This window comes from Cylas formicarius, unplaced genomic scaffold, assembly GCF_029955315.1.
Source record: "Cylas formicarius isolate icCylForm1 unplaced genomic scaffold, icCylForm1.1 PGA_scaffold_1__22_contigs__length_36826433, whole genome shotgun sequence".
Classification (NCBI taxonomy): domain Eukaryota; kingdom Metazoa; phylum Arthropoda; class Insecta; order Coleoptera; family Brentidae; genus Cylas; species Cylas formicarius.
This window is the reverse complement of record NW_026844264.1, coordinates 24,861,050-24,933,138: the sequence shown is the minus strand read 5'-3', so window position 1 is coordinate 24,933,138 and position 72,089 is coordinate 24,861,050. Positions and strand designations below refer to the sequence as shown.

The following is a 72,089-nucleotide window of genomic DNA, read 5'->3' as shown; positions in this document are numbered from 1 at the left end:
AACAACAACAGATTTTAATTCATATATCACTGGGTTAACAGTAAATGTTAGATCTCTTGATGTCGTATGCCAAATCAATATTGTTTGCTAGTCTATGAAATCCATTGTGTAATTTTTTCAAATATTTTGTGGTCCTTACTAACTCACTTGAAATCCTCTTTGCTCTTTTGTTATTTTTTTTTTTCGTTTATTGATGGGAATAGACTTTTTTAGTCAGGATGCAAGTAAGCAGTTTGTAGATATGTGTTAATCTATAGCTAGAACAAATTTGATTAGTTGGTTGCTTCGATGGTTTTTTTACACACTCATTCTAATATAATAGAAGTGTAGTTGTGTATCGGTGTCACTTTACGTTTAAACTTTATGATGAACGAAAATAGTTGTTGAATAGCCGAAAGGTTTTTGGGAACCTATCTTGCACTAACCTTATGCATACCTAAATGATCATGCAGGATTCGACGAACACTTGTATCAGAAAGCTTAGTAATTTCTGCGATTTCCTTAACCTTTAAACGTCGATCACTTAATACCACCTCTTCCACAATCGCAACATTATCTTCCGTTATGACCTCCACTGGTCGACCAGTTCTTGAATCATCTTCCAGGGACTCCTGCCCCATTCGAAAACGTTTTGCCCATTCTTTCACTACAGAATACGAAGGAGAACTTTGGCCGTACACACCATCCAGCCTTTCTTTAATAATTTTAGGTGCTAACCATTCAAATCAAAACTGAAATTCGAAATTATCTTTAAAAAAAAGTACCATTCGAGACCGTTTTTAAGTAAATAAATAAATGTAATCAGAGTAATTAGAAAAATGGAATATAATCAAACGTACCGAAATGTGTTTCAATGAATGGGACTTTTGACAGTATAACGACTAAATAGAGAAAATTATAATACGAGATCAGAATATTACACCTATCCTGAATGTTTAACTAACCAAAACTTTTAATTGAACTTGAGAAATATATATTAGACAACTATATAAACATGTAAATAAGCCTTATGTAAAATTAAGGATATAATCTAGTATTACGATTGTTCTAGCAATAAGTACCTCTAGTTGTAGCTGATCTACTGCGGGTCTTTGACGTCATTTCATTTATTGTTAACATGGGTAACAATTTTTGGACTAAAGGTCTATCTATCTATTTAAATCGCTTGCTTTTATTCTATTCATTGGCTTAAGGTACTCAATCGGGATATTTCAGGTAGTAAAGCACTTTTCCTTTTCACATTTATGGTCTATTGGATCCGTTTTCTTCTTGGTGGTACATTGATCGTTGGCTGCAGTTCTTCCGATATGACATTTTCAACAGGTGTATCTGCTGCATTGTTAGCTACTACTATTTCGAAGACGCCTGCTCAACATTATCCTGCCACCTTTTGGTACCCTGTTGTTCCCCAAGGATCATTTTCATGAATTGAAGCGTTATACCCAAATAAAGGACTGAGTTCGAAAATTTCACAGATGTACCAAAAGCACTGCCGAAAAATGGCCACATTCAAACTCGAATTTTTGATTTAACGATCTGTTGGCGGCCATGTTGATTCTAGTACGCAACAAGGTCTTATTGGTTGAAAACGGGTTTGTTAGTTGAAGCACATTGAATGTTCAATTACCACATTCTTTGATATAGGCTTCAAAAGTGACCCTTTTCGGATTAAAACAAGGCATATCTAGTAGCTGCATGAATTTACAGTATTTACGGAGCCTATGATATCAGTACACAGTATATACTATAGCGAAGAACTTTTCATTTCAATAAAATATAACTAGCTAAAAAACGTGACGGAAAATTTGAAAAACAAAAATGTTCTTATAAACACACACCATCAGTTGACACACAGGTATCCCAAACTGAGTAAAAAATAACAGCTGCAAACAACACCATTTGTTAAGGAACAAAAAGATGTTTCTTTTTCCTATATTCGTTTGGTGCGTGCAAAATTGTATAAAATAATGTCAATAAGTTCAGCAATTTGTACGCATTTGTTTAAATTATTTTATAATATTTTATATATATCAGTTTAATTTGAATTTTCTAGACTAACGTTACAAGGTTCTGCGTTTTGCGCGCATCTGTTGAGATTATTTCATGTACAACATACAATTTTGATTGAAGTACTTATAACCAATTAAATAGTTTTAAAACTTCGATATCTCATAATGGTCAATGTGATTTTGAAACACTCTTTTCAAATTAAATATAATAAATACTTTTTTTAAATAAAACTGAATTTTTAAAAATGTTTACATCTTGACGAAATGGCGGATACCCGATAATTAACCCAAAAAACGAAAGCTGAAGTTAAGAGGACTACATCCGATAAAGATACAAATTTTAAGCCGACCTACGAACTATCCCCTATAACTAATGTAACGTCTGAGCTCAAAAGCCATTTCCACGCTTGACTAGGTCTAACCATAAGCACTCTCTAATCAGATACGAGCATACAAAACATATATCGATTAATACGAGAAGTATGGTTTACGAATGTGAGAAGTGGACCCTTGCGACAGATTTGCAGGAATTTTTTTTTATCTCAGTAATCGGATATTGTCGTCGTTCGTTGCTGTTCACCACCCAGAAAATTAAATTTGCCGCCTCGCACTAAAAAAGAGCGCGGACAACACTGGCAACGAGTCTAAGCTGCCAGCTAAATTTTATACCAAATTTTCTTGAAACTACGAATTTAAAATAATTCGAAATTTCCGATTTGGGGGTTCTCATTATTGTAATATGTATGTACCATATAAAGTGTCTCGCGTGAAATGGTAGTTTTCTTATTTTTCATTTAACCGGGACTTCAAATGAGAACTATTATAAAATAAAAAATAAACCCTCGATTTTCTGAATTTATTAAATTTTTTTAAAATTATTTTAAAATATTATTTTAAAATATATCTACTTCATACTTCAATTAATTTAATTTTCAACTTGCATGGATATTGGTGAAGTTTTCATTTAACAAGGATTGGTTAATATCCAAGATTTTAGGAAATTCGAAAATAACGCCCAAGATACATGCTACATCAAATGCTTCATTTTTTGAGGTTTTGGAGTTTAATTTCTGTCTCTTTTTAGGAAACAAAAAGAGTGAAGTGTGTGAAATGATATATCCAAAACGTGACTTCAAAGTGCCAAATTGTTTTGGAATTCGCAATTTAAAGATCTGTTCAGAGAGATATATTTTATATATAGTTTTATATATACCTTTAGGAATACCATTTTTTATATTACAATTGCTTTCTATATTTTTAATAAAATAAACCCTTAATTCTTTCATCGCCAACTTAAAAACTGGAAATTTTAAGAAATATATTTATATGTTTAATATTAATGCGCTAATCCACCACGCTGTATATATAGCGAAGGACGAAGGTTTTTCGATTCACGCTTGGGCATAACGACTTGTTAATACGACTTTGAAAGATGAGATATGTTGCCGACTTACCATATTCTTGAAAACAGAACGCGAACGTAAGGAATAAGATAGATATAAATGATTCAATCTCTGGGAGAGAAGATGTTCCTAATTCGTATCTAAATGGTATATAACGACGAGACGACTTTCTGGAAACATTCTAACCTAAATCTCAATAAATAAAAAACAAAAAATACCGTTTTAAGGGAAAATAGACTACAAAATTAATAATTTCTTTGCGACCCGAACTTTGATGTATTCCTTAAAATAAATGTCTTGATTTAATTTGATTATTAAAGTATTGTCCACTTTCATAAAATTTCAAATATGGATGCAGATAAATAAGATATAGTAAAATAGAACATTTCGAATTCACCGATAAAATAAAGCATCGTGGTCACTTTCATTTGTATTTTGAGATTTTTAACTTTTATTGCTTCTACTTCTTGCAAAATTCTAATCGATTACCCACAGCGATTCTATAAAATATGATAAACATGATTTTACTCTATTGTGTTGTACTGGGTGTTCCATTGTCAACTTGTGATTATGAGAAACTGACAGAGTGAGAAAGGCACACTACTAGCATACTTTCTGAACTTCGAGAAAAACTTGAACTGGCAATTAAAAAAAAAACTTGCGATATCTTATATTTTGAAATAACCAGTATTTAAAATTTGAGTTAAAAGTTTTGCCCGTATAAGTTGTTTTCAATAATATTATATCACTTTTCCATTGTAGGTAATAGTGGCCGTTAATGCTTTTATTATTTTGTTTTCTGATATACTTATAACAAAATTCCTGCCTGTGTATTATATTATATAAAATACAATTCCAAAATGTGATTTATAGATACAGAAATAAAGCAAGTTAAACTTAAGTTTTATAATGTTCTGTAACAATAAAAAAAACTTAAATTAGAAAATGATATTTTGCTACAATATAATAATATAATTCGTAATAATAAAAAACGCCAGTGGAATATTTCGAAAAATCACACACGGATATAAATTATCCAAAAAACATTTCTGGTCTATATTTAAGATTCTGCTCTGACGGCGATCCAAAAATTCTAATGTTAATTACGCCATTTATTTCTGACAAAAATGCCTAATGAAAAATTGTTAACAAAATTACAACGTCTTGCATATTGAGATATGGCAAAGTTTTAAAATCAAGCATTTTAAATTTTCCCTTGTGGCTCAGAAACCACAGGTGTCATTGAATCTGGTAATACCATTTTTTGAATCTCAGAAAAGTTGGGCAGTAATGTGCAAATGGCAGTTTTGTAAAAGGACACATCGAAAATGAAATCTTATATTGAAACAGCTACTTAAATCATCGTTCATAATATTTGGCAATACAAGAGAGGATATTGGGGGTTATGTTTTAATACGCCTCTTCGTTTTTGAATAAGTATATCGCCATTGTCCTTAAAATTTAAGTGAGCTGCGCATCGCACCTTTCATGTGACTTGGGGTCACATATTTAACAAAGGAAATAAAAGACTCTAGGTACCCAGGGTAAAACTTTGTGTTTCCAGCACAAAAACTCACATTTCGCTGTAGTTCTGCTGGAGAATAAAAAGTGCCATAAATTTTTCGCTATCGAAGTTAATTTGTAAAACATCGCTGTCAACGTATCGACGATATTTTGTAATGCCGTGAACGCTGCAATACCGCACTGGCAAAAAAAAACGTTTTTTTACTGCACCACATCATATTTCTTCCACGGATTTACGGATGAGCGGTCAGATCGGCCATAATTCAGGAACTGCGCGAACGAACGTAAGCCGAAATCTCTCTCTAATTGCCAGACCGGAAATGTTGAATTCAATTATTTAACCCTCTCTTAAACAATAGGTGGCTGTGAAATGAAGTGATCATTTTATAATGCTTGTATCCCGGTAACGTGATTTGGAATTAATGGCCTGCGAATGCCGTGATAAGCGGGAGAGCAGTTGCAATCGCCTAGCGCTGCGCTGTAGTTCTCCGAAGCCGCGCGTTCCTGAATAAAATTGAACTGTGCCGGGTTGCTTGTTTTATAATCTGTCGTCGGATTCATTTTTTTTTTCTTCTCGCATTTGTCCGATAAACTCGCCTCGGCACACTGCGGTTAATGTACAGGGTGTTTGAAAATTCGTAGAGGTATTTGGAACTTAACGTTAGATAATTTCTTGAAAATAGCAATTTGAAAATTTTTGTATTTTTTTTTTTAATTTTAGGTCCCGAACTTGTAAGAATTCTACAGACTGTTTTTGCTACATTTGTGGTGAGTTTATTTCAAAAATGCAAAGGAATGCCATAATCAACCTTGTTAAAACAGCTTATCAGCTTTATTTTGGATTTCCTGTAGAGAGAGAGAGTTGGCTGCAAAAAATTTGTTGTAACAGTTGTTCAAGAACGTTGAGAGGTTGGCTTGAAGGTAGTCAAACATCTATGCCGTTTACAACGCCAATGCTTTGGAGTGAACCTCAGAATCATGAAAATGATTGTTACTTCTGCATGGCACCCACACGAGGGTTCTCGAAAAAAAAAGATTATATATCCTAGTGGTGAAGGCTCTGTACCTCCAGTTCCACCAAAAAATAACAAAAGGATGTCAAATAAAAATACACCTTGTTCCTGCCTGTAGATCTTCACCTTCATACACTTTATCTGGATCTTCAAGCCCTTCACAAGAACCTCATTTACTTAAACAATGTTTCAGTTAAATGATCTTGTTAGAGACTTGGGGATGTCAAAATCTAAAGCACAATTACTCGCATCAAGATTAAAACATCGGAATTTGTTGGATAAACGTACAAGAATCTCATATTTTCGCACAAGACAAGATGATTTAGTATATTATAATGATGCCGCCGGGCTTCTTCAAGAACTTAGTTTTCCAGAAAATTCTGATGAATGAAGACTTTTTATTGATGCCTCAAAGATAAGTGTGAAAGCCGTTTTACTCCATAATAAATACCCATCAGTGGCCGTTGCACATGCAACAAACATGAAAGAAAATTATGCAAATCTGGAGGTATTACTTGAAAAAATAAAATATTCTCGATACCTATGGAATATTTGTTTTAGGATGCAATATGTCACTTAAAATTCATTTTTTGGTCAGCAGAAGTGCTTGCTGATTACTGTTAGTCGCTTCCCCGAGAAACCTCGATAGAAATGATGAAAAGAAAAAAAACAAAGTAACTTTACTATCATCATGAGATAAATTTACTGATATAAAATAACTTAAGAGTAAGTAAGAGTAAAATTAGCATTTTCGACTGTAAAACTTAGACCGTAATATTTTTTAAATTTTTTATAATTGTAGTTACTTTAATAATATTGTTTTTCAATTAAGTGAACAATTTATTCAAAATCTATGTGCTGTACCTATTTGCCTATTGAATCAAAGAATATGATGAAATCATGCCTAAAAGAAATAAAGAGAAAAAAAGTTGCAGACCAGTGCAATTAGTTGAGTAGTTGCTTCTTAATAAGTTAAATTTAGAAAATTAGTTAGGACTATAACTTTTTTTGGTTAGAAACCTTTAAGATTCAGTACTTTATGCTCAAAAATTTAAAAATATTAGAGTAAAATTGTCACACATGGAAGATACCCTTTTATAGAGATATCCCTGACATCTTTCGTCGTAAACAAAATGGCATGTTAAACAACACTTTCAATAACCGCCACTTTAGTCACGAGAAACTGACGGAATGCATCAACGTGTTGCATACTATACTTTTTTTACAACCATCAAATTTTAAACTTAAACTTAAGCTGAATTACTTTTAGAAGAAGTAGAGGCTGTTCTACTACGTTTTACTACACCATTGTGTTCATTCAAAACATCTAACCCGCCATTAATTTTTCTTTCGCAACGCGCCATCTGCGAGCAATTTCACAAGGAACGATCGATCTTCGTTAAGTGAGAGTAGTCATAAGCATCTTTTTAATATAATTATCCCCGGAATAATTAGATTTTATTCGAAAACTATGATTTAATAAATCTGGGGAACGACGTTACCGCGCTAAAATATGACTGTGTCGTATTCAACGATTTATAGCCGGGGATATATCGCCCTTAAACACCGTTCCGATTGGGTCGACCATTATATTCGAACACTACCGCTGAGTTATCGGCGCTGCCGTTGCCCGGAATGGCTCTATTAGACTGATTAAAATAGAAAATATAGCGGGGAATGATATGACGACGAGAAAAAAAAACATCAACGCTCCATTTCGATCATCATCAAGCCCTTTTTCAACATTTCAAATAAATCTGTATACTCCGGCGCTGTAGATATAAAACAGTATCACTGACAATATGAAAGTATGACCTTTCCTTAAAATTGAAACATAGGTAGATGCTATGTCAGAATGAAATTACTAACTTCCTCGCTCATCACACCTTTAGCCCTTTGAATTGCAAAAAGAAATTAAATTTAGAACTACATAATACACATAATCATAGACAATCAATACCTATATGGAGCTCTCGACGCCAATGCGAATCCACACGAAAGATGGTAAACAAATTGGATAGAAAAAAATCCTTCAAACGACTACAAAACACCGAACATAAATTCAAAACTATATTAACATGGAATCAAACGGGACGAGAAGTTGTACTGAAATATACAGTAGTTTTTGTAATTGCATTGCTTCATTTGTATTATATGTGTGCCTAATATTGTCTGCGTTTTCCTACATTTTGTCAATAAATCTTTACCGTCTCGCTATATAGACTATAGTTCAATCGCTCATATTGAGAAAGGAAAATATATCTGATTCATTGAATATTATGAAAGTATAAAATTGAAAACTAATGTAGTAGAAGTGAAATTCTATTTGAATTTTGATCGAATTTAGCAAACACTTTCATGCTTCAATTAATTTTTTAATAACCGACGTAGGAGGAATCCAAAAAAGTTATGAATAGTATTACATTAGCTTCGATTCATCAACAACCGACGTCGGAAAGATCCAGATTTGTTAATAGTATTCAAGTAGTTTGTGGAAGCTTCTATGAAAAATTAACAAGCCATTATGCAGAGGACATCAAGCGTAAAGGCAGAAAGTTACCAAGTTCAATTCATCAACATCCGGAAGGTTTGTTAATAGTATTAACGTAGCCTGTCAAAATTTCTTTGTCAAATTAACAAGTCTTTATGGAAAGGACATCAAGCGCAAAATCATAAAGTCAGCAAAATCGTTTCATCAACAACCAAAGCAAAAGGAACCAAGAAGATTTGTTATTAGTAATAAAGTTGCCTGTGGAAGTTTCTTTGAAAAGTTAACAAGCTTTTATCGAGAGGACATCAAGTACAAAAGCAGAAAGTTTAGCAAGTTCGATTCATCACCAACCGACGCAAGAGGAATTTAGAAGATTTGTGAATAGTATTACAGATTCGTCATCAACTGACCAAATTGTTATTGATATTGCATATCACCTCTTCATATATAGCTCTGACCATAACGACCAGTTCAACAAAGAATTAGCATATCATTCACCAGTAGTGTCCACCACGGAGTGATGCCACATTGTAGACACTCCCTAATCATTTTAAATCGAATGGCTTCTACCGTTTGCATATGATGGGATCTATCTCTCTGACAGCGGCAGCCTTATAAGGCGACTTTCCTTCATTGTAAAGCAATACAACTAGTGCTGTCTCCGTTTTCTAATGCTGATGATAGCAGAGATGAGTAAATAGCTTCCTCTCCTGGCTGTTTTTAACAATGAGTCGATTGCCAGTTGAAATATTAAATTATGGTCGTTTAATAATTCTTCGCAAAGAAGACTGGAAAAATGTAATAGTTACGATCAAGGCAATACCCTTCAATATCTCTACGTTCACTTCTGCTTCTGGATAATGCTCAATAGCAATCGAGTAATCAAATCAAAATAAAAAGAAATCAGAGACGGAAGAACCAATACCCTTCGTGCCGTTTGGATATTTACGCACTTAATTTAAATATTAGATTGGCACTTATCTGAAAACATGTCCCTCCGGTGACAAACTCAGCAAAGAATGGCAACCACATATTTGCCAAACGATAACCACGTAAGTCCGACTATACCTTTCCGGACAAACTTCGTGCGAGTCGAGGGACCAGAAATTACACAAAGAGTTTGCAAATTTGCCGAACATTCGACTCGGCTCCGAAAATTATTTTCGATATCTAACACTTTGAGGGTGTCAAACCGTTATGTTATATTCATAAGCATGGCGGCGGTGAAATAGGAATTTCAAATGGACCGCTAAAGGAGAGAATGTGGACGAGGGAATTTTTATCGACGATAATTCATATCGATATACGAATGTATAAAAAGAACCCACATCCTTTGAGGTTATCGTGCACTATAAATTCGTGTTCTTTGCAATATATTATTACAATGATCCGGAAAGAATGCGTATTGTTTAGTCATTGTTTGAAAGAGAAATACATATTTAGAAATGGCAATGGATAGAGGGCGAATAAAATTACACATATGTACATAGTGATTCATTAATGGTTTAGGACAAAATCCTGTATTTTGCGAAACGTGTACGAGATATTGCTGGAAATATTTTTTAAGATATCTTCCGCGAGTCTTAACCTGCTAATATAAATTTTCAAATTTGATAATTTTCATAAATTAATTAATTTAATTATTAATTACTTTAATCAAATCCTCATTTGAATTACAATTTTTAATTTTTAACTCAGCCAATATTTTTACCTTTTCAAGATATATTTTCTCTTCCTCATACTCTAAAATACCCAATTATAGTGTCATAATAATTACATAATTCGATACACTAGAGTAATGAGTAGAAAAACTAATTTGTTGTATCTATGTTTAGTGTTTCTGGTCTACAGGAACACAGTTTTGATATAAAGCTGGCTTTTTATTATTTGACAGCGATTAAGTTTAATATTTCACATCCAACATTCTGTATTATTTATTTGTTTAGTTATTTGACGACGGACGAAAGTGTTCATTATTATACACACTAAAGTAAATACAAATGGGTAACTACAAGATACTTATACTAAACCAAATAATCTACAAGAAAAAGCAAATTTAGACTAATACTAATAATAACACGAGGGCATAAAAAAACAGGTTAAACGAGCTGAAAAGCAATGAATTGAAACGAATTGATCAGAGTCATACTGGATTAAGCTGCCGCATGAACTCTTTTTCAATGCAAAAAAAGTCCAGATCGCTAAACTGATTAGCAACTTATTAGCCACATAGTTTGCACGGGCACAAGGAAAATCGCTGAGTGCGGACCTAACAAGACTATGTCAATGTGTAAGGTTAAAGTCAATCAACCAATCCATTAGTGAGTGAAAAGAGCAGAAAAAGGTAATGATAGGCAAGTCCGGTTAGAAAAGACAGAATACCGAGATCACGAGATAGGGCTTCATGAGCATTAACACGATTGTTAAAAGACTTAAAGTTAATAAAGTGGAGAACAATAAAGAGATTTTTTAAACTGAGAGGTCTCAGATATATCTTTTAAGAAACCCCAGCATCATGAGGTACTTGTTTTTCTTTTAACTCCCAAGCCTCTTATGGAGTGCTCAGGATGCAAAAGCTCATTGTCGATTGTACAAACCAGTCATCCTGAAGTTATCTTTTCAATCAAAGTTTCAAGTAGACTGAAAACGCATTTCACGGCGAAGATTCGAACGTGTCAGCTATTTTGTTTAAGATAACCTCATTACAGGGTCGATTTCGTCGGGTAAAGCGACTGCCACTTTGTCCTAACCCAATTGAGCCCCGAAGTCGATTTTCCCAATATGACAGATCGTGATGTAACCGAGCGTCCATCGAAGGGATAACCTAATTTCGATCATAAACGATAATCCAAAGGAATACACAAAGGAAATGCGATATAACCAATTTTATATCCACCATCGACACCAACGCTAAAATTAAAAGACGGGCAAGGGTCGCCTAAAAGCTTTCGACTCGTCTGGTTTTTGCAGCCGTCGACAAACTTAATAACCCTCGGAAGATACATTTCTATGTATTTATACAATCGATATGCACGGTAAATTCATCTCTTGGCCGGAAAGACGGTCGAGGTTGGAAAAGCGATGACGTATATCCGCGACAATATGTCCAGGCCTTTTGTTATGGCACTAGTTAGATGAGATATGCGGTCTGAATCCATTTGCGAGATTAAATTTGTGATTCAGTGCAGCGAAAAGAGGAGTTGTCACATATGTCAGTTCGGTCTCCGGTTAAGTGGATAGTAATTTTATACTAAAAATCTGGCTTTGCGTCTCTGTTTTCCCTCTTACCCGAATTTTAGTTTTTGGCGTGGACGTTTTTAGCGAACGAGAAAACTTGCACATGGATACTACATATTCGAAGTATTGGGGATCAATTAACTCTGCGCTTAGTGACTAAATCAATGGCTTTGGGTAGCTTACTACTTTTGTTACTTTTTAACTGTTGCCGAGTATATGACTTGGTGGTCGGATCTGAATTTAAGGATGTCAGTGACTGGAAATTATTTAAATTGGAGTAAAACCGGTTCTCGGAAGTCTAGCACAGCGCTCCGAGGTAGAAGTCTAGAGTCTTTGTGAGAAACGGCAAGAAAATGAAATGAATATCGGAAAATTTTTATAAAAACTGACAAAACAGACATACTACTTAACAAGTTTTTTAAAAGAAAAAAGTCGCGATATTGAGCTACTCCAGAAGAATTTATAACCCAGCCTATATTAAATGACTGACATTCTGAAGGATGTTTTGAGCTGGGTACAGCTCTCTTCTCTCCACATTAAAGATATTAAGCGTTCCATCACAAAATACACTTCACCGCAATCTTCCAGTAGCAATGAGGCCGAAAGCAATCCTACACTTGCCACTGAACATTACATTCAAAGTATCACACATATCAAAAGTTCTAAAGAAGTCAAAACCAGATTTACCACTTGTCAAAAAATCTCTCAACATCTTCGGTCCCTAAAAGATAAAATTCCATTTGAGATGCCAGGGGTGTACAGCATTCCATGCATATGCGGCAAAGAGTACATTGGAGAAACCGGACGAAAAATATCAACTAGGCTCAAAGAACACGAAAGAGCCTTACGAAAAAAGACAAATAAAGTCAATAGCTGTTGTCGAACACGATCACGAAACCGGACACAAATTTTTATTCGATGAAACTAAAATTCTTGCATGTAATCAATTCTTCTACCAACGAAAAATCCGAAAGTCTATAGAAATTTTTACACAACAATCTTTACCACCAATCACCAATGTGGGAATCAGTCATCAGACACGGTGTTTATGCCCCTTATTTCGCTCCGCCCCTCTCAAACAATATATAAGCAGGTGCAGAGTAAAATGCAAGGCCGTTTCAGTCAAGCCTTGAAGAAGCCAACAGGAGGATTGGGGAAACGTCAGCAAGTTCGCCTCAGCAAAAACCGACGCAGGAGGAATCCAAAAGTTTTGTAAAAAGTGGCCTGTGAAATTTCTTTGAAAAATTAATTTCGATTAGATAGGACAAAGCTCCGTCACATACGAAAGCTTTCTGCAAACTCCAGACGCAACCGAAAACCTATTTTAAAAAATGTCGAGTAAGAATAATCGTATAGTCCGGCGTTTTTCTAGCGAATCCAGAAAAAAAAACGGGAGGATCGGCCGCGGGGGCGGCCGGCGCCGAGCGCATGGGAACGGGGGGCTAAACGACAGACACATTTCCGGCGCCAGTTTCGCATTGTGCGCCATTGTGCGCGCCAGCGTAATTAACAAACTAAACTTAACATGTGCTTTCCTGTCGCCATTGTACTCTTTAAATTAATGTGACGGTTTCCTTTAAATCCCGCATCCGTATTTCAATCGACCTGGACCGTAATTGCGGCCCATTTACATATTATTTACGATTTTCGAGTTTGCTCGTCGCATGCGTTCGGACGATATGAAATATGGGTCGACGACGAGGCCAATGAAACGGTTGGTCCGCAAAATTTGTAATGTTGTCGCCGGTTGGTAATGGATTGCTTTTTCCAACCTCCCATTTTCCAAATTCTATTAAAACAACTACAAAAATTGTAATATTCGTATACAATGTGTTTCAAAAAACATCGCCAAACAACGCCATCGCTCGGCTAGAGATTCGTAGGCCAAAAAAAGACAAAAGTTTATAGAAACGTAGGTCCGCAAGTGTTTGATTCCCAAGATAACAGGGTGTTACATATATTTATAAAAAAGGCGTTTTAAAAATATCTCGATTTTGTGCAAATTTGGAGACATAAAATATGTCAAAAAGATAAATGCCACTGACTTATTTGCAATTGTTGTTTTTCACTTAGAAAATGCCACAAAAACTTTTCCCATTCTTGAAGCAGAAAGTTAGTTTTCGGATTCCGCATCGTTTTCGATAGAAAAAATAAAAACCATAAAAATTTTGAAAATGCACTTATTTATTGGACCGTCTGCTCATAACAAACTTAAATGTTCCAAATTTACACCAAAGAAAATGTCGAAAATGACCCGCATGGGGTTGGTAGCCTATAAGGCTTTCCGCACTGAACACCTTGTGTCTTGAAAACGAAGCATGTTGGGACCTACGTTTATAATAACTTTTTTCTATTTATTTTTTGGATTGCGAATCTCCGGTCGGTAGTTTGGTTTTGTGCACGTTTTTTGAAATACTATTAATAGATAATAATAATAATAACAATAATAATAGTAAATGCCTTTTATTGTGTAATGTATCATCAAAAAGAGTCTATTACAATAAATTTATCACAACTCCAGCGCAGTCTAGCTTAAAAGCTACTCAACTGAGCTGGACGTTGACATATTTAATCAAGACATTTAAATTTAAGATTTTTAGGATCAGTACCTATATAAAAAAAATTCTATAAAAATCATAACCAGTTTTACAATATGAAAATGTTATTGTTAGCTTAAAACGAATATAACATAATTTTGTCATATGTGAATTTGAAAATTTTAACGTTGGGACTTAACAGAGTTTATGTATTGAATTGTAACAACGCACTGCGTTAGACGAAAAAGAACAACGAAACATGGGTATCCGATGGTGGGGCATTCTAAATTTAATAGTAATTCTAATATTTATAAGGTTGTTCGGAAAGTCATTTCGTTTTTTCCCGTCAGAGGACTTAATTACGTTTAATTAAGTTCTATTAATTCTACGCAGTAGTTTTTGGTTGGTGCCCTTTTAAATATGGAGAGCAATAAGCAGCATTTTCGTCATATTTTACTTTTTTACTTCAGAAAAGGTAAAAATGCTGTCCAAGCGAGAAAAAAATTGACGGATGTGTATGGAGAAGGCGTGTTAACAGTACGCCAGTGCCAGAACTGGTTTGCAAAATTTCGATCCGGCAATTTTGATGTCGAAGATGCACCAAGGTCTGGAAGGCCGGTCGAAGCTGACAAAGATGCGATAAAGGCATTAGTTGATGCAAATCGGCGAATAACCACACGAGACATCGGTGAGAGATTAAATTTGTCGAATTCGACTGTTTATGGCCATTTGAAAGGCATGGGCTTAACCTCGAAGCTCGATGTGTGGGTGCCCCATGTCTTTACAGAGCGAAATTTGTGTCGTCGCGTTGACGTGTGTGATTCGCTCCTCAAACGTCAAGAAAATGATCCATTTTTGAAGCGGATTATTACTGGGGACGAAAAATGGGTTGTATACAACAATATTAAACGCAAGAGGTCATGGAGCAGAAAAGATGAACCGGCTCAAAGCGTGTCAAAAGCCAACATTCACCAAAAAAAGGTGATGCTCTCCGTTTTTTGGGATGTCAAAGGAATCGTTTTTTTTTTTTGAGCTTTTGCCGGACTATACAACGATTAATTCAGAAGTCTATTGTCATCAACTGGACAAATTGAATGATTCACTTAAAGAGAAGAGGCCCGAATTAATCAACAGGAAGGGTGTAGTGTTCCACCAAGATAATGCGAGATCTCACACAAGTTTGGTCACTCGCCAAAAACTTTTACAGCTTGAATCGGACGTACTGCAACATCCACCATATTCTCCAGATCTGGTGCCTTCCGACTACTATTTGTTCCGGTCCCTGCAAAATTTTTTGGATGGCAAAACTTTTACCTCAAATGAAGATGTCAAAAACCACCTGAACCAGTTTTTTGCCAGCAAGGACCAAAACTTTTATGAGAGGGGAATTATGTTACTGCCAGAAAGATGGCAAAAGGTGTTGGACCAGAATGGCCAATATATAATTTAACAAAATATTTATTCATTATACGAAAACTGTCTTTCATGTTCCCCAAAAAAACGAAATGACTTTCCGAACAACCCAATAAATTATATACGTTATAATGAAATATTAACCACTCACGAACAGAGCTGGGAACAACATGTTCTTTAATAAATTTAATTAAAAAACAGCTAAAATGTAGATACTCTGTATATTTATCCGCCTCGTCAGTTATGGAATCCACGCCTGGGACAAATATCAGTGATTAAAATATTAAAAAGTAGTGAAAAACCAACAAACGAAATATTTGGAGTTTATAAATGTTTAGCCTTATTTGAGTGTGTGTAAAATGTATAGTACACTAACCTGGCCTTTCGCTTTTTAGTTTATTAAATAGCTCCACATACTTCTTTTTTTTGCCGAATTCACGAACTGACAGCGGCCAAGTTAAAAACTTCGGTCTGAAATTGGTTTAAAAATTTAATGTAATCTTCAAAATAATTTCATGTTTATTCATTTTATTTATTGAAATAACATTATATAATTTAATCAGTGAATCTCAAGCAAGAGAAATGAATACTCTACGGGCGCTAAGTATGGGACATTCGCTATGATCCGTAGTCACAGCTTAAGCATGTTTTTTTGTTCGCATTAATTTTGAATTTCGAATCAATCAGTTGTACCCGACTATGTTACCAAGCAGAGGGCCGTCTTATAGTGAGGAGGATGATTTACTTCTATTGAAGTCAACATGATGCTTAATGATTAAGACTAGCTGCGAAAAGATGAATCTAATTTGAAGAAGAATTTTCGAACATGGTCAGAACAGTTTAATCAATTGTTAGGCATTGTTGCTTCCGGACTTCTTTAATTAACAGTTCGAGTAACAACATTCTTTTCAAAAGTTCAAACTACACTGATTAGAGATAGAAAAACGGCGTGGCAACTTATACAAGTTTTTATAATATAGTATACGGTCAAACATTTGTGGTTTCCGTCGCGAATATAGAATTTCTATGTCTATCTATCCATCTATGTGGTCAGCGAGATACATTTAAAATACTAGGCGTGCTACTGGATCTTTCGGAGGGATAAAATAATGACACCCATAAGGCAGGCAATAAGGCTTGAATTGCTGAAGATGTTTTCATTGTTGCTGATCTCTGTGAACAACCTGCGCTCTGGACCATTGGATGTTGTGTTGTTTAGTCCACACATGTTCTGCGATATCTGATTTTTGCGTTTCACCCTTCATTGTATGTTTCTTATGTTCTTCAACTCTTATTTTTAGAGGTCGTTTGGTTTCGCCAATATTTGACTCTCCGTATTCACAGGGTGTCTGGTAGATACACTCTTTCTCTTGAGTCGACGTTTCAGGCTTTGTTTTGGTGAGTACACTTCTTAATGTTGATCCAGATTTAAATACAGTTTTAACTTGATATTGTTTAGCTATTCGTCTAATCTTTTCTGATATTCGTTTCACGTATGGGATCGTCAAGAGAGAAAGAGTATCTATCTCACATGGTTCCGGTGTTGTTTCCCGCTTACAGTTTGTTATTATTTTGTTTATAGATTTTTCGGAGTAACCGTTCTGAAGCAAATTCTTTTTAATATTATTCAATTCGGCATCGAGAGATGCTTGGTCGCTACTATTGTGATTGTTTTTTTGCACAGCGTTTTAATTATTCCTAGTTTGGTTGGTTCAAAATGGTTAGAATCAAAATTTAGATACTGTCCTGTGTGGGTAGGTTTCCTATATACAGACGCGTTAATAGAACCATTATTTCTACTTACTAGGACGTCTAGAAACAGTAGACAGCCGTTCTTTTCTTTCTCAATATTTAATTTAATTGATGTTCGCAAAGAATTAAGATGATTGAGAAAAGAGTCTAGCTGTCTATCGGTTCCACTCCAGATAATGAAGGTGTCGTCAACATATCAAAGCCAGATCTTTTTTTCTAGAAACATGATATCAACTAATCAATTCACTCCTGCTGCTACTCATATAGGGATTTATACTGCTTTAGAACGGAAAAATGGATGCTTAAACCAATATCCACTCGTAACTTTATTAGATACTAAATACATATGTTTACTATTTTTAAAGGTTTATTCTGTATATAGAGTGTCCCAAAATCAGAGGTGAATATAATTTATAATCATATTAAATATATAAATCTGTTTATTTTATATAAGTTGTAATGTTTAACTTAGAAATACAGAAATATCAAAATTGACCAAATTTGCTCTAGAAATCGGTGAATTTTAAGCAAAAAAATTAATCATGAAAGTTTTATTACTTTTTACGCTGCACAACATAACCTACGCGACGCATCTTTTTCGAGAAACCATCATTCAATTTCAATTTTTTAAACACCGCTCTACATTTTGTTAGCTTTTTGTTTGCTTTGGGCATCTCAAAAACGTTGCTTCTTTGTATTTTTTTGAAATAATTGACCCAAAATTAGCAACTTTTTTCAAGTGCCACATCACTTTTGTACGCTACCATCATCAATTTGTTTTTTTAAATACGAACCTAGAACGTTTGATGGGAATTAACTAAAATTTGTCAAATTTACTAGCGCTCTGTTGACTGGACTAAAACTTAAAATTGGTCATGGGTGGGTAAGTTTCCACAAGTTCCCCAAACAAGTATTTACATATTTTTCTTAAAGTGTTAAGAACAGTCAAGTCCAAAGCTTTAAATAAATAAATGAATATCTGATATAAAAAATTTTTGTAATAGAAAAGTTTTAACTATTGCACCTACCCAGAAGATCTTTGGATATAATGTTGGTTGTACCACGATTCAATCATCGTGCGCCATATTGGTGCTGCCTAACTTATCGACCCGACCGACAATGAAAGTTTATCTCAAATGCATATTTAATAAGCAATTCGAAAAACACGGAACGGAATACAGCAGAAAACAATTTGCGCCGCCGTTGCGAAATTTAGACAAATCGCTCTCAGATTTCCATATGAATGAGGTAATGAAATATGGTAACATTAATATGGATATATGTTTAAAAGCTAACCGTAGGCAGGGCTCCCCGGTGACCTCCGCGGCTCCGTTTCGTTCGGTTTTCGTAGCCCGACAACACGGAAGCGCGGCGCTTAATTTCAAGCCAGCGCCAATCTCTATGTATGAGATATTCGGCAATTTGCATAAAATGTGTCTCAGTGATCCATACATCTTATTGCGTTTGATATACGGACCCCGGATCGGCGTAGATTCGGATTTTCGCGAGAATTCAATTAATACATGCGAGAATTCTAACTCACCAATTGGGGTTTTCGTCCTGGGGGCCAACGAATTAAAATAAAAGAGTTATTTTTGAAAGCGTTTCGTACGTTATCAAGTTTATTCTTGTTGCTAGCTGTCTCGAGGAGTGATTCTGTGGTGCGCATATTTCTTATTCCTGAAGCCAGGCTTTGATTCAATATGTTGGGAAAATTTGCCTCCCAATTGCACAGCTTGTATACTGCTTATCGTAATCGCTTTTGTTTCATCCGTGTAAACTTTTAAGACTAAGGTCCCCGGGGGTATTAAGGCCCGCCACAACCAAAAATGTTGCAAAAAATATTTATTTAAATTAAAACATCAAACTGATATTTTTATTTAAAAGAGTTCTCTTATAAGACATATGTAACAAAATATGAAACAGTTTTTCTTAAAAAAAAAACTTCAACATAAACTCGTTATTGGGCCTTATTTAAAACCATAGAGGGTAATAAGCCCCCCTATATTTCTGTAATGGAAAATTACTATTGCACTACTCATTGCACTCCAGACATGTAACAGCTTTCGGATCATCTTCAGTGAGCCCCATACAATCATCATGCATCCAAGAACTACAATGGGTAAATCCCTGTGACTCTGAATCCATGTGTAATATTATGGATGATCATACATCTACCTCAAATTGGCGTAAAAACTTCAGAAAATCTTTCTTTGTTCATTTTCCCGTCTAGGAATTTGTCCCAATAACGCAACAACTCATTCTAAAAATTTTTTTGTCTTTTGTCGAGGAGTTGGAGTTCATGTGTGGTTTTGAAGGAAGGCATAATGAGTGAATTCCCAGTCCCAGGCAGCATCAACAATTGAAACGTGGAGATGTGACGCAAATATTAAGAGAACTGGCGGCTGAATAAACTTGAAAAAATGACTGAGCCATTCAATATATCAGGTGGTCATGCTACCTTTTGGAGATATCTTTACTTTAGATCCCGGTGGTATACCGTCACTAAAAGTTGGTTTCAGCCTTTTAACAAGATTATGGGTGGCATCCCATTGCCTAATGCGTCTGCGCAGGTAATAATCGTACAATTTTCAGCGTGTTCTGGAGTAACCAGGTGTATACCTTTGCCCGTTGATGTTTGAAGCCATATTTGCAGGATGCATCGACTGGGCCTTTCGTCGAGATAAGAAAGGACGTCGCTTCATAAATGCTGTATACCAGGCACATACAGCGATTTTTGTCTCAAGGTTTAAACTGCTAGAAATGCCTGGTTTTCAACATACTTGACTACACTTCGTAGTGGTGACAAGGGAAATCCTATGTCAGAAAATTTAATGATTTTCCGAACTAAACCAGTTTCTTGTACTTCATTCAAGGTAGGCCTTGCCCCAAAATTCTTTTTAGAGCTCCTGCTTCCAAATGGTTTCTAATGGTACTATATCTAGTTTCCACATCACGCTGGGATTTTCCTTGACGTAGAAGCAACAGTGCTTCTTCCATCATATCCCTGCGGCCAATTTGCCTTTAAGAATCGACATTTCTTGTCCATATTTTTGTAAAGAAAAATTAAAAAATGTATAACGTAATAAGGCCCGTTAAATTCAAGTAGTGGGTAATAAAGTCCAACTGATATCTATCTGCGCCTTATTACCCCCATTGCTACGAAATCATGTTGAGGATATGTTAAATTAAAAAAACGAAATTTACTCTTGAATACCGGTCTCGTGACTGTATCAATGTGAAAACTAAAACTTAGAATTTTTGATTTGACCCTTTTTGTTTTCGATAAAACGTAGCCGTTCAACCATAAATTTTTATAATTTCTGAATGCTATCAGTCGAAAACTATCGAACTTAATCGAGTATGCCGGTTTGCGTATTTAATTTGGGTAAGAGACCAACACATAGATGGCGCCATAGTACTTGTAAGTTCTTTTTTATTGTTAAATGACCTGTGACCTTATATAATCTTCCCAGTGAAATTCTGTCGGCCGACAACTGTACCGTCCGTATAACGTAGAGTCAGAGTATAAATTAAACTGCACAGCCTCGGTTTGATTTTGATTTAGGTTTGTTATGGAGGAATTTTCTTTGTTTCATGTGGTTAATACAAGAGTTTTGGTAATCTATAAATACCAATAGATGTCGTTCCTCTAGCGCTTTTGAAATAACATGGTCTGTAATTCAAAGAGAATAAGAGGCTCATAAAAGTAGTTACTTCCATTTTGTTATAGGGAACTGTTGGCTTCAACTTCATCTAACAAACATAATGATTATTGCGGATATATCTGTTCTTCTTAATGTTTGTAGCTTTAAACTTGAAAAGTGATTTCATTAAATATGTAAGGCATTTTTTGCTAATTGAAAGGAAAACGTGCTATAACATTGAATTCAGCTTATAGCTTCGGCTCCGAAAGGTCCATTTTATTATTTTTTCATGATGCGTTCTGATTATAATAAATGCTCCTATATCTACGTTAATTATTTCAACTGAATTTCGTCCGGTTTTAGATCGGCGTTCTTTTTATTTATTGGCCAAGAGTTAAATGTGTGACATTGACCGCTGTTCATTCCAAGGAAGTGTCACCTGCTGGTCTTTGGTCTTACCAAAAATCCAATCCTACATGTGTACATTATTAGCGGTTGTGCTTTTAATATTCTCTCACCGAAAAGGGATCTACGTGTTATCGTAGCTTTATAATAAAAGTATTGTTTTTCTCTGGCTCAGCCTACTGCTGCTCCTAGATATCATATTCGCACTATAACTTTTACACAATAGAATTAGAAAAATATTTAGGTTTTCACAGTAATTTATTACTTTCTGACAGCTGTTTCCACAACACCGTGCTTTTATCAAATACAAAATATGAAATTAACCTCACATCTATATATACAATCAGGTAGGTGTAGGGTTATAAATTTAAATTTATTGGTCATTAGGTAATAGATTCGAATATTTCATTTTGTTGATCCCCATAGCTTCCAACAAATTTAGTTTTTTGCTTTTTGTTTCATTATTTAAACTATCAAAAATTATCGTCAAACTTGTGAATTTCTGAATTTAAACTAAATTGAAATTCTAACCATGCCATTAATTCAAATTCAGAAATACGGAAGTTTGATGATAATTTCGATATTTTACATAATGAAACAAAAAGCAAAAAACTATTACTTAATGATCAATTTTAAATGCGTCTCCGTTATTATATTGAAATTTATAACACTACACCTGTAATTAAGAATCTATTACTACCTGTGTTGTCGAAACAGCTGTAATAAAGTAATAAATTACTGTGAAAATCTGAACATTTTTTGTTCTAATTTAGTTGTATTAAATGGATTTTCATTAAGTAAAAGCCACCTCAGTTCAATTCTATAACTTTATATACAGGGGCTTGAAACACATTATTCGTGTTTGTGATGTTATTTAATAATGTGTTCCTGTAATGATTTAAGTTATGTTAAATGTTTAAATTTCATTCATTCGTAAATATTAAACATCAAATGAACTGAGCACATTTCTGTCTTAAATAAGCAGAGTAAATCTATATTTATAATCAATTAGGATGAGACCATATACAATTTTTAAAACAGCGGTTTTCAATAATTTTTCTTAAGAAAATTTCGAACAATGCTTAGAACATTAAAGTTGCAAACAAACAAGTCGAGTCCGTTTTGTGTTTTGCTGGATTACATTATGAAAATTAAATTTTGATTACTTACAAAGCATACTTTTGCTAGATTAAAAATATTATTACTAATACTTAGTTTTATTTATTTATTCGGTATTAAATAGATCAATGCCGAAGTCTCATCTGTGCTTTTCATTTTAAAAAATTTGGGATTTTTAACAAGGATTCATATATTTTTGGAATTGAAATTTGTTAGGCATTTTTTAAAACAAAGTGTATAACAAAATTTCCAGACGAATTTCCCTCTCGATTACACGCCGATATTGTTTTCCAATAAAAATGGGCTACATACATTTGGCGTCATTACAGAAAATAATAATATAAACTATAAAATATTTATAATTAAAAAGGAAACAATATAAAATTTGAAACGTCAATTCCTAATAAGTTTGGTAATTTATTTGGCAATATAATAATTATTGTCGAAAGTTCTTTAATTTCATTTATGTCACACATTTCTGAAATTTAAATTCTTTATGGCCTGCGCCATCTTGTTATGAGCGCTTGTACCAAGCAACAGAATTGATCGCTACTATACATTAGCGGACGTCGACGCCAGATGGAGCAGTTGGCATATGATCAGCCATTTCTAGATATTGAAAGACACGAAAAGTAATAAATGTTACAAAGCCAACATAATTATATATATATATATTACTTCAAAAAGTCGTTTATTTTAAAATAAATAATTTTTTTAATATTTTTTGTTAGTGAAGGTTTTAATTTCACAAACAATAAAAAAGATGACAGGGTGCCAATTTTGAATACGTTTTCTGATTACAAAGAGTTACATAAAGTCCAAAATACCGTGACAAAATTTGGGGAAAATAACTCAATTTTGGAAAGTTTCACTACACACATGTCATGCAAACAGTGTGTGTATTCAATCCATCTGATCAAAAGATTTTCCGTTGCAGGTGAATTTAGATTTTATCAAAAAGTAATGGATAAATAATAGCCGAAAAGTAAACTCCATTCCGTTACCTTCAAAACGTCTGGTTTAATGAATACGCTTTTCCAGTCGTCTCGCAAAATTAGCCGCAATACGACAGCAATGAAAATATTACTAGTAATTTTATGGTGTGCAATACCGATCCTAGCGACTTTTAGAGGTCGAATGGTAAAACCTATTTCGCGTGCCGCATGTCTAGACAAATTTCTTGACAACTACTATCCATACAGTCACAACGTATTAATTACATCCAATAGAAATGTGGATCTTAATTCGCGTAGCACATATTACAAGGTTGACGAAGCGTATTTGGAAACTTTTGTAAACAAGCTGAAGGTAAAACCCAACAGCTTTACTATCTTGCCGAGGAGTTTGGATAGTTTAAACAAAACTTTACACACCATACGCATGTCTGGGTTATACTCCCCTACGGCGGATGTCCTAGTTCTCGTCGGCGAAGGTGATATCGATAAAATAGCGCAAACAATGTGGGCTTACAATTTAATGAGAGCCGTCATTGCTTTAAATCAACAGAATTCGTCTACGTTTTTTATCATCACTCACCATTGTGGCGAACAAGTTTCGGCACAAAAAACATTTGAATGCAACAACAAACTTGGTCCAATATTCGATGTTGAAAAGAATTCTATACGTAATTTTGCTGGATGTCCTATCTACGCCATTTGGAGCATCGCACCACCATTCGTCATCGATATTAACTCCACTTTTCCTGGTATTTTTGTTGAATTTATCACTGCCACGGAAACCATAAACAACAGAAAAGTCGTATTCAGACCTCAGGACAACATCTATCTGCAAGATATGCAAAGTGGGTACTACTTTGGATCGGTCCTTGAAGATTTCGAAGACGGATACGCTGACTTTTACATAGGCGCTTTGGACAGCATAACGTGGGCTTTATTCGATCTCAGTCCACTATTGCTGGACAATGGCTTGCATATGTTAGTTCCCAGACTAACTGATAGAGCTGTATTGATGCAAACTTTTTTACGTTCCACCTTTTGCGTAGCGCTGATTGTTATGATCGTGATTATGTGGTTGATGTTCACTTTCTTGTCGAGACGAGGAAGTGAGCTTAACATATCGGATAATCTACTGACGTTTTTCGCGCTGACCATAGGGTTTACGTATATGCCGACTGTTCCCAAATATTATGGATTAAAATTTTTGTTGAGTAAGTATTGGTATAAACTATAAACTACTGAACATTACTTCCATAGCTTCGAAAGATCCGTTCGCTTTTAACAAGCGACTAAAGTACCGAAAACACTCGCAGTCTTTAATAAAAGCAATGTTTTAAAGTTGCCACTTGCACACGCCAGAGCAGTGCATGATTTGAGTGTTTTATAGTAAGGTGTAAAAAAAAGATATTTAGTCATTATAAAGATTTTATTTTTCACTAATCGAATTTTTATTGCACAGAGTGGCATCATTTTTTTGCAAATTACAACCAGGTGACACTTATTTTTTCTGCATTTCACCAAGTGCTGTAGCCTATGTATTACTTATTTGAATCTAGTACACCAATTATTTAAGAGATTGACTTTTTATTAACTAATTTCAACCATATTTAAGCCAAAAGCTCCTTAGGATTCGGTAAATTTAATTATCAATTACAAAAATCAGGTAGAATCAGGATCGAAATCGTGGGTGAAGTAACAGGGTTGGAAATAGGCCAGAACAAGACGTTTGGATAGCTCGTCAAAATAATGTCAAAAACTATCAGGAAATGACCAGAGTCTCAATCATTCTATCATCGCTAATCACTTTTTCAAAACTTAAATACTTTATGCAATGCTAAGGAATCGAAGGACCAGTAAAAGACAATAAAAATATTAAGTCTAAACTAAGAAAATCATTCATGTTTATTATTTTACTCCACAATATTCCGACCGCTAAATTCCACATGAATGATTTAATAATAATAATAAAAAAAATATTTAGCAATGGACTATTTACATATACATTTACAATTAAAATATACATACACAAACTATGAGCCTCTCCTTGAATACTCTTAGGCAAGGTGCGTTTTTAATATCATTTCTATAAATTTGTGGTGTTTAGATCACGTCTAAATATTTTATTTCGGAACTCATTACCTTGTTTAACCACTGAATACCCAGAGTCATAGAATTTTTGAGTATAAAGTTAACTTTAGAACCGATAACCATGCGTTTGTTTTGAGCTATTTAATTTCAGTTTATTTTGCTAAAGCCATTCGTTGAAATACTGCATTTCGATTATCAGTTTGGTAGCTATTTCTTTGCAATCGTTTCCAGAGACTGAGATAAGCGTGTCATCAACAAATACGTTAACAAATGGGATTTTATAACCTGATACCTATCATTCATATAAATAATAAATAAAAGCGGCCCCATCTGTTATACCTATGACTAGAAAGATTATTAATTTTAGTCTGGTAAGATCTATCAGATAAAAAGTTCTTTATCCATTCTAGTGCAGAGTCTTTAATGCAATATAAATCTAAACACTATACAAGAACACTCACAGTTAGATTTGATTGGTTCTTGTTTTTCCGCACAGACTGTCCACAGTAGAACAGGCAGTTCCGCTCCAGGTAGTCTCTCAACAGCCTACACACTATATTTTCTAGAATTTCCCCATCTTATTATGTAAAGAACATGATAAGGAATATTTGTATATGATAAAATAATGAGCAAGTAAATTATTTGGAAGCAACCTAAAAGTTTTCTAATTTTTAGGCAACTATATGCTCATTTCACTAGTAATAACAATAACAATCCAAGGTTATATGGTCAGCCGCATGTCCACTGTCCATTATTTATCACCAATTCTGGACCTCAAAGGCCTAGTTGAGTCAAAAATTCCGGTTAAACTTATGAAAAGCATTTCCTTGCTGTTCTCACAAAATAACGATACGTACAATCGAGAAATATTAAACAGTTTCACAAGCTTAGACGATGTTCATTTACCATTTGGGCAGGGGATGAAGGCGTTGGAGGAGAAAAATTTTGCTACCATTGTTGATATCGGTAAGTCTCCGATTTAATAAGTAGTTACGCTTATTGCGAATAATTTTTAGGATTTTTCCTAATGAGACCTACTTGTCTGAAGACTTTCAGCGCATTTGAAATCTACTCATGGAAACTGCACATGGGGATGCCGAAAAACCACCCTTATTATCAAAAATTTCATAGTGATTTGACGTGCACAATTGAACACGGAATTTTGAGTAAATTTTTGGAATTGTATAAGTTCAAGTACGCGCTGGAGTATAACATCGATGCAGAAAAAGGCGTGTTTAGAATATCCTTGGTCCATATTGGAGTGGTTATGAGGATGTTGATCTCCGGCCACGTGGCTGCCATCGGTGTTTTCTTTATGGAACTGCTGACCAGATCAAAATTTGCTGCTAAGATATTGTCAAGCATAAAAATTAGACTAAATTGACCACTTGGATACGATAATGAAGTTTTTTTATTATTATAAGCTGCTTCTGCTTTTTTCCTCTTCTTTTCTTTCTACTTAACTTACTAGTACACTTTGTATATTGTTTATTGTTTAAATTCGACTTAAGGAATAAAGTAGACTATGCTCATGCGCATTCATTTTGTCACAATCTGTTTGGAACAGTAAAAACATTAATTTTCCCTATTCTAAAACAATTTAAACCCAGTCCATATAATTTAAACAACACACTCACACACACAGAGTGTGTAAAAAAAAATAAATTAATAAATAATAACACAAATTAGAAAGTTCTTTAAAATAGAACTCCTTTTAATTCTATGCAAAAACGTAACACAGAACAAAAAGTTGCAGATTTTATGAACTTTTATAATAAGAAGAGTTGGACTGCATACGAAACATCGAATCTAAAGTTAAATATTATAAAACGATTAGAGAAGGGAAAAGGCACCCCCTCATAAATTTATTCAAAAACTTAAAACTGAACTGAAATTTATTGCCTACAATTTGGAAAATGTTACAAACACGAAATTAAATATATATATATATATATATATATATATATATATATATATATATATATATATATATATATATATATATATATATATATATATATATATATATATATATATATATATATATATATATATATATATATATGATGACACTATACTCCGGGATATCATCCGTTCGCTCGTTGAACTCCGACTGGAATCCTGCATCCGACTGGAATCCTGCAGACGTTTCGCCAAAATCTCACTTGGCATCTTCAATGCTCGCGCTCCGAAAACACTTCGAGTGTTCGAAGTGTTTTCGGAGCGCGAGCATTGAAGATGCCAAGTGAGATTTTGGCGAAACGTCTGCAGGATTCCAGTCGGATGCAGGATTTGCAGGATTCCAGTCGGATGCAGGATTCCAGTCGGAGTTCAACGAGCGAACGGATGATATCCCGGAGTATAGGTCATCACATTTTTCCATCCGTGAATCAATACGTGAGAATATATATATATATATATATATATATATATATATATATATATATATATATATATATATATATATATATATATATATATATATATATATATATATATATATATATATATATATATATATATATATATATATATATATATATAAGGTAAATATTTTAACCATGTATAATACATACAACGCAAGATAGAAATAAAATTTCTTTTAAACTAGGTTTCACAATTTGTTCAAAATACAGATGCAGTTTTAGAGGTGAGTACAGTAACCTATAAAGAAAATTAAATAAAATCTACATTTTAAAATAATATAACTCGACGATGATTTTTTTTCAATTTTTTAGTAGTGGATTTGTGATAAATTTCATTGTATAATTTATTTCCACTCAATGACATCTTTAACAAAAATAAGAGAGGACTACCTCATTTCCAAAAAATTACAGCCTCTCAAATTTAGTAGCCAAAATTCACACATACGGAGCTAACCAAATTTTATTTCATCTTTGCAGGTTTAGATAATAAAAACAAAAAAAAAATCAGATTCAAGTTTTTGAAGATTTTTATCTCTATTTTATGACATAAAATAACGCTTGAGTAAAATATAAAATAGTTTCTTCTTTAAATAGTAAATAAATAAATATTTTTTTGTATTCTACTCAATTCTTTATTAGAAATTTCAACAAAAAAAAAAGTACATTTTCTTGACAGTAACTTGCGGGGTTTCTAAAACAAGTGATTAAATCAGACAACTTCGTTTGTTGTCAAACGATGGATTGGCAGGCCCGCTTTGATTCGTAACTAGTCAATTTCGCGCTTCACCAGCCAAACCGCAAATACACATCAAGAAATTCACAGTCAGCCGTAAAATCTAATAAAGTGATGGAGCAATATTTTTTTTTAATTAAACAAACTGCGAAGACATTTTTCCGCAGCCTTTCGTTATGTCAACGTTGCACAAAATTATGCAGACAAATATTCAAGGAGGGAAAGAAAAGCAAAAGTGTCGCCATTGATTAGATAACCGCTACACCCATTATAAATTGATATTTCTATGACGAAAATTTAGTTGTGCATTTTTCGTTGTCAAGATGTTTGGGATTGCAGAACTGTTAGTAAGTGTTTATTGTGGATGAACTTCAACTGGAAAATATCGAATTTCTTATAGATAAAGCGGAATTTACAGTAATGTCTTCATTTAGAAAATAGTACTGAGACGTCATAAATATCAAGTAAATCGGACGCAGACTCAAACATTTGGAAGGAGTCTAAAATGATTATTAAGGCATTAGAAAATTTTCTTCATTTTTAAGAATTGTTTCTTGAAATAGGCAACATTCTTTTGTTTTCTAAGTCGTCATCAGTGAGATTTCACACTTTGTTCCTAGTGGTATGTATATACAGAGTGTTTTATAATTGAATGTCAATAATTAAGGGGAGATTTTTTGGTTCATTTTAAAAAGAAATCTTTATATGAACATATGTCCAAACGTCTTTACTTTCGAGAAACAGGTCGGTAAAATTTTAAAAATAAAATATATATTTTTTAATATCTGTAATACCACTTTACATATTTTAATGAAACCTGGCACTTTTTATCAAGAGGCATTATTTAGTGTTCCACTTTTTTTTTTAAATGCACCAATGGCGGACGTACGGAATTTCATATGTCTGTTTTGATTGATTTCACTTAAAATAAAAATAATCCTTAAAATCTCCAATCACTTCTAAAGACAATTAATTTCTTGATATTTTGGAAGTATTTTAATAAAACAAATAGACAATTACTTAGGTAAGAAATAATAATGATAATAAATTCTCTGCTTGCTGTCATATTGATGATATTGCTGTAGCCACTCAGAGAAGAGGTTTTTATTGTTACAATTTCTTTAGAAATGATTTTAAGAGAAATCAGTAGCGTACCATCAATATCTACCAAAATAGACAGATGAAAATTGCCCGCCGCTGGTGTATTTTAAAATAAATTGTGACACATTAAACGCTTCATACATAGTTCATGTGCCAAATTGCATAAAAATATCTAAAGTGGTATTATACATAGCCTGTATATCAACAGTTAAATTTTTGAAGTTTGAAGTTTTCTTTTTAAAAGGGACCCAAAAATCGCCCCTGTAATTATTGACATTCAATTAGAAAACACCCTGTATACTTAGAGACAATCTTACCGTGATAGGATTATGATGAGAAGTATATATTTTTAACTAAAACCAACTAATTTTAATACTAATCTTTATTAAAATATTACCAATTAGTTTTTTTTGAATATATTCAAAAAAGCGCTCAAGCATCTGGAAAGTCGTGATCAAATATTCATTTGGTATCGACTTAATATTTTTCAAAGCACGTGCGCTTGACAGTATACTAGGTCAAGTCAATTTGGATCACCCTTTTTTGGTAGTTTTCTTTTATTGAAAATTCCACATTCCAATGTTCTTCTTTCTAATATGCCTACATATGTTACTTTTAGTTCCCGAGTAATATATTTTTTAAATAATTTTTTGTATTAACGCTTCTTTTGTCCAACTCAAGTAATAATCATGCATTTCATTGCAGATTTCATGGTTTTGGATATTTCATTGTACATATTCAGCTTCCGATGACAGTTTCTCGTTTTACAAATTTACCGGCCCCGTTAGCGGACGCGTGAATGAGGTTATCATTAACTCCGAATCACATCCCGATGGACGAAAAATCGATTACGTGGTAATGGAAGAGTTATATTTTTTTTTCCCTGTTGCTTTCACTTTACCTTATTGTGCTTTTTTATGACCACTTCATTATTAGATCGAACAGCATAATGAAAAATTATGTTTTTTCTTAAATAAAATCGGTTTATCTACAATAAAATATGCGACTGATATTCCGAGACCAAGACAGAAAGACTATTTCTCACGCCTTTAAATTTTTGCAATAAAATTATTGTTTTAGGCTCAACCGAATTATAATTTCCATTACGGTATTCAAGACACGAAAACCGGAAATTCACAGGGACATATGGAGTCTAGAATGGGCGACAAAGTGGTCGGTGAATATAGGGTGCTACAGGACGACGGCATGGTGCGCATCGTCAAGTACACCGCAGATACCCAAAATGGGTTTCAGGCTCACATCGAATATGTTAGACTTAAGTATTGAGCTTTATGCTAAGTAATTAATTTATATATTCAACAGGACACAATTTTTAATTTCAATAGTTTAATTTTTTTTTGACAGACATTACCTTTTTCTTTTTAATCATTTACAGAAAATTTGTGTCTATTCAATTTGGTGGAGACATTCTGTTTAATATCTTTTCTGGAATACAAAATAAAGAATTAGATAAGTACCGAATAATTTCCTCTTAATACCATTTATACCCAGTTGGTTCTTGTTACGCGATGGAGAGTACCATATTCTTTGGAATAAGCAAAATAATGGACGATAAATATGTACCTGATTATCTAGAATAAGTAAGTACTACAAATTGATGTTCCCTAATTAAACTGAGGTTCATTTGCTGGAAGCTTTTTCTAGTAATAAATTGAATCGAATATATATATTTTTTTAATCCACAAGTAGATATATATGTTCATAAATAACAGCTGCTTATAAAACTTTTACAACAAACACACTCTATGCTAAGAAAATATTTTTGATTTTAAAATGCAGTTTGGGGCCTGCGAAGAAGTAATACTCTACCTATAATGGTATTTCTAAAGAAAATAGTTGATTCGTTATTTGCATATTATTTTTGGCATTCAATATGCACTATTTTTCTTTAAGCAAAGATGCTGTTTTTCATATTGAAGGCAAGTTCGCCATACACGACAACTCTTTTCTGCTAATTATTATTTTAATTTATATTAGGTAATTGCATAACAAACAACATAACAGAAAGTCGTCTTAATTTTTCAATGGGATTTCAATTTGGAAAAATATAACTTCAGTTTAATTTTCATGCATATCTTTCTTATATTAATAATTATAAAAATTAATAGAATTAACGATTCTTTGTAGGAGCAATTAGTGTTGTTGATGTCACCTCCCTGAAATTATTTTAGCGCGATGTGGTCCCGTCCACATTGGTATATATATAATGCAGATTTATATCTAGCATATAATTTTTTAATAGCAAGTGCAAGTATTTCCCCATGGGAGATCTTGTATAGTACCTAATTCACAAAATTAAATCATATAATATTGGAATTTTCTTTCCGATGAGATCCCTGAAGTCATAACGGGACAAAAAGTAGTCCGCTGGGCGTTTTATAGCAGCCCGTGGGGGCGGCAACAACAAGAAAACTCGTGTAGTTCTTCCTTCTGTCGTATAAAAATTAACACGCAATAAAATACAGTACAATATTTATACAACTTAGTTAGGCGTACCTAAAACGATATTTTATTTTACTGAGCGATGAGGTTAACAAACCCATAAATATCCTTTTTGGCGCCAAGTTGAAGCACTCTTTTGTTTTATTACGAGCCTGTTTAATAGTTGTTCCATTCTCATTAGGTAGGTAGAATAATGTAAAATAATGTTTAAGAAAGCGTCAGTGAAGAAAAAGCTTAAGAAAACAAATTGACGAGATAATTTTCTGCCACTAGAAGAACTCACAGCTGATAAATGTGTTTTGTATAATCAAATGTAACGATAGCAGATATTACAATGAATTTAACTTGACAACTCTAGCGCAGCCTAGCCTTAAAAACTACTCTGCATACTTAGTCAGGTATTGACATGCTAGATGACTACTTTAGCAAATATGCAAATTTTAATTAAAAAATAATAAAATGTAGCTTTTCATGACAATACATTTTCAACCAATTTATCTCGCGATAATGAATAATAATGAATAATGAATGAATAATGAATAATGAAGAATGAAGCTGATGTCTTTAAGTAACACTTTCCGCAATTTTGAAGATTTCAAAGTGGAGCTAAAGCAGTTTTGGACAATTACAAATAGATTATTAATCTATTTAATTTGCCAAAGAAATTTCCACAGGTTACTGTAACTGAATTTGCTTCAGAGTTGCAAATAGTATTAATCTATATGCTTTTTGACACTATTGTTATTAAAAAAGCAAAAAAGCAAAAACAAGTTTATTCTATAAAGTTTCATATGAGTTGCCAAAAAAGAAAACATTTGTGACTCTAATGCGGCCATTGTGAACTCCATTACAACAATATTCTGAAGTATACAAAGATCCCAAGTCGTTATGTAAAGCACAAGTAATAAATATTGTAATATTGTATTTCATTTACTTTAGCTTTTTTCTATAGATGTTATGTGAACATTATTATTTGATAGATGTTCCATTTTAATTATAATATCCGGTGATAACTTATGCACCAAGCAACTTCTAACCAAACCCAAAAACGTGTCACATTAACTTCGAGTTCAATACATAAAAAATACAAAAAAGTTAAAATAAACAGGTTAGTAAAACAATCAATACTTAAAACAAAAAAGAAATAAACAAACTTCAGGATTAGTTCTAAGAAACATACATATCACAATAACCTAAATTATGTTCATATTTTTATAAATACGGCAAAAACCCATATTAGGTTTGTATGTTTACTTATTAGACATTTTTTGAATATATAAGCATAATCGACTTTGATTTTTATTTAATGGTATCCGCAAATTGAAAGCCAGAGCGAAAGAGGGTGAATGTGAAAAAGTTCCTTACCGGGTCCAAAAAAAAAAAACAACATTTTTTTTTGAAATTGCTTTTAAAATTTGTAGTTTTCAACTGATATCCTTCTAAATTAAAATAATTTGCGCTCTTAAGTGGATTAAGTGAATATTTTTCAAACGGCTTTTTTACGCGTGGAATCACAGGTAGGGAACTATATAAGAATCTTCTTAGAACTGGTTGGCTAAATGTCCGCAACACTTTGAACCCGCTTAGTACGCAAAAAATAACACATTTGTCAGTTTGCGCGCGAAAGATGAACGTCTTCCAAGTCGCGTTACTGGTAAGCAATTTATTTAAGTATTATATTTTTCAAGGTAATTAACACTTCCAATTAAAATCCTTTTTGTTATGATCTACGATGCCGTCAACAAATCAGGCGCTCTAACATAAGTTGTAAACAATCTCACGTCTTCTTAGATCGACATTCATTGCCTTTATGCAAATTAATGGTTTAACTGGTAAATTATACGGAGTTTTTAATTGTTTGCCTGTCACTTTTATTTCAAGTGGGGAACTTCTTTAGTAGATTAATGTCCTGAGGAATGTTCTAATGTTTAATTACAAAAAAAAATGTTTTGTATCTTTACATTAACATTCATAAATTTTATAGGTGTGCGTTAGCAAACAAAGTTAAAAATATGAAATACATAAAATCATATTAAAACATTTCAAAATTGTCCCATTTAAAAGTTGGGAGTAAAATCAAAAAACAGATAACCAGTGTGTAAATTATCCAAGAAACGTACATATTTATCACTACTAAATGATTGAAATACTAGAAATTTTGAAATCGAAAATGGCATTAGTGTGGGCTGTAGAAATGTAGACACAGCATTAATTTTGCAATCAAAACTGTAATGAGATAAACAATTAGGAAATTAATTAAAACGATGGTTTGAAGAAATGCTTAAATACTCGTTACAAAACTGGACTTAGTATTGTTTTTCGTATTTTGAGGAATACTACAATTTCCTTAAATATCCACTTAACATTTGCTAACATTCTTATACTTAGTTTAATTTAATTACCTATTAATTTAATATTATTTTAAATGAAAGACACTCATCTATTACTTATAAACTAATAAACTAATATGTTTGCGATACATTAGGTATGAGAAAGGCGGCCAACATTCCTTTTAATACAATTAAATAATACCAGTGAATCATTGCCTTGTTTCTGGTCCTTAGATATTAATTAAACCGTTACTTAAATTGAAATTGAAAGCCATTTTCTGACACTGTTTCGTTTATATTGGCAACGCAAAAACATACCGATGCAAAAAAAAACACTTCCCTATAGCAATATAGGTGTAGTCCATGTATAAAACAATTCGTTAAAATCATACAATTCTTTCAAAATTAACTGCTGATTCTCAGGTTATATTCAAAGAAGAGGTAAATTCAAAGTGACAATGTTGGCAGAAATTAGAGACTTTCGAGGTAAATTTATATGCCCGGTTTCTATTAAATACATACATTTTTGGTAATATAATTTTGGTATTTCGCCAGAAATCTATAAAGTAACTCCGCCAATTACTAAAACAGTCGGTATTACCAAAAAGATTACGAATATTCCTTTTTGCTTGGTAGGTATATAAAAATTTTTGGATTATTTAAAATGTGACTGATATTTTCCTTTTAATATGAACATATTAGTATATTATGTTTATATATTTATATGAAGTTTTATATTCGACACATTTAGCGCGAATTTAATTATGCACCAGTTTAGAAACGCGTTGGACGCTATATATTTTCTACGGCAATTACGAAACCATTAAGATTTGAACATGGATGCAGTAGCATCAGAACTGAAAAACAATGAAATATCATCAATATTTACCGAAACAGTAGATATTTTGCCTATATGCAGCATACATTTTTTAATTTTCAATATATAATGCGTGGTTCACTACCTCTCTTATATTAAATAGGATAATTAATAATGGAATAAGTATTTCATTTTTTATGTATAGTATAGTTATAGTAATAGACCCAACAATGTAAACATACGGTGAGCAACTATAATAGCGATCAACGTTAAAATAAATAGGTAAAAATGATTTATTGAATATATTACGTGCCTCTTAAAATTAAAGAAAATTCAGTGCAAAAAGAAAACATCGTTAACTCCAATACACCTAGAAAATACGAACTGCACGCAAACACAAACCTGATATGCAATGTCTTAATGACTTTACTCTAAATGTACAATACGATAGCACACAATATACCTACGGCCGAATTTTCGAAACGAGCAATTCAACCAAAAACGAAATAGTGGCTGTTCCAGAGCCCAGGAATAAAATAAAAAATGCTGAATTTAAATGACGTAAGGAAACCAAAAACACTCTGCTTTCGACACGCTCCGTACTTCCTATGAAGTATTTAAACTTGTAGAGTTCGGTAAATTTTGCCAAAAATCCATGCTCGATTAATTTTTCAATCGATTCCCAAAACTTTTCGTAAAATGCATGACGTTTGGGCAAAGTCATGACCATGTTCATGGTGAATACTTTGACTGTGGAGAAGGAATCTAGTATACCGGAGTGCATCAGCAGAAAACCTTCAAAACACTGCATTATTTTTCAATAAATTTATAGGAGGTCTTACCTTTATCAACAATTGTTGCAAAATTTTTATGCAGGGCAAGTCTCTGTTCGATTACAACAAACGGCACATTTTGTAGGAATTTACATTTCTTATAAAATTTTTTACCCATTGGATCCTGACCATCAAAAAGCAACTGCATAGCCTCAGGTAAGACTATGTCCACTTGCGATTGGACCAACTCATTGAAAGTTCTGATGGGTTGCCCATATACTGATCCCGACAATATAGCGAAAAAATTTGTTTGGATTGCAGTCGAGGTTATGTAGCATACCCACATCACAAGTACTGTAACAAATTTTCGACTTATAGCAAAAAAAAAAATTTTTTGTTTTGCATTGAATATCATGTAAGTATTAAGCATCTAAATTTCTTACTAAGAGACTACAGAGAAGCCGAAATCGTGTCACGAAAAATACGTAAACCTAGTACATACGTTTATAGCTATTAGACCCATACAGGCCCTGAATATGCTGAAAATGTTGAGAAGGGCCATATGGGAAAACGATTTAAGTGTGTAGCGATCACTGTTTATAAATAAAATTTCGCAAAGTGCCAGTTAAATCGCCCCCTTCTCTACGAAAATATTAATGCCGCAACGTTTGTAGTCTTGAGGCCACTTTATTATCTAACGTAACATTCTTCACGGATATTTTTAAACTCAAAATAAATAAGAAATAAAAGTTCAGATTTTCACGTAATTATATATTTTGACATGACAATTGTTTCGACAACACCGTGTCTTTATCAAAACTTATAGTTCTTATTTATTTTGATAAATGGATTTTCATCAAGTAAAAGCCTCTTCAGTTGAATTTTTAAACTCTTTAGACTATATTTAGTCTTTGGGATGGTTTTTTTTTTGTAAAAATTAAATTTAATTTTTTATAAGGGGTTTGTGTAATTACAATAAAAAATTGATATTAAATCTCATTACAAATTATTTTAAATCCTTTTCCAATTTACTTTTACCACTAAATTTCGACAAGACGTTCTCTTAAATTTGGCGATAAAATTATCGTCTAATAATAATATCTTAAAAAATATATATTGCATGCAATATGCAAAATATTTTTAAAATATGAAAATATGATTGTACACTACCATAGAGCATTTGGAGTTAATTTTTTAATAAAAAAGCTGTGTGAACGCTATGAACGGGAAATCAAAAATAGATATCCGCAAAAATTACGTTCCAAGATTCACCTATTAAGAACCTGATCCACACTATTCGTGGCATATCCAGACGCCAAGAAAAGCCACAAATAAAACATTCGACCATCAATAAGTTAGTTACCAGCGAGCAATACAATTGTATCTCCCCGAAAACTTTAGAAATATATGTAAGCAACCCCACAACGGCGAACGTTGATATCGATCCAATTATCCACGTTCGTAAGCTGCACAAAGAGGTGATAGCCAACCAGTAAGAATTTATTAATGGCTTCGGCACCATAAATTGTAAGTCGTTGTTCAACAACATAGGGCTGATGTCCATCAAGTCATTTGCATTTATACTTAAGGGTCCGAGGTAGATATCGGCGTATCCAGACTCCAAATCTTCTGTTATAGATCCCAAGTAATACGCGGAGTTAATTTCTTCTAAATAGGCCTCGTTTTCTGGCATGTATTGCAAATTGATCCCGCTGGCCCTGCGGAATTCCTTTAGCATATCTACATATATTCCAGAAAGAGTGCCATTCAAATGGACTAAATAGGGCGGCATCGTGCTCCATATCACCTTGAGGGTCTCATTCTTCATGCTTCCTTTATAGGTTGCGGTTTTACATTTAGATATTTCAGCGCTGATTAGATTATAATGCAGGACGTTGAAATTGTCGTTTTTGCACGATACAATGACGAAATCAACTACCTTACGCACCCGTAAGGTTGCTGCAATATCTTTAGCCAATTGGTTTATTTCCGTTACGACCACATATTTAGCGAACACATCAAAAGTGTAAGACTTTTGAATAAGGTCCAATGTGTCATTGATATTCTCCATATTATTAGACATTAAAATATAACTGCTCGGTTTGTTTTGAAGTTTATTCAGAAAGTCTTCGGTATTTTTATAGCTGACGACAAAATAAGTGAAGTCTTCTAGAATCTTCATGTCGAAAATTGAATCTACTAGAACAACCACATTTAAGTTAGATCTGATATTCTCATACCCAAGTTTCAAACTTTTCACGACACTTAAAGCTTCAAGAAGCGAAAAAAGTACGCAAAGTGCGATCTTCATCTTTCCACGAAAAAAAAATTGAAATGCGCACCGAGTGGATAATATTTTTGCCTTTGACATTAAGTTAATATCCTCATCTAGTAAATCTATAAAAAATTGCCTTTTTACGGTGGCCACACAGCCGCATTAATCATACATTTAGTTAAAACATCGACGATACGGTATAAATGGGATATAATAAAAAACAATTTATAAAGTATATTATATCTATACACCAGGTGAATAGATAATAGGAGATACGAGTTTTAAATAATTGTAAAAAAAATAATATGACCATAAAAATATTTGATTTTTCTTATCGCTACCAAATTAACACTTAAGCTTCACTTCGCTTTTGTTCCTCTACACGTGTATAGAGTAACTATTGTAGAGGTCTCCGAACGATATACCGTTTTTACAACCTTTTATGGTTTTGACTTCGGAATGAGTTTAAGACCCGCCTGTGGTAAAGCGGAAAGGACCATTCTTTTCAGCACGTGTTCCACAAGCCAGGGCGGTATTTAAGATGTTAGCCGACAAAAACTATGCCGTGCGGACTATTCCATTTTAAAAGTGGGGAAATTTTCTTTCATTAAATTGTTGCATTAATTCATATTATTATATTCCTATAATGGCCTCTAATTGAGGTAGCTCGATTTCAAGTTGAATTTGCCCATTACATAGTTTGATCTCCTATATTATAATAACATATTAAACTTAAACTGATTTCCAAGTAAAGTAGAAAAAATATCTGCCTCTAGTTGGAAAAAATGTGTCATCGAAAAAGAAATTGTTTGCAGAAGTCGACTAGTGCCAGAATTAATCATTAATGTGGGGGATGAGTCCAGTGACGATAGTGATTATTTTGATGCAAAATAACTTTTTTTTAATAAATATTCTAACATTTTTTTATAGCTAAATTTACTCCTTCGTATTTATAATAAACATTTTAAAGTAAGAATAGATTTTTTATTGCATGGACTAATAATAGTCGCGGAATCTCTCCGATGGAACTCTACACAAATCCGCTAGCTTTCAGCATCTGTATGCACAAAGTACCGAAGTACGGATCTGGAAAGTCATTGTGGAATTGCGAATCTATTTGTTGAGGGTTACAAAAACAAACCCAAGCGAGGTAGGCCTGCGGTTAGAGCTTCATAAAAATTTATCAAAGTTAAATACCGGATTATGTCGTAAAAACGGTATATCGTTTGAACATGGCAGGTGATTTGAAAAATACTTTAACTAATTCCGTCCAGTATGTATAGCTTTCATCCGAACTCTTTTTCCACCATTCCTAACCCATCTTTGCATTCCTAATGCAATACTAATTAATTTAATTAATTGATTAACCAAATGCGACAAGTTAAACATCTAATGTTTATTTTAGATTGTCACTGTACTTGCTGTGTCAAGTTTAGTTAGATCATTACCAGTCCATCAAGCGAATAACGTTAACCCCAGCATAGCGGAAAGTATATCTGGCTACAGCCTCTACGAACCAGAGGGATATGGCACGTACGCGTTCGGGTACGACATTGATTATTCAGATGGTGACAACACACAATTTCGAGATGAAGAAAGACAATTGGATGGATCTGTAGTAGGGAGATATGGATTTTTAACTCCCGAGGGCAGAAGATTTTTAGTCGAATATACTGCGGATAAAGATGGTTATAGGTGAAATGTTTCCGAAAATTGAATAACTTTGTGCGTAAATAAAATGTTTTCTTTTCAAGGGCCAAAGTTCGAGAAATACAAGCGGCAGAACGAATGGTGCTAAACTGAGCGGAAAAAAATTGCCAACCTTTACAACAATGCAAATACTGCTGTGTTTGTTTATATATGCAACGGGTAGTTTGATTATTTCAGGCAGTATTCATAATGTTTGGCCATTCAAAATAATGACTATTAAAATTGGTCAATTTAATCAAATTAAATTACTTCGCACAAATTACGTGCAGCAATTGCACAAATGGGGTGTTGTTGCCATCTCATATTGTTTACTTTGTACAGTTTTCTCAACTTTAGTATGGGTTTTTGTTTATGAAAATTTGATTATTTTTTATAAAATATAATGCAGGAATAGCATATCTGACTGATATCAGGTATAGTTTCAACGAACGCCTAACTGAGATATGTTTATTATAAACTCATAAACTTTGTTGTATTGTTGGTACATAGATATTTACTAAGTTTTTGATACTCTGTGTCGATCTACCAAATATTATTTCCTCGTTAATAGATTGGTAGGTTTTGAGGTCTACGTATAGTATACCAGTGTTTTAGTATTTATAAACAGACATTGAAACCTGTCCTTGCTATAAAAAAAAACATAAAACTAACCCACCGTGTGTCTTTTATTTTGCGTTATATTTATTCAGGATTTGGTATTTTTTGTACTTATATCATCTCAGGTACGTTTGTTAGATATCAAAGCTATGTTTGTTAACTTTCTTGTGAATTAATAAAAATATTCTTAGCCCACTTGACTTTTAGCATTATGCATAATATCCGAGCAATGTAATAATTTCTACATAATTTATCATTTTCTCTTATCTCTTTGACCACATTTTGAACTGCCCGGGCATTATAAATAACGCTCAATTATTTAAATTGTCCGTAACATATACAATGTTTGACTTAAAACGATTGTCATATCTATCAGCTTTTATCATTTGACAATCATACTTTATAGAAGTTAGTGGGACGCGAGTAATTCTCGTAATTCATTGTGTAAATAGAACTCTAAAGAAAATCTTCTCCATACCTGGAAGTCAGAGCTCACATGGGAAGTTAAAACGAAAACGTTAACAAGGCAAACAAAGAAAACATTTTATATTAATGTCAGATTAATATAATAAGCGTAGTAAAACATTCCCAAATGAACACTGAAAAAGACCCGATATTTGCTATTTTAAGTGTATAGTTCGCATTGCATCTTCATTTTTATAAAATATATCATTCAAGGTTCTATATGTAATTTATTCAACAAACTACATACAACAGTTTATGGGGGTTTTAGTCAGGTCCATGTATAACGACGTCTAAAGCAAGAGGTTGGGCGCCATTTTCTGACATACCTCTACAGTGAATGTGCGTCAAAATCAGGCACTTTCCGTCACGGCAAAGATTTTTTGGATTCTCATTCAATGTTAATACTGGACCAAAATATTTCTGGCTGCAAAATAAAAATATTTGTCGAAAGGTCTTTCGAGAACACGATTATTTAATCTTTTTAACCCAATTTGAAAAGTTTAATTGTTAATTGACTTCTAATTGCTCGGGAAAAAAGTACTCCGACATCCTGTTATATTTAGTTATAAAACGGAACGTGTTTTGAATTTTTCATAATATTTTAATTATATATTGTTGAACCAGTGTTATATACAGTGTGAGATGAAGGTAAAGCGACAGATAGCCGCACATACACAGGTCCATACCATTACAGACATAATATAAATACAACATAATATAAAATTGAACTTTTATTATTGTTATTCTTCTTATTCTTATTATATTATATATAAAAAAATATTATGTTCCATTAGACATTTATTTTATAGTAGAAAGGATTCTTAGAAAATACATTATTTGCTAAAAATTTGCAAAAATAAAAAATACATATTTTAAGGATCAGTGCAACACATTAGGTAAAAAAGATTTAATATTTACCGTATTTCCCTATCAATAGTAGAAACAGCCACCGTATAACTCAGATTTGTTGCAACATTCGAAGCGACCCAAACAATTATTCTATCCCCATCTCCGAAACATTCTTGCTCCGGAGTCATTCGACATTCTCTATCTCTTTCCACCTCGTTTCCTTCTTCTGTATGAACAACCGCGATCCTAGTACACATCAGGATCATTAATGGCTTAGGATCCTGCGCTGAGTTATACGAAATTCCACTAAAACTGTATTTTACTTGCAAGTCAAAGTCAAATGAAAACGACTTCACCTTGTGTCGGGCTTAAAATCCTCAATTTTTAACAGAGCTATGCATTGAACGACACAATATCTGATGTCCCTGAGATAAAATTTCGATGCGCATCTCGCGTCTAGATTCGGGCAAATAACGGGCACATCCTTGTGCTCCGTTTTGAAATGAAACTCCAACGTTCCGATGGATATGTACTTGTTGCATTCGTCTTTAGGACATTGAAGAGGCCTTAAACGAGCAGTTTTATTATTCTATTCTGAAGCTATCATACCAACAGGCATTCGAGGATATCAGAGATCACGGCGTTTAATCTTTGTCAAAACCTTGTTTTTATATAGCCTCCTTCAAAAAATCGGTTTTGGTTAAAGAACAGGGACTCTATAATTCCAGATTAGTTGCTAAGATTTTTCTCTCAACTAATCCACTACTACTAATATTTTTCACTGCCTTTCAATACAAATTAATATTTTTAAACAAAATGTTAAAAATAAATATAAAAGGTGACACACTTCTTCGAAAGCGACATTACACTAGTCAAACTATGATTTCTATGTAATTCCGTGGCAGCATTGACATTTTGAATATATATATCTGGGTTGGGAATTAATTTCCTCGATTTTGAAGGTTCGCGTTTAGACTTTTCCACATCTTTGCTTTTTTTTATATCGTCGGAGTCACACAATTTTCTACCTGAAAAAAAAAACATTTTTGATGCCACATATTTTACTAATACTTCTCTAAAAGTAAGTTTTTTACTTGAACAGAGCTTTTGTTTAAAACAATCCTTGCAGTAGAAATTGTTGTCACTATTTTGCAACAACACCGACTCGTCATAAGAACGTTTGCATATATCGCAAGCTACAAATTTTCTTCTAGGTTCCATCCCTGAACGTAACTTATGACATTAATGTCAAATATTACGAACATTTGATCGATTCTTGTTTTTATTCAGACTCATTGGAAATATTTGCAGTTTGTTATATCTGCTGTGATAGTGGAATTAAGGTAGAAGTAAATCCTCATAAAGTCAAAATTTCATGTTTTTTTTTCATTAAGAATGAAACCTGAAAATAGAATTTAGTATTGCATTACATTCGCAACAATTAAAATAATATAATGATCAAAAAAAGCGAGCCGAATGGACTGAGGGATCGGAGCCTAATTCCACATACTGAGTGCCTAGAGATATAGAGAAGTATTCCATCCCTATTGAAGGCGCTATTAGGGGGAGTCAGTGCAATGAATAATGGTGCATAAACATTTAAAAGTTACTGAATTTTTTATTTTTGGATGAAATAAATGTTCATTTTCGTGGAGATTTACGCTTTGAGTTTTAATTTCCCCGTCGTATATGACAAAGCAGAGCGAAATAATAGGTGAAATAAACAATAACATTATCCATCCATGTTTTTTTTTATTTTGTAAAAGTCAAAGAAACCGGAGATCGCTATTTGTTTCCATACACAATATTATTTTTGACGCTCAGTTTAAAAGATTTTAGTACTTTTCTTTATGTAAACTTTTCAATTAGTTCACTGGCGTAGATTCGGTTAAACGAATAATTTATAGTACATAGTAATGACTAAGAAGTGCAACCTAAGAGCATATACAGTGTTAATACGTGCTAATAATAATTTCGTGATAAGAATCGCGTTGGCATAAAAATTGTAATATTCGAAAAACTATGATAAAAAAATATTGTCGGCAATTAAAGAAGAACCAATTACCAATTAACTACAACGCGGTACAATAACGAAAGCCCCTGAAGCGTTTAATTTAATCTCGACGAATAAATAAAACATGATGATGTACTTCTGTTTAGATTTTTTAGGAAGTCCCTTTCTTTTCCGATTAGCATACAATCGTGATCGAAATTTCATCTTTGATTAACTAGTCGTTTCTTCGCCAGGTTCACAATTGGCATTCTAAATAAGTCGAATTTAAGTACCACTGACGCCACTGGATGCATTAAATGGGAAGGTGCCGTGGCAATTACACTATTCAGAATGATGTAATTTCATCCATTTTAAGATCTTTGATTTTAAAAGTTTTTCATATTTTGTTCTATCGTATCATTCCTATTTCATTATTTGGTGTTGTGTGTATGATAATTTTTTCCAATAGATTCGATGTTTCAAAATTAACATTTTAATCAATCTAAAAACACAACATTACACAAGACAATTTTATTATTCCACATTTTTGTGCCAAAATTAGGTGAAAATTCTTCTCCTTCCTTTTGGGTTAACAAACACTCTGTATAGTTTATAGTATTCGCTAAGAAGAGTAAGCCGATAGCATATAAAGTGTTAATACGTGTTAATAATTTCGGGATAAGAATGGCCTTGCCATTAAAATATCGAAAAACTATGATTTTAGTTCTTTTCCGATTAGCATACAATGGTCATCGAAATTTCATCTTTGAGTCGAATTTAAGTACCACTGACGCCACTGGCTGCATTAAATGGGGTGGTGCCGTGGCAATTGTACTATAGAGAAACAATTCCGAATGACGTAATTTGATCCATTTTGATATATTTGCCTTTCAAAAGCTATTTTGTTCCATCATATCATTCCTAGGTCCTTATTTCGTCTTTAGATTATTGATATTTTTTTTCGATGTTTCAAAATAGTCATTCCTTTACATACACCAGATTATTTTTGACACACAGATTAAAAGATATATATGTAAACTTTTGGATTAGTTTACTAGCGGAGATTTTTGGGTAAACGAATACCAATAACATTATATATATATATATATATATATATATATATATATATATATATATATATATATATATATATATATATATATATATATATATATATATATATATATATATAACACTGTTCGAAGTGTTTTCGGAGCGCGAGCATTGAAGATGCCAAGTGAGATTTTGGCGAAACGTCTGCAGGATTCCAGTCGGATGCAAGATTTGCAGGATTCCAGTCGGATGCAGGATTCCAGTCGGAGTTCAACGAGCGAACGGATGATATCCCGGAATATAGTGTCATCACATTTTTCCATCCGTGAATCAATACGTGAGAATATATATATATATATATATATATATATATATATATATATATATATATATATATATATATATATATATATATATATATATATATATATATATATATATATATATATATATATATATTAAATATCCCTGGAATATCGTTTACCATTAACAAATAAAAAAAAAGCATCGAATTTTTTTTTTGTATTTAGAAAACGAAACGACCTAATGAAAAATTTTATACCACATTTTCGTCTCAAAATTAACTAAAAATTCTTCTCCTTCCTTTTAGGTTAGAAAACACTCTGTCAAGTTTATAGTACATTGTTTCTTTAACTTTAGCAACCTTTGATAAAATACACATTTCTGTCGCTATTGGACAAAAAATTTCCGATTTATTTCATTTCTTCATTTACTCAAATGTACTTTTTTTAAAATGAGACACTCTATATATTTACTCACGTCTTTAATGAAACCACAGTGATTAAGCCTTTTTTCTGAAACCAAAAATTACATATATTATAAAAGTATTTTAGCTTGACTAGTTGGCCATAAAATTTAAGTTAAAGCCCAAATTATTGTTATTTAATTATTTACTGTTCAAACTATCGTTAAAAGTTAGCAATAGTTGAAGAATAAAATTTCTTAGGCTGTACAATTTTCTATTTTTTTGTTAATAATAAAAGTAACACATTTCGGGAGATACATTTATTATGGTTAATATACATTATTACATTAGACCAGGCAGATTTCAGTAAGTCTGTAACTACTGTAACTTTGTTTCTATTATAAAGTATCCGGCTTGGGTTCAGAATATTCAATGATAATGCGTACAACTGAGTACGTTTTGGAAGAATTTCCTAAACAATGTAACCAAACAATAAATACATTATTGTTATTAAATTAGAAACAACATTTATATTATTAATCTTGCGTCTAGAACTAAAACATTTAAGTTTTAAAATACTTTAAATGATCATTTTATTAATAGAATTAACAAAATGATTATATTAAAAAACTAGTGTATAATATGAAAAGCAAAATATATTACATTATTGATTATTAATATTTTAATCTTAATGTCATGCATTTAGAAAAACTTTAAAATACTAACTTTTTACACAGACGTTTGGCGCATAACCTTCCTGCAATGACATTTTTGGTTATATTTGTTTAATCAACTGAAATTGCAAAAAGCCATTCTCCTTTCTTTATGACGATCAATGCCGGTTTTGGTTGTATCTTTCAGAACATACTAGTAAAAATTGACATTGATTTGTTGTGACTCTTTATAAAATTTGGTAAGATACCGCGAGAATATAATAACAGTTTTCAATAACTTGGCTTTTTTTCAATTGGAAAAAGACCAAGCTAAAAATGTAACCCTTGCACAACTTGAGAATGTAAACGATCGAGCTTCAAATGCGACACACCTTAGCCATACAACAATCATAAACATCACATTATACTTTTAGATTAGGGATCATAGTTAAAATATAAATAATATAAGAAACACGTTATATGAAACCAGAGTGACATTATTCCAGAAAGTTAATACACTAAATATACATAGATAGTATTTTGAACTGTCCCCTTACAACCTTTTGTTCAAAATCAGTTCCAACAGGATTTAGGGGATTTCTGTAAAAAGCATTTCAAATTTTAATTAGATAAAATCAACAACGTAGGTGATCAATCATTGCAATATATTTATCTATTTTTATTAAATAAACAAAATGGAGTTCAGCGCTCATCTCGGAGTTCTCATCAGAAATTTTAACCGTGTATATTTTTTTGAAGCCACAGTTGTGACTGTCTTGTCTTATCCCTGTGGGTTAAATCGAAATTAATAAACAGCGAAACAAACCCTCGAGTTAAATTTATGGGCCTACTTCACATGCATTGTCTAGTAAGACGGTCAGCTATGATTTTTTTGTCCACTCACAAAAAACCATGGCAGCAATGGAGTGGGGACTGACGAACAAAATCCGAGGGTTAATAATATGATCGCTGAATAACACGCGAATGTATAAGAAAATATAAAAAAATTAACTTCAATGATTGAATGGTAGAAACAGTTTACAAAGACTAAGAAGATCTAAAAAATATCCAAAGTATATAGGTAAGGAATAAATATGCAAACGTTACCCAAAACAAGTATCCCGTCTACATAAACAACGTCTATAGAAACAACTTTGTTATAATTATTTCCAGAGTTTCTTTGAAAAATAATAACATATCTTAAATTAAAAACCACGGTTCGAAAATATAAATATTACTGAACAAGTTGCTGGTTAAAGAACAAAAATAAAACATGGGAAAGATTATCGCGTAATTCATATTTTTTTAATAATAGTCTAATATCATATTATTATTTATGAAGAATTATATGATCAATTATAAACTAATATTCAATTTGAAGAATTTAGAAAAATGTAAAGTTCTTTCGAATCAAAAAAATTAATTTATTTATAACTTAGTATATGCATCGCAATTTTCCCAAAATTGGTTAAAAAAATTTCACTTTTTTACTTGTCATCCTATGGCAGACGATTGTGCGTATGAAGAAAGCCATATAAAAGCTGAAAGAAATTTCTCTCGCTCATTTAGTAACCCACCAGTGTCGTGATCCGCTGCTTTATTTGGATAAACTACTTATTGGTTTCAAAAAACATGGCATATTTACTAACGGTGAGTAAATTTAAATTTCAGTGTCAACTTGAAGCTCAAACAATTAATAATTCATTTATTTACTTTTTTCGGATTTACAAAATATTTGTGACCCTTTGTGACTTTTTAAACAATCTAAAACTAGAACGCGGCTGAAAAAAATATATTTAGTAATGAAACACAAAGTATGAACATTGAGCATTTAAAATCATTGATTTCTGCTAAATTGGGGTTTTGTTTTAATTTTTATTTTTTGCGAATATGTGTCTCAACTTATTATAATTGTCTTCAGAATAAACTACTGGATTTACTTCAAATTATATAGGCGGCCATAAGCGTAGTTGCAATCAAAATTATAATAACCTATATAATATATTTTAAGCAACTTGGTTATGTTCTTCATGGAATTCGAGAAAAAAAGATTTATCCAAACTCTAGGGTTAGAAAAGAAAATGATTACAATCACCAGGTTTTGATGACATAACACTACCACTTGCTCAAGAAATTAATACTTTATTTAATAAACAACATTTTTGCAACACGAAACTGTCCTGAAAAATTTAAAATCTCTAATGTAAAAACACTATTTAAAAAAAAAACGACAAAAGCCTCCCAGAAAACTATCGACCAGTATCACTTATAAGAAACATAACATAGTCCAGTGGCTAGAGGAAAACAATATATTAAATAAAAATCAGTATGAATTCCGGCAAAGAAAGTCTACAAAAACACAATAGCCTCTTTAACTTCACAAATTTACAGCTCACTGGAAAACAATAAAAAAGTTCTTGCAGCGTTTTAAAAAGCCTTTGACGCAGTTGATCATAAATTGATATTGGGGATCTTTCAGGGTCTTGCAGGTCTGCGTACGCGGAATACCTTGGAAACTATTCAAAAGTTGTCTTACGGAAAGAACACAGGAAACAAAAATTAATAATACCTATATTTAAAAAAAAATATTTCCTATATTATCACGAAGGGATCGGTTTTAGGTCCAATATTGCGGACGACCAAGTTTTCAAAGTGGAAAACGATTTCAGTAAACATTTGAGCTGGTTTAAACAGATGTCAGATGGGTTAGCCAAATTTTAACACTTTAAAGATACAAACAGCAGTCGACAGAAAAAATAAAGCACTTAGGAATAACAACGAATACACAATTAAAATTGGATAAAGATTTACAAACAGTAGTAAACAACCTAAGGACACTAATTTACAGATTCAACTAATTTAGAAACATTTTAAATAAACACCAAATGTTAAAACTTTATTATGCATCAGTATTTTGGGATGGGGAGGAATAAGGGAGGAACATGTTAAAAAATTGGAAACTATGCAAAAATATTTCCTAAAAACAGTTTTCCAACAAACTAGAAATTATTCTTCTGTACAGCTGTTTAGGGAGTCGACATGTCTCTTTAAAATAACTGTTTTAGATATTTTCAAAAACAAGACAGAACAAAATATAACTCATTCTTACCATACAAGAAATAGAGAAATTGGAAATGGAAAAAATGGAAATAAAAAACAAATAGGCCAAGGTCTTACACATTTTTGCAGGCCCTAGTGCTTTTAAAAAACATCTCGTAAAATTTATTCTATCTGTAAGCCTCGTAGCAATAAACAACTAAATAAATATAAATGCTTAAAGAACAAAAAGTAAACGAAATATGAGAAAAATATAGATAAAAGAATAAATAACAAAAAAAAAGTGGGAAAATGTAAAAAATAAAAAAGCTAAGAATTACATGAAAGATTTGTTTATTTTCAATATAAAATTTAAAGTAATATTTGTGTTTAAAAATTTTATATTATGTAGGTGAGACCTTGCATTTTATATAAATTTCCTTTAAACATTTGTTAGCGTCACTTTCTGCAATATGTGGCAGAGTAAATTTATGATACGTGATCCTACACAGAATAAGCATATTATTATTGTGACAGTTTTTTTCTTTTTTTTGTCCCGTTAACCTTCTAAAGTAAAAAGTTTTCCCGGACGATTTCAAAGGTATCAACCCTTTCGATGACTTCAGAGCAATCAAAGTTCAATCGCTCGTTACTCAGTTTAATTGGAAGTTCGTGATTTATGGCAACACAAATTCGCTGGCAATGAGCGAAAGTTGAAGGTTTCGGTAATTATTTGGATTTGTTTAATTAATAGCGGCAAATAACACAATCTTAATACGCGATTCTGACGTTACATGAATATGTTTCACGCCTTGTCGACACTGCCGAGATCCAATTGTTTACAACCTAATCGGCGCTCTAATTGATGTGTACTTTTACTTCTTATAAATGATGGCGTATGGTTTCACATGTTCTATTTACCAATTAAACGGATTCTACTAAGGCCGCCACGCTGAGCTTCTCCGGATTTGAGATGAAGTGATTTCCATTTACCTACATCTACGTTGGGTAACGCTCGGTGTTTATGATACCCAGCTATGTATTTCATTTCCTTTTCTCTTTTGCTATTTAATGACGTTTAAAGTAAACATTAACATTCAACCGACGGACATAAAAAAATGACGATGCGCCTTGACTTTAGACGGCATTGCAAGCATACTTCAGATTACTTACCATTTCGAAACCGCAACGCGATCATCTTCACCAGCAATATTGCGCGATAAAAACATTACAACGAAGTAAACCAGAAACTGACCCAAAGCTATGCTTGCGTTAATGCAGCATCGAAGTACGACATGCATTTTATCATCAGAAACAAGGTATAAATTTGAGGAAATAGTCTATCATGCAACAAGTGCGGTAAACGGCATTAGACGTGTTGCATACTATACTTTTTCTGACACCGTCACGAAAAAATCACGATTTAACAAATTAAAAATAATAACAGATTATCCGATCACTAAGTTTCGTACCATTCAAACAAAATATTTACTAATTGCCATTAAATCTATTCGTCTATCGGTTCTGCTATCGTTGTCTCTTTCTAACTGTGTACGTTAGACAGAGAGAGATATATTATTGGAGATATCAAACAACGGAATAAATACAATTTTAATAGTTATGTTGTTTATTTGACTTTTACAATTGATCATTAAGTAATTTATTTAAAGAAAAAGACTGTAATTGGAAGAAAAATCATTCAAGGATAGACCTTTGAAGAGGATTTAATTTTTAAGATCGTATAAGCAAGGAAAAGCAGGTCCTAACCTTCAATTTTGTTTTGTTTGTACTGATGAGACATGGATACTTGAAAATCGCACAATCGGTCTTGGCAAGCTATAGCACTAAAGTTCGTGTGAACATTATGTAAAATTTCTATGGGAAACTTAAATTATAAATGTCACTTTTTTGCCGACTAGTCCACAAGATTTTAATTGTAGCTTATAACACGTAGTATGTAAATTGCCTGATATATTGCATAACATTTTTCTGTGTATTAGTTTTTCGGTACATGTTTGCAAAACAACACGAATAAATTCACTGACACGACCGTCAGAATTGACACACGTCAAAATTCAAACCGTGCGTAAAATCTCCGAAAACATCCGATTGTTCCCAAACCCGTGCGGTAAAATCCCGGAAATCTCCGAAGTGGCTCGGATCCGTGGGAAACGAAACTCACGTGGTAAAGTGACGCTTTACAGACATTTTACAGACAGGAGGAGAAAAACACAGTTTACGCTACACTTGCGACTAGAAAAAATCCTGCACATTCGTAGTTTTCAGCAGAATCAACTTATTGCGCAGGTACATATTTTTCGAACCAAACGCAAATAATTTATAATCAGATCAACGGAACACATTTTAATAATGAATGGAAACGAATAGTATTTTACCTTAAATCGTTCTCAAACTTCTAGTACGGCATTATTTTTATTTTGCGACACTGGATTAGGAAACATATTTTCTTAAAATTGGAAAAAAATACTTTGAATTTCAGCTGATATATCAACATGCATTTTGCATCCATCTTTCTTTGTAATATAGCCAGCCAGCCAACAGTTCTTAGTGATTATTTCCTTCGTCTTGCCGTATACAAAATTATTTCAAAATACTTATTTTAAAATTCCAGAACAGTAAATATGTAACTGGTTGCTTTATTTTAATCTACCGTTATACTTAGGCCTAAAGCTTTTTAATTAAATCTGAACATTACTATTTATAATTTTATTACATCAACGATTCTTCTTCTAACCAAAGTATTTTATTCTTAAATTTATAGTTTTTTTATACTTCGTGTAACGTAATTGGAATAACAATAGTTTTAACTCTTACTTCACATGAAGCATATTTCTGGAACTATGATGATACAATAAATCATTTCATCATTATTTTCGTTGTTGCATTATTTCCAATTTATATTTCCTTCAGAAGCTAATGACTCCAAGTTGGGACCGAAGTATTTAGGGTACATATAGTGCATATAAGATAAGGAAATAAGAGTACAGATTTAGTGTAAGTGAAAAAAATTTGCGCAGTAATCTATTTAAAAATTATTGATGAAAAATAAACCGGTTATTAAGAAACTAACTAAGCCGTGTTAAAAAAATAAAAAAATTTCATGCCATTTTAACACCATGCCAAAATGATATTTAAAATTCAAAAAAACGGTATTTTAAAAACACATGATAAATTATATAAAGTACAACAGCTTTTGCAAGAGAGCTTTTTTTCTTTTCCAGATTGGAATTTGTATGGCGTACTTGTCATCCGGATTGGCTTACCCCAAAATCGTATATCAAGATATTCCGAATAGCGACGGCAACTACATCAACCACAATCCGTATCACGGGGAAGATGAGTTTGGCGAAGTCCAGCACGATACCCACATTCAACACGTGCAGCTACCAGCAAAATATGCCCAACAACCTGTCAGCGATGATCAGCATATAGACTATTATGTGGGTAGAAAATATTTCTTTGCACATCGACAAAGATAAAGAATTTAACAATAAAATCGTAATATTGCTATTCTCAGTTAGCTCAGTATAGCTCGTTATTATAAAAATAGAAAACGCATGCAGATTTAACATTTTTTATTGGGGAAATTGCGTTTGAATGTATTACACATCTGCTTAGCATCTGCGTTGAATGACCATAGTTATATAACACGGCGTTTCTAGTGTCAAATTGAGGCTTATTGTTTTCTGTAAGGTACAATAAAGATTAAACTGCGCGGTATCGCGCTACTTTAAGAATGTTTTACACATGCCTTATTAGCGAATAACATTTAAAAAAATGGAAAATAATGATTTCAATATAGAAAAAGAACTAAGTGTACCTTCATCGCACATTCCCAAAATACAAAAAAAATTCTACACTCCTGCCTGCATAGTCGAAATACGATGCTTCCTAATTACTCCTTACTTTCTGTGCAGGATGTTTGAGGGTTGCCGTAAACTCGATCTAAACTGAAATAGCAACAAAAGGGTGTAAATGATCTAGTTATTTGTCTACTTTATTTATTTACTTGCTGAAATGATTTATTTATTATTATCTTGCTCTATTTTGTTTGTTACAAAATTTATTATAATCGGACTTCTTAGAAAACTTTCGGAAAAAGCACATGCAGCTTGTTATGCTTATTCAAAATATCGAAGGTTTTTCTAACGTTAATTTCATAAAAAAGTGGCAATTTTTTAAAATTTATTTTTATCAATCAATCAATATGATACCGAATCACTTATTTATTTTTTACCATATGATACAAACGATGCGATCAAATTAATAATTTTCGTTATTAGATGGGATTTATGTTTATGAGTTAATATTTATTTATAAACCAAATTCAGATAATGTACTATTTCGTAGGTAGTAAGCGCTTCAGTTACCAAAAAGAACTTTGTTTCGCCGTTTGTTTACACATAACACCAGGAATAGTAGGCTGTGACCGTCGAAAAAAGTCACAGAGAAAAACGATTGAAACGAATTCACAAATAACGCGTTAACATACGCTTTGCCCCTAAAGTAGAAAAATGTATAAATAAATATAATTGGTATAATTACAGTTATCTGCCATTAGTAAAAATATCTATTCTATAGATTTTGATTTCGATAGAATATACTGCTATACATAATATAGAATTTAAAGGAAGCGCTAGTCCTCCAAAATGTTGTTTGGTGATGTGAAAAATTAAGACAGTAGTGTAAAAAGCCGAATTCTGTAATCCTAATATTAACCACTCTGCTAAAAGTAATCGTTGTAGATTTGGGATTAGAAAACTAAAGCTGCCAAGAGAAAATGCTGGAAATTATTATCACATGTCTAGAATGTCAGTCTTGAAATTTAAATCCCAGTAAATATACATGTATTTGGCTAAAACTACGAACATTTGGATTTAATTATCGCAGATAAACTGAAAATATTCCCAAAAATGCGACATTATTTCGAGTTTTAGTGTGTTTATCAATATTAAAGGTTAGGAAAAAGATATCGAAATACTACTGTGTTAGACTTCTATTTTACAATAACAATTTCGTTCCATTTAGTTTTTTTGGTTATGTCGCAAAATGCCCTCTACTCGCAGTACCGGAAATCTAAATCAATCTGCTTAGGACAGCGTTGGCAGCTTAAAAGCAGCCCTGGTCAACGACTCCAAGTTTGGCAAAGTGCGTTTAGCCATTCGGAAGTTATCGACATTTATTCCCGAAAAAGTCCCTCCCCATCACTTTCCCATAATAGGGCAAAAACCATTTAACGAAAAAGAATCGAATTTATCCCAGCTTTACAACGGTGTCAAGATTTACCTACTGGTAATATAAAATTATTACCCCCATGGCGGCCATTCTTGAAATTTTCTCTTGTCCTCTTTAGTAATCAATTTTTGAAATGGCCACGCGGTATATTACCTCCTACCTACATATTACGTGTAGGTAGATTTAATGAAATTTGAAAAATAATAATTTACAGTTAACAATTTCTTGTGCCAAAACTACTAGATTATAATAATACCCAATTCTTTTTCTATAGGCACCTCCGAAGTATTCATTCAAATATGGTGTGACTGACTACCACACTGGTGATATTAAGAGCCAGCACGAAACGAGAGACGGAGACACAGTTAAGGGACAATATTCGGTGGTGGAACCAGACGGTTCCATACGAACTGTAGAGTACACCGCCGATAAGCATAATGGATTCAACGCAGTTGTGCACAAGACACCATCAGTTTTGGACAGCGATCATGAAATACATCACGAACAACCTGATATTCGTGGTTATTACTAGCACATTAAGGAAAATTTCGTAATAATCCCAATATAATCTGTTTAGAATACAAATTTTCGGGAGTTAAGGAACTCAGTAAAACTCTAAACATATGTAAATATTGTACAAGGATCCATTTGGTAAAAAGTTAATTTTATCTAATTCTAAAAGTGTGATCTTGATACATATATCCATAGTATAGAACTAAATGGTATTTAAAATCACAGTATTTATTGCGAATGTTTTATTTTGTGGGACACAATTTGTATTTATATTATATGACTCCTTCAGAATTGGAAATAATACTTTTTTAGTTTTTAGTAATATTTTTAATGCGACTTATTTACTATGTTACAATTTATATCTTTATCATTCATGTCGCATAAACATATTATTTATTTATAGTCTGTAAATGGAACTCCAATTATTCATTGGAGAAATTAAGTAGTATTTTGTAATTAAAAAATATTTAATTTTGTGCTGTGGAGATAAGGCATTTAATAGAAATAAAACTGCTGTAAAAAACACAAAATAAAGTTATATTTAAAAATGAATAAAAGATATTTCTTCATAAACAGAATTTTGCAAACTGAGATACTGATTACAATCCTTAACGGTATAAAAAAATTCCTTCTATGATTTGTTCTTGGCAGTTTCTTTAAATTACTATTAATAATCTAATAATAATCATGTTATTGCAAGGCTATATATATATGAAATTAGGTTCTGATGAGTATAAGATAAATTAACCTAAACTGATTTCCAATAATAACTTAATTCGAGAAAAAGGATTTTTGATCATATATTGGAAACAGCGTTAATAAACTTTGCTCTACTTAAAACAAAAAAAGTTTTATTTCATTAAAATATTGAAGTAAAATTCGTAGAAAAATTAATATAAAATTGATTTCTTCGGCAAGTCCAGGAATATGCATTTTTTGTTTTGAAGGCGAAGCTACAAAAAGAAAGGAAAAAAAAGTGGCCTTTTCATTACCTGGTCTAAAAAAAATATTACATTTTGTAAAACGTTAGTGGCATACCTATAAATAAATAAAAAATAAAGACCCTTATGATGACAAATCATCATGTAAAAAACACAAGTTAGGACTCATGTTAAAATCTTTGAATTGAATTTTGAATCACCCTATATAATTCTTTAAGACTAATAGCTGAAGATGCACCATATTAGGCCATTATTACTGAAACAATCCCTTGCGCAATTGAATATGTTGCTCAATCCATCGGAGAAAACAAAACTAGATGGACGTATAATGTCCATTCATTACTACGTCTGTAGTAATGTTAATTACTGTACTTTCAGCGTGAGTACGTATTGTAAGGCGGGTTTTTATTAGAATTCTGAAAAGTATCGGGACCTTGGAGGCGGTTTCAAAGAACGAAAAAACTATATATAAACAATAACGGAAGGGGCGAGAGTTTCAGTCTATTGTTCGAACCTGAAGATCTTCAGCGGATTCTGCGAAATGACGATTGCTCAAGTGAGTTGAAACCTTTCGCAGTGTTTGTATTAGCTCCTATCAATCTGATTCACTTTGTAGGTATCGGTAAGATTTGCAGCTTATGATTGTGCGGAAAATATTAAACAGAAAACGTGCTTATTATTTTCGAGACGTCTAAATGAAATTTGGGAATAGATTTGGTCTTTTTTTATTTTAAATATTATTTTAAATTTATATATAATTCCAACTAAAAGAACATCTTATTTTCATTGACTTTAGTTTGACGTAATTTCACAATGCATCGGATATATGGTAAAACTCCGACAAGAAAGGATAGTGATCCATCTGCCCAAAACGTCAGGTTATTAACTAAAAAATATATTTATCATTGTTTTTTCAAGTATGGAGACATCAATTTGAAATTTCAACAACAAACTAAAAGGTATATTATTCAATTATTTTTTCAAATAACCCTCAATATTTTAAAATTTTTATATAAAACGTGTTTATTGCTATGTCATTTATTAATATTTTTAAAGAGCCGTAACAATTAATAAACCAAATTTTAAAATCCCATCTTATAATAATTAACAAAGATATGAAAGCAAAGCCACAAATGTAGATATTGGGAAAAAATGTTTGTACAGATAATAGGTTTTCTACCATTTCTTTCAAGCGCTTCTAACATAAAATTACAGTCAACTTTGTATTGTAATAAACAATGTCCAATACTAAAGATTTTTGGTTAGTTTTGGTTAGTTTGTGTGTGGGATGACAACGGAAAGCAATGGGAAATAAATTAGAATCATAAAAAAAATAAAATCTTTTGATTGGTATTTTAGAAAGATTTGAGTTCGTGCTCTTGTTTCAAAACCGCAGTGACAACCACAAAAAGCTCAACACAATATATTTATATATTCGTATGTTATCTCGTTGAACTGCGGTCGTGATATACCAAACTTGAATATATTCGATATATTTACTACCACTTCGCAAAACGAGCTTGTAGCGCTAAGTTCACCTCTAAGTATCGGGATTATCACTAAAGAATTAAAATTTGTCATTGTTTTTACCGAGAAACAAATATCACAACATTAAAGGTCAAACAGAACGAGGCATAAAAATAATGCCTAGTATTTTCTTTAATATGCTTTTCGTCGTGCTTATTTTTAGAAGGAATGTATTAGAATTTTTAGATTAGTCGGCATAGAGACAATACACAAATTGATTAGAAAGTAAACGTAGCATTTACAGATATTCCAAATAAACATATGTAAGTAGGATAAACATAAGCGCTTTTTTTAAAATCATTATGAATGATTGTGCTCTGAGGATGAGGTGACACAACTTCAAAACACTGGCAAAGAAACAAATTACTTTTGTTTTACTAAGCAAAAAAATTAATTAATTTTAATTAATTTTTGAAAGACCACAAAAATATCTATTCTGTTTACTGTAACCCACCACGCACCATATCCGCCGGTATAATATTTTCCCATTTATAGGTGCTTCCACCAGAACATCAGGAAGAAGTTAGATGTTGATTTACATGCATTTAGTATAACCATTTTAACGATATTCAAATATTGAAATTCCATTATCATCTATTATTGTAGATTACTGCCATCATTACAACTATATTGATCGCGGCATCTGTGAATGCTGGATATGTCACACCATCAATACCGCATAAGGGATATGGCCATAGCCCTATCGTTTATATTGCAAACGAAGATGAAATAGATTATTATGTAAGTAATTCCTAATTGTCGTATCTTAATTAACCGTTTTTGGTAATATCTTCCCTTTTTGTTAAAGTAAGAGAACACAAATTCGTCAGTACTTTTTTTTAGAATATTTGCTTCAGATAGAAACTTTGAAAGAAAATGTTTCTACTTTTTCTTTTTATATTATTTGTCAATTTTTACTAAAAGCACCTAGTCTATGATTGGATAAATGTAGTATTTTTACCGACTTGCTTAACTGAAAAGTGAAGAACCAAAACCACAGCAAGTTCGATTCATCAACAATTGACGCACGAGGAACCAACAAGAATTGTAAACAGTAGTATATTTGGATCACTTACTTTACGAAGTTAGTGTGAGAAAGTATAAGATTAGAATTAGCAAAAACAAAAAATTTAAAATTAGTTCGTTTTAAACCATAAACCCAAAAAAAACAGATTTTTTTTTTATCTAGAGCAGATTCTTTTTACGATTCCAGATACATTTTCTAATACACATCGAAAAAAGCATCCTAAAAAGAGGGAGTAATAATAAAAATTGAGTAACATTGTTTTATTTGAGGAGCCATATTTCATACGGACAGGGGCATAAAAAAGATTAGTATCGTGGGGAATGTTTTTAGGCACATCCAAAATACGTTTACAACTATGGTGTATCAGATTTCCTGACCGGAGACAACAAAGCTCACGTCGAAGTTCGCGACGGTGACGTGGTGAAAGGTTCGTACTCAGTGGCGGAACCCGACGGGTCGATCAGGGTGGTGTCTTATACTTCCGATGATGTCAACGGTTTCAACGCGGTGGTTAAAAAAATAGGACCGTCTTATCATCCGGCAACACCGAAAGTCGTCGGTTACACGCACAACCACTATTAGACTATCATTTTAACAAATAGAAGCTAACCTATGTTAGACTAATTAGAAGCAATAATTAGGATATTTAGTATTTATTTGTATAGTATATAGAATAGTATTTATTTCAATAACTTCTTGAAGTTCTTATCATGTGGATATAGATCATAATGCCAATTATAAGTTTTCATTCATTTTACCTCAAATGATAATATGGTAATTTATTTCCAGAGCCAGTTACCATACATTAAGCATAGCGTTGTGGAATTGGCTGTTCTATTTTTTTTTTGTGTCAATTGACCAGTCAATTGACCGAAATAATTTTAAAAATAAAATGAAATTTATATTTATTTATTGATATTGTGCGCGTTGTTCTGAGAACTAAATGGAGTGGATATTTTTATTGGCATTCCCCAAATTTGCTAAGTATCCTATTCGGGTAGTTCTTGAAGAGGGTTATAGCTAAATTGGACGTCACAAACGCATAATAACTTATATTAAAAATAAAAAATTGACCAGCCCTAACACTAGTCCAACTCTTGTGTCCATTTGGTAGTGAGAACGAGAAAATGACAAAACAGCAAAGTTTAACGTTAAATCCGCGAGACCAAACGCAAACACCTTAAACGCTGTCGCAATTTTCCCAAACGACTGACGCAACTATGCCTGAAAATACGAAACGTTTTGGTCCGTTATATTCCCTCGCTAATTAGCCAAGCGATTGTGCGGCACTGGTTCGGGTTAACAATACAACACGCCGCGTCAAAAAGATTTATTGTTCCCAGTGAACTTGATACTATGATGCAATGGTTCTATCAGCGCAGATCTCTAAAATTTTATCTTTGGTAACGTTGGTCCTGTTTCCTTGACGCGAAGCTCACGTAATGCAATAACAAACTACTTAGGAATACTAAAGTTCGGTTTATACAAGATGAAACAGTAACTTTTATTCATTTGAGGATAGAATAATTGTCGGGAATGGATACGACTTTGTAAAGGAGAGATCTCAATACGTGGAAAGATCAGGCAGCGAAGTCAGCAAAGGTTGTGTTAGTTTCTTTTGGATACCCACTCATATAGTTATTAAGGGCAGTGAGACGGCTAATAGAATGGCTTGGGATGCGGAAGTAATGTTCTAACTTGAAGCAAGTGGAGGGAAATAAATGCTTTACAAGGGAGTTCTTTCTCAATTGGGAGAGTCTTCCGGGACTGAGGCAATCGAGGGCCCTAGTTAAGGGACCCTCCACGCTAACCAAAAGTTAGCTTTCAGCATCAGTTGCGTGTTGGTTGAAATCCTTACAGGACACGTAGAAGAGGAAAAAACTCTCATTCATTCAGCGCAGAATACTAGGAGACTGAGCTACTAACTGAACTCACCATAAGAGATGTGCGGTACTTCCTCGTGGAAGGAGCAAAGACATGCAAATAGAATGGATCGCCAGAAGAAAATGAGAATGCAAACATCCGGAACATAGCTCGACGCATTTGCGTAAATGAAATAGTAACCAAATTGTCCACTGTAAAACTTCCATTTGTTGGTGGCATTGTCTTACTGAATTTCCAAAAATATCACTGCAATTTTGCCAATCATGATGCCCTGCCAAAGACCAATCGGTACTTTTTTTAACGCTACGTTACGTTGCATCAAGCTGTCACAAATTTTATTACCTCACAAAATAAAACTAAAAATGTCAAAGAATATGCTACTAACTTATATAATACTACTATATTGATATGAATGATTCAATTGACATGTGCTAGTACCTACGTCGTACACATTGACAGCAATTTTCTCTACAATTTTTCTTTCTTTTGTTCGTTTGTTATCTAATACAATTTTAGGCCATGGCTTAAAAGTACCGGCAAGGCAAGCCTTTTGAAATTGATTTTCTAATGCCGAGTTAACTTGAGAATATATTTTATACTTCATATTCCAAATAATTTCTTTTAAAAATTATTATTTCTTTCAAACTTCTTGGATAAAACTGATCATCGCAGGATCCCTAAAATAACAATTTTGAGAGAGAAGAGTAAGAAAGAAATAATGATTAATTCATGAAATATAACTGGTTAATTGTCGACAATAGCAGTTGAAAAGCATTATTTAAATGATGGAATTATCGCCAAACCGAGCATAAAATTGCCTCCATTTAGATGATTAACGGACGTCATTCAAGGTGCTAAAGTAATCGCCTCGGACAGGCGAAAATATTGAGTTGATCAGTTATGCGATTTACAAGTTTCAGCCTTTTGGAAATTTTCCACAAAGTGTGAAATTTAATAACCCATTATCTCGTGTGGAATATTCCAATCGAACTAAAATATTTAATATTTAGATTAATTGATTAATAAATTTTAAAACTTAAAACTTTTATACACAAAGTGATGACATACCAAATTTCCACGATGAGGGAATATCTTTATGATTTATTATTAACGTAACAACTTATGTCTCTGCACAATGATCTCGAAAAATTCAAACAATACATCTATTAATCACCCAAAATACGCAAGTTGTCATGGAGTGTTACGCATAGTTTTCAAACTCCCTTTGTCACGCGAAAATAGGTTCTTGGGTGGTGGGGTCGAGAAAATTCACAAACGCTTTAAGTAGACGTATAAAGAACTGTTGAGCGTCAAACCATTGTCAGTCAAGTTTCCGATTCACTTTCAGTCGTTTCCTTCAAAGGCAAAATGTGCAAGGTAAAAATTTTTCACGTCAGTTGGGTGACACGTTAGTGGTTTTGTGACATTCTGATTTCCCTTGGACTATCTGGATTGCTTGAGTGGTGCATTACAGTGATTTAGATTAAAAAATAGATCCCCAATAACACATTTTGGTCAAGCAATTTGTGCATAATTTGGTTGCATTTTTTATGCGTTTTATGTGCACTTTGTGTAAACAGTGGGGTAACAGAGTGGCAACAAAGCGGAACATTTTTAACCAACATGCATTGGAATTATCGACTCAAGTTCGATTTATTTGCTAAATGAGGTCTGATTTTCAAAATAAAGATTTAATGTACATTATTTGTCACTTACATTAAAAACAGATTATCCAAATATCAGATTAATAGAACGCCTTAAACTATTTTTACATATTTTGAAATGCTTTCAGTAAGAAATATTTTTTTCCAATGTGTTTGATTTAAGCAAAACTATTTTTGACTTAATTAAACTAAAATTGTTGTATTAAAAAAATGTTAGAAGTGTTATAATAACATGTATTGTCAATTTAATTGTTTATTGGTGTAGCGCTAACAATGCATTTAATTTAAGGTAACTTCATCCCCTCAAAGTTGTTAAAAAGCGCAATTTAATTGCTCTAGGTAGGTAGGTATAAACGCTATTTATGTTTATAATAAAAAAAAGTTATAAAAAAATAAAATAAACTTTCAAACGCTCTTTCTTATTTAAATATCGATTCGCCACATTAATTAAATCAAATAATACCTAATTGTCACAATTTTTTTAATTTTATTTTTTCAAAATTATTTATATAGCTAAAAATCCATTCACATTTTTAAACTGGCTTTCACAAAAGATTCTGTTCTAAGTTATAGGCCAAAAAACTCTTTTTCTAGTTTAATAGTATTTAGCTGTTTGTGGTTGAACTTGAAATACTGCGAGCCAAGGTTGGTGCTTCAAATATTTTCCTATTAAAAAGATTGCAAAATAATTCCTTTTGTCGTAAACTGGTAACGCACCATATACTGTAATACAGTAATGCTTCGAAGGGAAGAAAACAACACCAACTTTAAAAAACAATGTTAGCATCTTCCAAAATCTAATGTCATTTCCGAATAACGGGAATGAATAAAAACGAGTTACTTGGCCTTTTGTACAGTAACAGACTACACTAAGTTTCGTACATCATATAGTATGGCCATTTTGCATTATAGCAACCATTACGACATCTTTGTGATATTTTCTATTTCTAAGCCCGCAGATAGTTTTTTTTAGTTAAAATATTTAATTATTTACCACATACTAAAAAATGTTGTAAGTACCTTATCAGTTATGATTTTTCCCAACTCGTAAAGTCAGAGTTTTCTGAATTTGCCCTCGTGACATTTGGCAGTACTATTTCCAAAACATCATTTCGAGTGCTACTAGTTGACCCGTTAACCTAAACCTTCAGAAACAGAGTTGAAATATGCATAAACTTAATATTTTGAGAGAAAATATAATCGTTGTATAGTATAGATGGACTGATTACGAAGAAATGCAAGCAATCAACGCAATCATCTAGTTAGTTGAACTCTTTCAGCACGTTTTTAAATGACGATAATCAAACTAAATGGATAGCACTTTTAATAAGCGATTACCCCAGCAAATTAATGCCGTTTGCGACCGCTAGCTTCGAAAATATCAGATTACGATAATTATATTACCTTGTGCTTTGGAATTGACCCCGTTTCAATTGCGAAACAAATATTACTGCGTGTGAGTGTGTTTCGAAAAAAATTAAATAAAAACATTCACTAAACGTCGGTAATTATCTCGGAGAAATTCTCGCTATTTGGAAACTCATAACAATAAACAATGATCTTCGGTAAGATCGCGCGTTGCCTAACGTAAGCTTGGGCTGCAACCTTAAAGAATACAATGTTATCATTATCGGTAGTCTCATAGAGAAAACTTTTTGCCACCACAAATGGCTAAATAAAAGGAACTCCGCTCAACAACAAAAATTATAATATAAAATTAAGACAAAATGAATAAACGTGAAAAATAAAATGTGAGGTTAACAAAAAGGATGGAATGGACGAGAGATAAGCAAAAATTTGTTGAAAGCAATTGAAGAAGTCATGCAGCTAGAATAATAATTCAAACAAATTCGAAGTTAGATTATTAACCACATTTTAAAAAGTTAACTTGGACAAAATAAATAAGAACTAAAAGCTCAGATTTTCACGAAATTATTTATTTTGACATGACGATTGTTTCGACAAGACCGTGTCTTTATCAAATGTAATATTTACAAACTACCTGCTGCTATATATACCGAAAAATGACCATAATTAAAGTTGTTATGAGAATTTAAGTTCAATAAATAAAAAAAATCCAGACAGTAAACTCTATTTATCCGAAACCTAATACAGAACACGAACAATTTAAAACAATTACATACATAGGAGAACCTAGTGAAAAAGTTTCAAAACCTTTGTCAAAATATGGTTTAAAAATAGCTTTCAGAACTAACAACACAATAGGAAAATTTTTAAAAAACAATAAAACGAAATGTCCAAAATCTCAAAAATCAGGTGTCTATATATATACATATATATATATATATATATATATATATATATATATATATATATATATATATATATATATATATATATATATATATATATATATATATATATATATATATATATATATATATATATATCTTGTCCTAAAATTTATATTGGACAAACAGGTAGACCCTTCAAGAAACGCATTAACGAACATTAAAGAGCGTTTAAAAACAATAGTTTAGATTCTAATTATGCTACACATAAACACAGAAAAACACATTTTTGACGACAATTTTGATATTTTGCATACAGCCACAAAAAAGTAGAAAATTAAATTTATTGGAAGCCATAACAAAATGAGACATTCGAATGTATTGCCTAGCGATCAATTAGATTTAAATACCTCTCCTTTATTGAACTTAAATTCTCACAACAACATTAATTAAGGTTTTATGGTCATTTTTCCGTATATATAGTAGCAGGCAGTTTGTAAATATTACATTTGATGAAGACAGGGTGTTGTCGAAACAATTGTCATGTCAAAATATATAATTTCGTGAAAATCTGAACTTTTAGTTCTTATTTATTTTGATAAATGGATTTTCATCAAGTGAAAGCTATCTCAGTTCAATTTTTTAACTTGGACACCTTATATATTGAAAACAAAGTGTTTAAATGGGAAGCGAAATTAATTTAGCCAAAACGAATTGTATACAGGTTGTTTGACGTCGGCTGATCTATTGACAAAGGGAATATGGTATATTTAACTTTGTTGCCAATTTACAAGCGATATAATTATAATTATATTTGTTAGATTTGGCTAGAACTTTCCTACAATTTAATTAAAAACATTAAAATTATTTCTCAGCTTTCAAAACCGGTACAAACAAAGTTATAGTTTATAAATAGTATTTTGAACAATTGAGCAAATTGAACAATATGAAGGTACTTGCTTTGTAATGTAATAATAATAAATAATATAAAACACGACACTATAAATAATACAAAACCAACGGGAAAGTCAGGTTACGTCCTATTCTTTATTCAAAATATTATTTTTACTGAATGAACTAATTAACAGTTTTACTTTCTATACCCAGTGCTTTATGAGGACGACAACATTCGCTTTTCTTCACTTTAGTCACTGTGAGAAAAGGCCACTTTACAAGTAGTTTTGAGTTCAAGTTTAATCGATTTTGCTTTAATTGTAGCAGAAACAATTTTCATTATTAATAATTTTTTATGAATTTTTTATTGACCTAACTCAAAAGAAATAGTATATATTAAGCGTCATAATGCATATGCTTTGCAAGTTATTTCCGACTATTGGCAACTTGTTTGTTAGTTCTTTAGAATTATTAATACAACTAACTCTCAATGAATCCTTGACAATTTACATTTGGCGCCTGTTATTTTCCAATCACACTGTAAAATACGCAAACGTACCATACGTAATAAATAAGCATAAACACTTAAGAATAATCGTTTAATTGATTCTTCACAGTTTATAACTTCCTCTCTCTTATTTCAAGTAGAATGCTTTAGCATAATCTCAAACGGTGATCTATAATGGCACATTAATTACAAAATGTAAACAAAGAAATTATTGACTATTATTTATGATTAACACGTACGTATATACTTTTTAGCTCCTCATAGTGACGCTGACCATACTAGTTCCCGGAATATACGGGGGGGCTATTTCGCCATACGCGATACCTGCAGGCCACAAATATGCTTCAGAGGAAAATATAGACTATTACGTAAGTATAATTTTGTTATAGGTCGCAGTTATCCTTAAATAATTTTGAATGACATAAAAAAAAATGAATTAACAAAAATTAAAATATATCGAACAGATCCAAAAGATTATTTTTTGAAAACATAGAAATGAAGAAAGTAAATCCAAAACTTTTTTCTTTAAAATATAAATTTTAAAAAACAAATACCGTTTCAGCACAATTCGGCTTCCTACATTACGAATGAAGACAAGTATTTACTTTTTTTTAGTTTTTACTTTACTCATAAAAATGAAATTTCAAACGTTCACAAATTTTACACAACAGTGTTCAATTTCATCAAAAACCGGGTTTTTGTTGCTTTTATTTGAACGATAATGTAAAAAATAATTTATTTCTTTGCTAAAATTAGCATTACTAGCAACAGGATCTACATTTTTTGGTCAGAGTTCAATCGGATAATTGATAATATGCGATATTAACTATAGTTCAGATCTGTAATATGATAATATAATTTAAGGCCCATCCGCAATACGCTTTCAAATATGGCGTATCAGACCCACACACTGGTGATCATAAAACGCAAACCGAAGTTCGGGAAGGAGAAGTAGTCAAAGGGCAGTACTCGCTTGTGGAACCGGACGGTTCCGTAAGGATTGTAGACTACGTCGCCGATCCGGTTAACGGATTTAACGCTGTCGTGTCGAAAAGCGCGCCATCTGTCCACGTGGAACCGCAACAGCCGCTCGTGCCGCACTTGGAACCCACCTACGTGAAACCGATAGTACCGACGTACGGCAAACAGGTGGTGCCGTCGGTGGTCAAATCGGTACCCATCGTTAAGTCGTTGCCTAGTTACGAACCAACATTCGAGTACCAAAAACCGGTTATAAAATATACGACCTCTCTAGGTGAGTACCAGTACAGTACGGCAACGTCCTGATGGATGGCGCGACCATCACTAGAATTAAAAAAAGTAATTTTAAAATTTTTGAAGATACTAGCAAAAAGTCAAGGAACCTGTTTTTTCAAATATTTCAAACTTTTTCATGTTTTTTTTTTAATCGGAAGAGGTAATTACAATAATATTGATGCGAAAATGCTTTTTTTTATCTAAATAAATTTTCCTGCCATTTCCGTCTTTTCGCTATCCCCCATATAATTGCAAAAGCTGCAAAGGTGGCAAGTTTATAAAAACCATGTAGAAACAGAAACAAACAAAAAAGTATATTATTATATTGTTATATCGCTATAATTCACTAATTGCTCAGACCTCGTAAAGAACTGAAAATAAGTGATCAACCCTTTCGCCATTTTATTATATTTTCTGAGAAGATAAAAATGAAATTTATACAACAATTGCATTAAAGACCGATTTAGCGATACTATAATACCCAGCCACGTCCAATGATTATACCTATTAAAATTCTTTTTGCTTAATCGACGTGTTATTTAAATAGTAAAAATGGAGTCGCAAAATCCGGGTCTTCGGGCATAGAAGAGAAATACCAAACTGTACAAGGATACTACATTTTTTCAAATCGCAATATTCAATAACGCAAACGTTTGCGATAACATAGATTATGATCAAATTATAGGATTTCCCTAGTAATATACATTTCATTTGTGCAAATCGATATTTTTCGTTATCTTATACTCTATACCATGTTAAGTGAAAATCTAAATTTATCTTACAACATATTTATTTAATATTTTTAATGAAAGTTGTTTTTATCAGAACTAAAACCATTTTTTATTGAAATTGTCAAACATTTTATTTCATACGCGAGCTCAAAAATTGTTTTTGGAATTACGTAATTTTCTCAAATGGGCAGAAGTGTATTTCAAATATCACAAACATATACAGTCAAGTTAATTATTTCATTTTAACGAATTTTGGAGTATTACCAGGGTGAAAAAATCAAAAGTAACCATTTGAAATTTCACTTTTGCAGCACAAAATTAAAAAAAGAAAGGAATTACAAAAAAAAAAACAAACAAATAAGCTTTTAGCGATAACTTATTTTTTGTTGTTTGAATTATCATTAGCCTTTTTAAAATTTGGATGTGTCAGTTTTTCTTTTACAAAACTTTGCAGAAATTTATTTTCTCTTCAGAAATTTCAAAAAAAAATCAATTAATCAAAAAACCCCACTGAGGCATAACAATGCTTATAGGTTCCCCGATATGTGGTTGAAATTTTGTACCATTCTTGTGTCAAAATGATCTACAATGTAAAACGCACGTTGTTCATCTCCTTCGTAAGTGAAACCGTCGTTCATTAAACTGAATCACTCTGTATTGATCCGTCAAGTAGCGAACATATAGGAACCGAAAGAATGTCGTTTTAAGTTGTTTCATTTTTTAAATGTCATCGGGCCTTATTGCGACGCCGCGGCCACCAAAATTCGTCTGAAGGATATTCGGTAGGCAGACGCCATACCATTTCGCATTACCATACTTAATTGTCTATATGGACCGGCGCAAGAACTGGATTAGGCATTTGCGGGTAGATATTTTATTAAAATATCAAGGACCTACGGATAATAATACTGGTCTGACATTAAACTTAATCTGTTGTAATAACAAAATTCAAAAGATAAAAAAGAACAATTAAACCGGTTCAATTAAATGCCAAATATCGAGTGTGCTTCCTATTAGCATCGGACAGGACGATTAATTTGGTTTCTCCAAAATAATACTGACTCAAAACCCGCATTCATTCGCCTTGTCGTAAGATTTGTCCACAGAGACCACAAAATTAGCGAGTGGATTGTATTTATCCTAAATCCGTAAATTTTTTTGCAGCTTTACATGTGTCTATTACGACCAAGCAAGGAAAATGACCATATCCGTTTACCAAACTAAACAATTAATTATAGCTTTCTTCTTCCTAGAAGTTAATCTGATTTTGAACTTATCAACCAGTAGCTAGGATTTTTTTCATTTTCAGTTTTTTCAGGTTGCCTTTTCTTCGAAAACGATATTATAAGACAACTAAATTGTTATATTATATAAATATGTCATATAGAGATAATTGCAATTACTACTTTTACAGTGAAGTTGCCACTTCATATAAAACTGAAGAGCAGAAATGTCAAACGGACTAGATAATCGCGTAATGCTGAAAAATACGGTTTCATTGTTAATAAAATTAGTTATACCAAATAAAAATATTTCTCCATATGATTGATATACAAATAGAATAGAATCTCTAAAATCTTTAAGAATAAATCTTCTCGAGACTTTGAATTGTAAAAACAGACTATTGTCAGTGGCATATCATGTTAAAAGTCTTAGATCAGTTTAAAACGAAACAAACTACTCACAATCGTATTGTGCGTCCCATTTAAGATGTGGTGATAAGAATTGAATAAAAGTTATTCTGATAAGTTTGTTTTGATTAGGTTCTGCTGCCTCGTGTAGGGAATGTTTTGAGGCTTTAACTTAACTTTTTATTTTTGAATTAGTTCGAAATAATAGACTGAGAGCATTGTTTTCAAAATGTTTTTAAAAAATATATATCGGAGAGAAGTAAAATAATAAAAAGTAAATGTTAATTATTTATTACCAGTTTTAATATATCTTATAAAACATTATTGTTGAAAAAGGAAAATAAAGTTATCTTTAGGTACTTCAAGTCGTCCCGGATCAATCAAATCAAGAGCAGTTTAACAGCTGATCTGCGTGCTGGCTGATTATCTAGGGACAAACGGTAGCGATCGTGCTAATTCAAATCGTTTTTCGCACAAAATCTCGGTTTGCAATATACCAACTTTTGATGTAACTTCACGACCGTTACATAAATTTCAGTCACGACCGCGATGGTAGTAGGTAGGTGGCCATCATTTCGCGTTTCCCAATGCATTACTTAGACTGTTTTGCTGTTGCAACGTTTCAGAATTGTCGATCCGAGCCCTGGCACTGTAATTGATGTAATAAATGGAAGCAGTGTTTGAAGAACACAAAAGCAAGGAAAATTTGATTCTTGCTTTTCTAATAAAGTATTGGAATACCTAATATCCACGGATGTTGTAACTCCCGGTAGGAGAAGCAACTTATTTACAACACGAGTCGAAATTTGTTTCATACCTAAACAGCGGCGACTATTTTTATTTGAATTAATATCTTCCGCTTAATTCGAAAATTTTATTTTTATAAATTATTAGGTATCAATCATAAATATTCATAACATATTTATTTACGATACGCTATTACCTATCTCTTTTCAAAAACAATATCTTATCTTATTCACTCATCTTATGTATGTACATATATGGCGTTTTTGGAATTATAATAAAATGCAAGTGAGTGTTACATAGCAACAATTTTTGATTAAAAGTGTAATTAGTAATTAACTTCTCTAATAGGCAAATGTGCGCTTAATCTCAAGAGGAACTTCACCCATGCATAACTTAGTATTATAATCATATTCAAGGGTATGTTATATAACAACTATTTGTTATTAAAAGTGCAATTAGTAGGTAACTTCTCGTTTTATCTCAAGAAGAACTTCATCCATCCGTTGTACTGCTTGAAAATGAAAAATATCAACTGCGAACAGTGGGGTTTGCAGTGGTATTATATAATTATGTACGAGTACGAGCTTTCCTACATCCGACTTAGATGAACGTATCTTGACGTATGAAATGAAATATCTCATATAGTTTAGTAATAAAATTTCCTTGAATGTATACCGGTTTCTAGTTCTCCAACTTATTTTTCAAAGATAAAGCACAAGTTAAATTTTTATGACATACATACATTTGGATAATTTCAGGTCAATTTGTTTATAACCGCATACTGCATTTCTGTTGATAGCTGTTGTATACACAAATCCTGTTAACCTGGTCATGCATAACACCTTATGTAAATCAATTCAGCGGTCCGCATTTTAATTACTGTGCACATATTTTTAATATATTAGTTGTTCGCATGCATGAGAAAGAAATATGTTTTGTACTGAATTGTGTAATAATGTTCCTCTATTCAGACTTATCCTTCTCCTAAGATTGCTATACTACCCTGTATATTGTGATAAAAGACTTAAAAAGGAAAATAAATACATTTTTATGTTTATGAAGATCCAGAAGAATATTCAAAGCTATTTTAAATTTCTTGTTGCAGGATATCCAAAATCAGCAGTATACTACGATGACTATCAAGGTCTCCCGTCCTATTCCAACGGATACACACATCAACACGATTACTATGACTTACACGGACGATACTAGACGGAGGAAGATCTCTGTTGCGCTAAATGCCACAAATTAGCACAAAGTTGTGTTATCTGTACAAAATGTTAAATTTTAAAAATACTAAAAAGTATAGTATGTTTTGTAATTTTCTACTAACTAAATAAAAATATTCAAAGCAAAACCTACCGCGCTCTTACTTTGCATCAGGAAGTGTATCTGTACGATGGAAAACATAAATATTCAGCCCACACATGATAGAGACCTTTGTTAATAATTAAGCAATCGATAATATACGGTTCAGAGAAATCAACAATAAAAAACTTGCATCACATTATGCAAAAGATTTCGGTCGACACCCGAATTTAATCTGGTTACCTGATTCGCTTATATGTCTGCTTTGCATTCTTAATTGTTTCATCGTAAGTATACAGGGCAGGTTCAAATTTAACGGGATGCGACTTTTGCCCGACAGCCATCAAAATTAGTTAATATGGAAAACTTGTTTAC

At 32.4% G+C, this 72,089-nt stretch overlaps 6 protein-coding genes and 1 long non-coding RNA gene across 7 annotated transcripts; 6 read left to right on the top strand and 1 right to left on the bottom strand.

Annotated features, from left to right (window-relative positions):
• Positions 1–5,686: 5,686 nt before the first annotated feature.
• LOC132697321 (uncharacterized) lies at positions 5,687–6,715 on the top strand. The gene is made up of 3 exons (XR_009618139.1): positions 5,687–5,704; positions 6,143–6,457; positions 6,511–6,715. It is a non-coding gene; the product is annotated as an uncharacterized LOC132697321 (long non-coding RNA).
• A 23,735-nt stretch (positions 6,716–30,450) lies between these two features.
• On the top strand, positions 30,451–31,167 carry LOC132697130 (pro-resilin-like). The gene is made up of 3 exons (XM_060662423.1): positions 30,451–30,480; positions 30,560–30,709; positions 30,935–31,167. Exons 1-3 carry the CDS (start codon positions 30,451–30,453, stop codon positions 31,139–31,141), a joined length of 387 nt encoding a protein of 128 aa, XP_060518406.1. The 3' UTR covers positions 31,142–31,167.
• A 2,736-nt stretch (positions 31,168–33,903) lies between these two features.
• On the top strand, positions 33,904–40,868 carry LOC132697349 (uncharacterized). Its single transcript, XM_060662779.1, has 3 exons — positions 33,904–33,971; positions 39,918–40,207; positions 40,267–40,868. The coding sequence occupies exons 1-3, from the start codon at positions 33,945–33,947 to the stop codon at positions 40,313–40,315; spliced, it is 366 nt and encodes a 121-aa protein (XP_060518762.1). The 5' UTR covers positions 33,904–33,944; the 3' UTR covers positions 40,316–40,868.
• Positions 40,869–41,547: 679 nt separating this feature from the next.
• LOC132697129 (uncharacterized) lies at positions 41,548–43,354 on the bottom strand. Its single transcript, XM_060662422.1, has 5 exons — positions 43,228–43,354; positions 42,981–43,161; positions 42,490–42,699; positions 42,203–42,439; positions 41,548–41,708 (listed from the first exon to the last, which is right to left on the bottom strand). Exons 1-5 carry the CDS (start codon positions 43,352–43,354, stop codon positions 41,549–41,551), a joined length of 915 nt encoding a protein of 304 aa, XP_060518405.1. The 3' UTR covers position 41,548.
• A 4,762-nt stretch (positions 43,355–48,116) lies between these two features.
• On the top strand, positions 48,117–55,589 carry LOC132696505 (cuticle protein 8-like). The gene is made up of 3 exons (XM_060661365.1): positions 48,117–48,188; positions 52,817–53,035; positions 55,105–55,589. The coding sequence occupies exons 1-3, from the start codon at positions 48,171–48,173 to the stop codon at positions 55,360–55,362; spliced, it is 495 nt and encodes a 164-aa protein (XP_060517348.1). The 5' UTR covers positions 48,117–48,170; the 3' UTR covers positions 55,363–55,589.
• A 1,207-nt stretch (positions 55,590–56,796) lies between these two features.
• Positions 56,797–59,567, top strand: LOC132696751 (cuticle protein 19-like). Its single transcript, XM_060661759.1, has 3 exons — positions 56,797–56,840; positions 58,418–58,552; positions 59,169–59,567. The coding sequence occupies exons 1-3, from the start codon at positions 56,826–56,828 to the stop codon at positions 59,418–59,420; spliced, it is 402 nt and encodes a 133-aa protein (XP_060517742.1). The 5' UTR covers positions 56,797–56,825; the 3' UTR covers positions 59,421–59,567.
• Positions 59,568–62,008: 2,441 nt separating this feature from the next.
• LOC132696502 (cuticle protein 7-like) lies at positions 62,009–71,763 on the top strand. Its single transcript, XM_060661359.1, has 4 exons — positions 62,009–62,099; positions 66,295–66,408; positions 66,905–67,295; positions 71,512–71,763. The coding sequence occupies exons 1-4, from the start codon at positions 62,091–62,093 to the stop codon at positions 71,616–71,618; spliced, it is 621 nt and encodes a 206-aa protein (XP_060517342.1). The 5' UTR covers positions 62,009–62,090; the 3' UTR covers positions 71,619–71,763.
• The last annotated feature ends 326 nt before the right edge of the window (positions 71,764–72,089 follow it).

Excerpts from the sequence above, each read along its gene's own strand:
- LOC132697129 (XM_060662422.1), bottom strand. The coding sequence starts at position 43,354 with ATGGAACCTAGAAGAAAATTTGTAGCTTGCGATATATGCAAACGTTCT. Across the intron at positions 42,700-42,980 it reads GTAATGTCGCTTTCGAAGAA|GCCTCTTCAATGTCCTAAAG; the intron begins GTGTGTCACCTT and ends TGCTCGTTTAAG. Across the intron at positions 41,709-42,202 it reads ACTATTGATAGGGAAATACG|CCAGAAATATTTTGGTCCAG; the intron begins GTAAATATTAAA and ends TTTATTTTGCAG.
- LOC132696502 (XM_060661359.1), top strand. Across the intron at positions 66,409-66,904 it reads AGGAAAATATAGACTATTAC|GCCCATCCGCAATACGCTTT; the intron begins GTAAGTATAATT and ends ATATAATTTAAG. Across the intron at positions 67,296-71,511 it reads AAAATATACGACCTCTCTAG|GATATCCAAAATCAGCAGTA; the intron begins GTGAGTACCAGT and ends TTCTTGTTGCAG.
- LOC132696751 (XM_060661759.1), top strand. Across the intron at positions 58,553-59,168 it reads AAGATGAAATAGATTATTAT|GCACATCCAAAATACGTTTA; the intron begins GTAAGTAATTCC and ends GAATGTTTTTAG.
- LOC132697130 (XM_060662423.1), top strand. The coding sequence starts at position 30,451 with ATGCCTACATATGTTACTTTTAGTTCCCGA. Across the intron at positions 30,481-30,559 it reads ATGTTACTTTTAGTTCCCGA|ATTTCATGGTTTTGGATATT; the intron begins GTAATATATTTT and ends ATTTCATTGCAG. Across the intron at positions 30,710-30,934 it reads GACGAAAAATCGATTACGTG|GCTCAACCGAATTATAATTT; the intron begins GTAATGGAAGAG and ends TTATTGTTTTAG.
- LOC132697349 (XM_060662779.1), top strand. The coding sequence starts at position 33,945 with ATGAACGTCTTCCAAGTCGCGTTACTG. Across the intron at positions 33,972-39,917 it reads TCTTCCAAGTCGCGTTACTG|ATTGTCACTGTACTTGCTGT; the intron begins GTAAGCAATTTA and ends TGTTTATTTTAG. Across the intron at positions 40,208-40,266 it reads GCGGATAAAGATGGTTATAG|GGCCAAAGTTCGAGAAATAC; the intron begins GTGAAATGTTTC and ends TTTCTTTTCAAG.
- LOC132696505 (XM_060661365.1), top strand. Across the intron at positions 53,036-55,104 it reads ATCAGCATATAGACTATTAT|GCACCTCCGAAGTATTCATT; the intron begins GTGGGTAGAAAA and ends CTTTTTCTATAG.